Genomic DNA, 71,708 nt, shown 5'->3' on the forward strand with positions numbered 1-71,708 from the left:
GGGGTGTGGATGGGCCTTAAGTATCGTTTTTTGTTACTCCAGACTTGGTGTCAGCTTTTTCCCAAATCATGTTTTACAGCTAATTCTCTTCCTGGTGTCATGTCCCAGATTCTTTGTTTGTTCCCCTTTTGGAATTTACTTCCTCCCAACCTACATGTTTTGTGTATTGTTTGTAATTTGTAATGATTTTTGGTATTTTAAAGGTTTCTTTTCTTGTCTGCCTTGCTTCTTTAATTACTCTGACTTGGTTCTTTTCTTTGAGATCTGTTTCAATGTCTTCCTATTCTAATGTGTTTGAGTTTTTAATTTCTTTAGAAATTTCTTGTTTTCCTATTCTTCAATTTCTTTGGGGTATTTTGCTTTTGGATTCAGTTTCTAGTTTTCCTAGAGGCTTCTGGTCTGGTTCTGTTTGGTGATATCACTTTAGAGGTTTCTGATCTTGCTTGCCTTGTGACTACACTGTCTTGGTGTGGTTCCCTCCCCACAGGTACTTGCCAAGGGGGAAGAATTTCCTTGCTGATACTATTTCTTGAGTATGTCAGTATAACAGCACCCAGGAAGAAATAGTTGACTTCATTATCCCCTCCTGTCAACTGGCATTGGGAGTAATGATGATTACTTGTTTGTGAGTCAAAGATACAGTTCAGAACTATCACTGCAAAAACCATTTCTGTAAAATGTTTTCTTTTTATGGGAGTAAAGACATTCTTCAAAACAAAGAGAAGGGATAATTGGGTCAAATAGCTTAAGAACTATTGATGTAGGGTGTCTGCTGGATATAGTCAAAAATATACAGGTGTTAGCCAGTTAATATGATTATACTCTCTGGACTTAAACTGAGAAGACGGGCTTTGTTTGTAGTGCAGCGTACAATATGACACATCAAATGTTCTTCAAATGTAGAAGTGGATTTTTCTCTTTGTGAAGCTATGCAGCATTTCAGAACAAATGCTTTAGTGTTGTGATTGGTAAATTTTATGTGCTGTACAGTTCTCAAAATACAGAGATTTTGCAGTTCAAGCATTAAAGTTTGGTACAAAGTACAGTTTCCTTTGGAGAACTATTTTCTATGAGAAAAACTTGTTTCTTTCCATAATTTAGCTTATTAAACTCCATTGTAATTTCAAGAATAGATTTTCCCTTTGTTTCTGGAAGATATAAGTAGATGATTACACTTGAAACAGCCAAGATCCCCATAAAAATCAGAAAGCAGAAGGGACCAAGATATTCCTGAAAACAGAGAAAGGAAAATTAAAACCTAATAAAGGCACACAGTGTTGCATTCTTCAGGGTTATTTAAGGACAGGCCAATACAGGTCTGGATCTAGTTCATTAAACAAGCCCTATCCATTTCTATTTCATATTGTTGTGCAGTTAAGCCAGTGTGTATATAACATCTGGTTCTTTTGGTGACTCAGGTGCATTGGCCAAATCAAGTTACTCTTACCACAATGAATGGGAAGATCATCCCAAGCAGAAAGAGCCCCATCCAGTTGATAAATCCCACAATTACAAAGGCAGATGGACGGTATGTTTGATTGAAGATTTCCACCATAACTGATATTGTGGCACCAGCTAGCAAAGAGGGAGAGGAAGAATGCATAATATGACAGAGTCAGTGCTCATGTAAGGCCTCCAAATGTGGGAAGAGTGATGAGAAAGGTTTTCTTGTAGCCATGAATGGACTGGGCAAGGATAGATGCATTTCTGAGGGAAGTAAGAATAAGTCATCTTGGGCTCCTGCTGTTCATTCCTAAAATCAGGCAGGCAGCCTTATTGCATTCACTTACCATATTTTTCGGACTATAAGATGCACCGGTGTATAAGATGCACCAAGATTTCAAAGAGGTAAGTAAGAATTTTTTTTCTTCCCCGGCCCCCAGGAGCACTCTGCAGGCTTCAGCAGGGGTAAGGCAAAAATGCTCCCATTTTTCACCAAAACAGGGGCATTTTTCCCTTCCCCCAGCCATGCTGAAGCCTGCAGAGTACTTCTGGGGAGTGTGGGAAGGCAAAAATGCCCCCGTTTTGGTGAAAAGCGGCCCATTTTTTGCCCATTTTTTCACAAAAATGGGATGTGGGGTGGGGCTTCCAGAGGCCAAAAATGGCTGTATTCAGTGTGTAAGAAGCACCAACATTTCCACGGTCTTTTAGGAGGGGGAAAGGTGCGTTGTATACTCTAAAAAATATGGTAATAAGAACTCATCATTCCAGAAACCATTATTGTGTGTCTGGGGAGGATTAAGGGACACACCTCATGTAAGGTATTGAGTGCCTAACAACAGAAAAGCAGATTGCTTAGAGCAGAGTTATAAGGTCCTTGATCACAAACTCCATTTATTTATTAGTCAAATTTGTATGTCAGCTGACTCCCAGTGATGAAGCTAATCACAACATTCAAAAGAAGGAAATTACAATAAAATTGAGTATCGTCCGCATATTGGTGGTATCTTATCCCGTGCCGTCGGATGATCTCTCCCATCGGCTTCATGTAAATGTTGAACAGGAGGGAGGACAGGACTGACCCCTGCGGCACCCCATAAATAAGGGGCCTAGGGGTCGACCTCTGTCCTCCAACCAACACCGACTGTGACCTGCCTGAGAGGTAGGAGGAGAACCACCGAAGAACGGTGCCTCCCACCCCCACCTCTCGCAACCGCCGCAGCAGGATACCATGGTCGATGGTATGGAAGGCCACTGAGAGGTCCAGGAGAACCAGAACGGAGGCACGGCTCCCATCTCTGGCTCTCCAGAGATCATCGGTCAGTGCGACCAAAGCAGTTTCTGTGCTGTAGCAAGGCCTGAAACCAGATTGGAAGGCGTCTAGATAATTGGTTTCCTCCAAGGACCGACGGAGCTGAGAGGCCACCACTTTCTCAACAACTTTCCCAACAAAGGGGAAGTTGGAGACTGGATGATAGTTATTTAAAACGGCTGGATCCAAGGACAGTCTCTTCAGTAGGGGTCTCACCACCGCCTCCTTTAAAGGGGGGGAAAGGACCCTTCCCAGAGAGACGCGGTCACTATCGCCTGGATCCAGCCCCGTGTCATCTCCCTGCTGTTCGCGACCAGCCAGGAGGGACACGGGTCCAGTACACAAGTGGTGGCACTCACTGCTCCGATGGCCTTGTCCACTTCCTCAGGGGTAACAGACTGAAAATCAATCCAACGATGTCACTCAAGACCCTCCCCCGGTACCTCGGCTGGCTCTGCGCAATTGGAGTCCAGGTTTGCCCGAAGCCGAGCCACTTTATCCATGAGAAATTGACCGAACTCCTCAGCCTTACCTTGTAAGGGAGTGCTCGTATCCCTCCCTTTAAGGAGGGAACGGGCTATCCTAAACAAGGCGGCTGGGCATGACTCAGCGGAAGCTATCAGAGCGGCAATATGAGTTCTTTTTGACGTCCGGATTGCCCGGAGGTAGGCTCTGATGCAGGATTTTAATAAGGCTTGGTCTGACATGGACTTACTGGATCTCCAGCGGCACTCTAGGCGTCTCTTTTGGCACTTCATCTCCCAGAGTTCCTCAGTAAACCAAGGAGCCCTCCTGGATCCACTGCTGCGGATCGGCCATACAGGTGCAATCCGGTTAAGGGCCCCTGCCGCCGCTGAGTTCCAAGCAGCGACCAGAGTCCCAACCGAATCGCGGGCGAGAGTATCAGGTATAACACCAAGTGCCGTCTGAAAGCCCATAGGGTCCATAAGGCGCCTGGGGTGGAACTACCTAATCGGTTCCTCCTCCCTACAGTGGGGGATTGGCCTCCGAAAGTCGAGCCTCAGTAGGCAGTGGTCCGACCACGACAGAGGCAAGATCTCAATACCACTCAGACCAAGATCACAACTCCACTACTCCGAGAGAAATACGAGGTCAAGTGTATGAACCGCCGAGTGAGTCGGATCCCGAATTACTTGGGTCAAGCCCATGGCTGTCATGGAAGCCATGAACTCCTGTGCCCCATCAGAGTGCTCGCCGAGCGAAGGCAAGTTGAAATCACCCAGCACCATAAGCCTGGGGAACTCAACTGCCAGCTCGGCTACTGACTCGAGGAGCGAGGGGAGAGCTGCTGCAACGCTGTTGGGAGGCAGGTACGTTAGCAGCATGCCCACTTGACCCCCAGGGTCCAATCTCACCAGCAAGGACTCACACCCGACAAGCTCCGGAGCAGGGGTCCTACGAGGAACTAAAGACTCTCAGATAACAACGGCCACTCCCCCACCCCTTATCTGGGGTCGCAGCTGGTGAAGCACCTGAAAACCCTCTGGGCACATCTCGGTGAGGGGAACTCCTCCCTCCGGGCCCAGCCAGGTTTCAGTAATACATGCCAGGTCTGCCCCCTCGTCTAAAATTAAGTCCCGGACAAGGGGAGCCTTGTGAACCACAGACCTGGCATTTAGCAACAGCAGCCTGAGACCAGGGTCCTGACTACTCATGCCATCTGGCCTTGGAGTGGGACGGATAGGGCTGGAAGGAAGGATCTCTGTAACATAGTGAACCCTCCTTCCCCGGTAATGGCTCGCCCTAAAGTCCCCGCCATATCTGCCCCTCCCAGTTAGGACCGTAATGCTCCGGCCCACTCGCATGTCCATAGGGCCCCCACCCTCCCCTACAGCGATCGACATCCCTGGCAAGCCCTTCGAACCATACATTCTAAGGCTGAGGGTTAAACCAGGCCCCCCTAACACTTCTGCAAAGCACTCAGTGTAGGAGGTACCCGGTACCCGGTTATAGTCCCAGCCTTCTCAGATGTACACACTCATACAAACAGACACTCCCCCACAACAATGGATCTTAAGGAGAGCCTTGTTCCAGAGGGCCAGGATTGCTACAGAGACAGTCCTGATAAATGATGTTTAATGGAAGGAACCTGGCCTGTGCCAACAGATTAAAATAGCTGTACTGTGGGTGACAGACGGTCCCTCAGGTAACCAAGCCCTAAGCACGGTATGGTTTTAGAAGTAGTGAATTGCACTAGGAAGCAAGCTGGCAATCAGAATTAGGTTAGGGTTAGCAGAGTAGTTACATGGACCTATTGAAGCATGCTTGTCAATGTCTGTGTATTCTGGACCAGATGGAACTTCCAGGGGTCTTCAAGGGGAGCCTAGTGCAGACTGCATAATAGTCAAGCCGAAAGGTGACCAAGGCACAAGTGACTGAAGCACCTCTGGATCTAGGAAAGGGCACAACTAGCACATCAGATGAAACTGTGTAAAGGCCTTTCTGGCTATAGCTACCACTTCTTTTTGAGCTGCACTGTAAGTCCAGGAAGATCCCCAAATTGTGCATCACATCTGAAGAGAGTGCAATTCCATTCAAGATCAAAGATGGAGTACCCCCAGATCTGAGTGGCCCAAACCCCACAGCCATTTGATCTTGGGTTGGCAATGTTCTTCCCCATCCAAGCCGTACAGTAATCTGTCCTGGATGAAGATACTCACAAGGTCCAATTCCATAGAAGATGACAAAGAGGAAGATGAAAATGACACTCAAGTAGTGCATCCAAAAATAGCGATGCTAGAATGAAAAAAGGCTCCTTTAAATGTAAGAGCAACCACACTCCGATTCCTGGCTATTGCTATGGCAATTGGAAATTTGAGGTATCAAATTGGATTAAGGGGACATTTAGCCTTCCTGGTCTATAATGGGGCTCCTGAAATACGCCCACAAAGCATATCTGAATGGTCTTCATTTTGCCATCCACCCCATTTTCATTTTGCTATATCTCACCATTGGGAGAAACAGACACTTCCGCTTTTGCCAGAAAAAAAACACTAAAATACTTCCCTTACTTGGAATGAAAGGGTTACTGTGAGTGCAGCCAGCACCAGCACCATGGCAGCATATCCTCCCCATAGTAGAGGTTTCCGCCCAAAACGCTCAATCAGAGAACTCTGAAATGCAAGAGGAGGAAATAAAGAGAAAATACATTTTGATGAGCTAATTGTGGGAATACTAACAACTATTCTACAAAATCTATTAATTAAAAGTATAAGAGTTGAAAGGGACTTTGGATGTCTTCTAGACCAGGGGTGTCAAACTCAAGACCCAAAGGCTGGATCTGGCTTGCGGGGTGCTTAGATCTGGCCCATGGGGCACCCTGGAAACAGCAGAGGATTGGCCCATGGTGCCTCTGCTCATGAAAACATAGCTTGGGGGGGGGGGGCTGTGAACGGCCTTCCTGAGCTCTGTTTTAGCTGGCAGAGGGTTGCATGAGGCCGTCGCAGCCAAAAACAGAGCTCAGGAGTCCATTTTCACAGGCAGAGCACTCAGGCCACCACAGGCACCCCTGACCTAAGTGACATTGAGCTGGCCAAACCCTCCCCCCATGCCTCCCACCCCCCAAGTCAAACACAATCCTGATGTGCCCTTCAATGAAATCAAGTTTGACACCCCTGTTCTACACCAACCCTCTGCTCAAGCAGGAGGCCCTAGACCATTTCAGACAAATTGGACAGCCATCCAATATCTTTAAAATACATAATTGCAGCCACACAGCTGATGTTAATAACTTATATCTGTCTCATAGAAAACCAACTATCAGCAAAGAATAATGGGGCCAGCACTAACCACCATCTTCAACCTGATTTGAGAAAAAGGAAGGCATGGTTCTGCCCCTCTTTAACAAGGTCATCCCTTCTTGTATGTCCTGTTGAACTTACGCACAAAATGGATGAGAAGCACTCACAGATGCCAACACCCAGTGCAATGTATGGAATGAGGGTTTCTTCAAACTGGGCTGTGCGAAAAACTTCAAACGAGTAGAAGTAGATCTAGAAAAGAACAAAAAATGAGAAGATACGCAGTGTTTTTAAGGGAAGGAAGAGAGAAGGGGAAGTTTTTTTTTAAAAAAGAAAAGGGGCCTTGGGTCCAATTAATAATTTTAAGTAGGGGAGATCAATGTCCAAATCAGCCTGCACCAAATAAAAATTTTTCCCCCTCAAATGGTTCTATGATCTTGCCAAGCTGGGTTTTGTGATGGGCTGAGCCACAGGTTGTGTTACTCTCTGCCAACAGTGACAGAGGACAGCAGCAGTTGTGGGATTCCTTTGAGCAAAGACTTAACTGCATTGATGCCACACAGCTGCAGGGTGCTCATGACGGTGATTGTCACATACAGCTGCCAGCGCAGTGATTGGGCCTTCAGCACCTCTAGGACTCGGAGACTTTTTGTGCAAGACATGGCAGCCTTTTCTTTCTTGATGTCATCAATCTCAGCTTGATGGTCCCCCTCACCCCAGAGTTGTTTGATGGCTGTGGAAAGAAGGACATGCATGATGGCTCCCTTGTATCCCTTTGCCCACTTAGGTGGCCCTAGGTCAATATACACTTGAGATTGAGATCTGGACAATCCATCCATGAATCTGTTATGGAGATGGGGCAAAGTTATGTGAATATTTATATCTAAGATTGATAATTTTATTGCCAGCTTGGAACTGTTCTTCAGGCTTACTCTTGTGCCTGTTTCTCAAGAAAAGTAAGTCTATCTTGTTTTCTAAATTTCCAGCAAGATAAATGGGTGGAACATTTGCTAATTGCAGAATATGCATATAACTGCACATCAGACAACAATTCATATGTCTCTTTTTCCTACTAAGTATGGTATCTTTGGTTTTCATTCCCACACCCCTTCTTCTAATTCAGCAGTGGATAACTTTTAAGTATTAGTGGTGATTTATCTTTTTTTTTTTTTTAAAAAAAATAAATTTTATTTGCACCACATTTACACCATACAATATGAACAGGAGCTTCCTGTTGTTTCTAATAGCAATTACCAATCAATATCGCTCACCTTATATTGTTTCGCCTTCTATTATATTTCATTTGCATTTCACCATTCTTAACCCTCCTATCTTACTCATCTGTCTGCTATATTGGCTGATTACCTGTAGTAAATTTAAACCACTTGGATACATATATATGTGTTTATTCTCCTTAACTACTATTTTTGGGCTTTGCTGTCTTCCTTCATTGATCCTTGTTTCTTTCCTCCATCCACCCATATCTGGTAGTATTCTGTTTCTTCTTTTCCCTGGATTTCTTTTGTTAATTTGTCCATTTCAGCACAGTCCATAACCTTTCTTATTATTTCATCTTCGCTTGGAATTAATTTGTTTTTCCATTTCTGGGCTTAGAGAATCCTCACCACTGTAATTATATGTAATATTAAATACTGGATTTCTTTTTTGCATTTCGCAGTCATTATTCCTAGTAAAAAAACTTCAGGTTTCCATTCTTTTTTAACACCTGTTATTACCTCTAGCCACTTTTTGATCCTTTTCCAATTTTTTTTTAATCTCCTCACAGGTCCACCCAAAGTGGTAGTATGTTCCATGTATTGATTCACCTTTCCAGCATTTGGGGGAGGTATTTGTTGAGATTTTAGCTAACCTTGTTGGTGCCAGATGCCATCTGTAAAACATTTTGTACTGATTTTCCTTGTATGCAACTGTTAGTGTCATTTTAAAGTTTGTTCCCCAAAATTTTTCCCATTTATCCAATTCAATATTATAGCCAAAGTTCTGTGCCCATTTTATCATTTGTTCTTTCACAATTTCCTCTTCCATTTTATGCATCAGGAATAATTTATATATTCTCCCTATCATCTTTCTATCTGAGCTGTGAATTATTTTATCCAATTTGTGTGGTTCTGTTTTGATGACATATATTTTAGTATCATTGTGTTTAGTTTTGATTTGCAAGTACGTTAGCCAGTCAACTTTCATGTTTTGTTCTGCCAATTCTTCAATTGTTTTTAAATTTCCCTGTCTGTCAATTATGTCTTTGTATCTTAGCATTTTATTTATATCTATAAAATTTGGATGGATCGTCCTTTCTGTCAGTGATAGCCAATTCGGGATTTCACATAATGGATTTTTTTTATTTTGAGCCAGTTTTGCAATAACGCTCTTCTAATTAAATGTTTTTGAAAGTATTTGTGCGTTTTATTTTTATCATCCCATAGGAATGTATGCCAACCTGCTTGCAAATCATGGCCTTCTAAGATCAAAATTCTTTTATTCTTTAGCTCTATCCAATCCATGTTATTGTTACTCCTAATGTGTATAATTTATCTTGATAATGATTTATCAAGTCTTGCAAAATCAACTTAAGATAGCTAAAGAGATTTACAAAACATTTATAGACAAGCATCATCATCTGATCCCAGTTTACAAACTGGCAATTACGTTTTGATTTCTACTTGACATGCCGCCACCTTGCAAAAAATTGGATTACAAATTTATTAGTCCCTTTCCTATTGAATCTGTAATTAATCTTGTGTACCAAGTCAAGCTACCTGCCTCTATCAAGGTGTGTTTCAAATTTCATTTTTCCTTTCTACTTTCATTCTTTCTTGGGCAACTTCCTTTCATCCTTCATTCCACTTCTGCCTCCCAAGTTGCTTCCATTCTGGACTCTCAGCTGAATTGCACTCGAGAAGAAACTGATAACCAGTGCAGCCTTCGTAACTGTGGGATTGTCCAGTAAGCGCAAGAGCTAGACTTGTCGTCAGTTGCTTGTTCTTACCTACTTCCTTGGTTTCATTGCTTTTCAATATTTCTTCCTTTATTAGAAAGGGTCAACCTATGCTCCTAATGTGTATGCTCCAAAGCACCTGAGAGGCAGGACATGAAGTAATGGATGGAAATTTATCAAGGAGAGATCTAGCACAGAGAACTTTCCTGATAGCCAGAACAATTAACAACCAGTTTCCCTCCACAAGTTGTGGGTGCTCTATCACTGGAGGTTTTAAAGAAGAGATTGTCCAGAACAGGATACTGTCCTAGAGGGCAGTGATGGCTGGATCAAATGCCCAAAGTGCGCGAACCCCCAAAATGCAATGTGCATGTGGCCCCTGCGCACGCATCCTGACCCTGTACATATGTGCCCCTGCATGCACCCCGTGTGTACATGTGCATGTGTCCCCTGCATGCTTCCCCACACACAAGCACCTCAGCCCCCACACATGTGCAGCAGAGATCTGAACACCAGCTGGCCAGTGGCATGCTCACGCACATGCGCGGCGGATCTCAGCTGGGCAACTGCTCGCATGGCCACAGAGAGGGCACTGCATGCCACCTCTGGCATGCATGCCATAAGTTTGCCATCATGGGTATAGGGTCCCCTGCGTATGCAGGGGGTTGGGCTAGAAGATTTCCAAAGTCTCTCCCAACTCTGTTATTATATATTCTATTCTGTATCGATCAAGGTTACTCTAGTGCATGGTTGATGGCTGATTTACCAAGCTTTTGATCTAGTGCTTCTAGTTCACTTTGTGTCCAGGGTATAATTACTGCAAAGGATTGAAGAAGTGGGCTAATTCAAGTGTTTATGGTTTTAACAGTATTTCTACCATTAAGCATGGATTTCAGGACTTTCCTTATGCTTTCTGTATATTCCTTAGTTATACTGTATTGGCCTCAAAGTGTCTAATGCTATTTGATTGCTGGAGCAACCCAGATGCTTATAAGTATCCTCTGTGATGAAACTTAATTTGTTTTCAACTGGCATTTTAATTCCATCCCTTTTTAATTAATTTTCAGTTCAGGAGCATAGGCATGGCGATGGAAAAACACAATTCTCTCAGGTTTCCTTGGTGGCTGCTCTGCCAGGTATCAGGCAAGAGAGTTTGATGTTCCCTTCCCACTTCCTCTCTTTGTAAGAGCAGATCCCACATACCCTCTCTCTCCTCAACTGCATTAATGGTCCTGCTTGCCTCCAAGGCAGAGGACTGCTGGATCTGACAAGCTTCCAAGTGTAATAGCATATTCCAGCCCTGTTCCCCATTTGGCTTCAGAAGAAGGATCCTCCTACCTTTCAGGAAGGCCTCTTCATTGCCTTTCTGTATCAGAAGGTACCGTGGGGAGTCAGGAAAGCATGGGAGTGTCACCAATTGGATTGTGGCTGTGAGCGCACTAAAAGCCAACAGCAGGGGCCACAAGGACTCTGTGCCCAAAATCTCCCTGCAGAAAAAGAGCAAACGTAATTTGTACTGCACCAGCAGAGAGAAGGCTTTGGCTTTTCTCCACCAGACTTTATTTGCTCACTACAGTATTCACCCCACTTTGTGAGTCTCTATAGAGTCAAGGACACTCAGTAGGGATAATTGGGTCCCCCTGCAGATTTTACTTTGCTAGTCATTGACAAGGGACAATTCTCATCTCCATTTCAAGGCCATTGAGCCAGCACTGTCCGAAGACATTTCCATGGCCAGCACGATGTCATGGACCACTGTCATCTTCCCACCAAAGTGGTACCTATTTATCTGTTCATCCTATCATGTGGAGCTTGGGTCTCAGACCTGGGCTGCTGACTTTCCAGCTGACAAGCCCAGTGTCTTAACCACTGAGCCACCGTGCCACGCAGCATGGATAAGATATGGGGAAATTATGCAATCTTCTTACCACCTTCACCAAGGAAAGATGGAAGAAAATCCCTCTTCCAATGACTGAATGGCATTTAAAATTGAAATTTGAACTGAAGTAGATAATCCAGATATGTTTAAATAGCAAATAATCTGTCTTATTATGAGCCAACATGAAGGTAATATTTTTATTGTGCTATTATAAAAGATGGGAATAAGATTTGAGGTTTTCTTTCCACTGGAAAGCCATTGTTATTGTAAGCAATAAAAGACTTATAGTTTGGCCTATCTGAAATTCTGTGGAATGAAATTGCATCCAAGAAGGTGGAAACGTAAGATTCTACAATTTAGAATGGTAAACCATATGTTGCCATAACATATTCAAAATATTTTTGCATCATCTTTACCATTGAGGTGGAGATAGCATCCAGGAATGAGTTGACCTCGTCTGCTCGCTGATTGGACTGAGTCTGACAGAGCTGTTTAAACACTCCCCAGATTCTAGGGCTTCCCAGCTTTTGACTCAGTCCCTCAGTGTGGACGGACGTGTCAAACCTTCTCTGAATTGTATTTCTAGAAAAAAACAAAGACATAGTATTAGCAAGGAATTGAACTATTTTGTAATCCATGAGTACTGCCAGCTGACTCCCTCTCACAGATAGAGTCACTGGTTTCCCCTCAGTGGCAGAGCTTTGGCTCAAGCCCTGAGGGGCATATTTCAGTGTAAACTATTGATTACAAAGGCCTCTGATATCTGGCTGAGCTTCATGCTCAGTTTAAAGGCTCATTTGAAATTGTTAGAGCCTACAGGGCAACAGGAGCTTCACTCCACCCCAGCCTCTAGCCAGCCACTTTGAAAAGACATTGAGCCCCTCTCCCCTAGCCTGTCTACAAGCCAAGGCCAGGTTTTTCGAGGCTGTTGTGATGCAGGTTATCTCTCCCAAGGCTCCATCTATAGTGGCAACCATTTTAAGAGCTTCATGCTTTTTCTTCGTACTGCCAGCAATCAGACAAGATAGTGACAGCAAGCAGCAGAGATAAGGGAGGCAGATTACACGCCACTATACAGAGACAGCAGGGAGCATTGTGGCCTCAGTTGCAGCTTTACCAAAAGCCCACTTGCTGAACAGAGCTTTGCGCTCTCTGGTCATTGCACTAGTCGTGAAGTAGTGCAAGACTCCTTAGAGCTCCGGGTGCATTCAAATCACCTCCTTGGGCAAGAGTTCTCGTACCCTGTACAGAGCTGACTGCAACAGTCACGTTCACAGCGAGGGTATGAGGTGTGAGGCCCTGATCACCATGAGTGGTCTCAGTAGGCACGAACCACCTGACTTTAAAATGGGGGCATCCTTGCAGTAGCTGTCAGACACTTTACCGCAATTAGCAAAAAAGGGCATGAAACTGCATTTTGACAGGAGTGAGTTAGGCTGCCTGTCAGTGAGCCAAGATGGAGGAAACAGAATTTGGTCTCAGCAAGGGAAAGTCTGACAGAGACAGAGCTGCTACTCCGGAGCCACTGACAGCCCCCAGGGCCCCCTTTACAACCCTCTATGTCAAAGGAGACAAGTACAGCTTCATAGCTTTCAAAAAAGGCGAAATCCCGCAGGATCTCCAAGACTACTTCAAAGTTTGAAAAGAGAAGAGATAAGGCTCTAGTACACCTTTGCTCAAAAGCTAGAGAAGGAGAGATAAGGGAAGCAAACTTGTCAGAGGATGAGGGCATGATTCCTGAACAGCCGGCCTTTACCAGATTGTTCCAACTGGCTCTGTTTAAGTTGCTGCTCTTCAAAGCTAAGACCTCAGCAAACCTCTGGGTCAAGACTACTGTGCCTGCAACAGAGACCTTAGTCTCCCCAGCAGATTCACTCTTCTCAGATCACACCACAGAGGCGGAGATAATTCCATCCCCTAGACCAGTGATGGCGAACCTTTTTCTTATGGTGTGCCACAATTGTTTGCACGTGTGCTATCGCGCACACATGCATGCCCACACCAATTCACTCCTCCCCACCCACCTGCACATGCACATGCAACTCCTCCTGCACATGTGTACATGATGCCTCCCCAGGGTCCGGAGGCTTTTTTGAAGCCTGGGGAGCGCGAAAATGGAACATTTCTGAACTTCTGGTTGGCCCGTTCAGCCGTTTTTTGGCTTCCTCAGACTTCAGAAAAGCCTCCGGATGCTTGGGAGGGCGAAAAACGGCCCCAACAGGCCATCCGGAAGTTCTGAAGTCATCTATTTCCAGCTTCTGGAGGGCATCCAGGGGGCTAGGGGAGGCCATTTTTGCCCTCTCCAAGCTTAAGGAAAGTCTCCAGAGACAGGGAGGGTGAAAAACAGGCCCAACGGGCCAACCAGAGGTTTATTCCCAAACTTCCGGTTGGCCCAATTGGGCCTGTTTTTCACCTCCCTAGACTTTTGAGGCATTCCTGAAGCATGGGGAGGGCAAAAGCAGCCTCCCCCAGCCCTCCGGAAAGCTGAAAATCAGCTGGCTGGTGTGTGCAGGAATGCCAGAGCTGATTACTGGTGTGCCATAGTTTTGCCATCATGGCCCTAGACTCTTTATGGATATGATCCAAAGTCAGTGGGCCTCTGCTACCTAGGGTCCTATGCCTACCTCGACTGATAGGCATTTTTACAATGTGGCACCCAAACTCACCCATACTTCAAACAGTAGACACATCAGTGGCAGCTCTTTACACATCTTCCACCATGCATTGTATTGTATTGTATTTAATGAATTTATAGGCCGCCCAATCCCGGAGTACCTGAAGAATATCGGAAGCCAGAGGATAGATGGGTGGACTTAACCTTACAGAGGAGCCATCAAGCAGCAATGTGGGTGGTCCGGGCATCTACGACAGCCTCATTCTTCAACTGGACCTCATTGCTCTGGCTTAGACAGCTGCAGGAGAGGATCTCAAAGACTGATACCAGGGCACACCAGGATGTCAACAAGCTGGTGGCAGCAATCATGTTTCTGGCGGATGCCATTCTCAACGCTGCTAGATTTGCATCCAAGTCCATGGCTTCATCTGTAGTGATGCATTGTTTATTCTGGCTCTGTCAGTGGCAGATGGATGTTCACCACAATGGCACCTGGCACCAGCCCCCTTTAAAGGGGCATCTTTGTTTAGAGAATCCCTAGGCTCCATCTTGGTGGAGACCAGGGACAAGAGAAAAAAATTGTCATCTGCTACCAGAAGGGGCTTCTTTCACCTCCTGCCATACATGAGACGTCCTTCTTTTCAGGGTCCAGAATCCAGACAGACAAATTTCAGACCACCAAAGGGTTACGTCTTAATAAGGCAGCAGCAACAGTCAGACTGAGCACCTAGAGGTAGACAGTTCAAGTGGCCCTTTTGTGACAGAGGGGGTCATTACTTCAGTCGCCCCTGATACTGATGTGTCCATCCTTCCCATCGGAGGCCACCTAGCCCTTTTTGCCAACTGACGGGAGAAAATCATCTCAGGTGCGTGGGTCAGAGATATGGTGAGGTCGGGGCTCTCCTTTGAATTCATCTCCACACCCCCAAGGTTTTTCATTTGATGCCCAGTCTCAAACAATCTGGCAAAGAGGTCCCTCTTGCAGGCTGCAATTCAGCATCTGATGGAAATTTGAGCAATCCAGCAGGTACCAGAGGGCCAATGAGGGCAGGAGTTCTATTCAATTCTATCTGTGATCCTCAAAGCCTTGGGGTGGGGTGGGGGTGGAGAGCTATTCTAGACCTCAAACGCCTGAACAGCCATCTGCTTTATAGGTGTTTTAAGATGCACTTGTTGCAAACCATCATGGGGGGCATATGGGACAGTGAGTTCCTTACGTCCATTGAGCTAACAGGCTTATCTGCATATTCCCATCTTGCCTCTTCATTGGCAATACCTCTGATATCACTATGTGGGCTGTCACTATCAGTATAGGGCCCTACCATTCAGATATTCATCAGTGCCCAGGGCATTCACAAAAGTCCTAGCAGCAGTGGCAGCCATTCTGTAGGCTATATCGGTGTGGGTCCAGTGCTATTTAGATGATATACTGATCTAGTCCTTCTCCGCCAGCCAAGCTAAAGAGGATCTGAGAGTCACAGCCCAGACACTGCAGTACCATGGCTTCTCTATTAGCACAGAGAAGAACCATCTTAACCCGACAAACAGGAGGCTCCACTTGGGAGCAATTATTGATATGGTGGTGTGCAGGGTTTATCTGTCCCACACCAGCCTCAAGGACGTAGCAGGGCAAGTCAGGAGGGAATGGATGGTCTCTTTGGCTATCGGTTCTCCAGAACCTATCAGAATCTGCTGAATTTCACCCCTGCTTGGATGTCAGGAGGACTCTCAAGATATACATAGAGAAATTCCCCCTTTAGGAAATTGGGAGTCCCCTTTCCTGTCCTTCCAGCCTTCATCCCTGGGCAGGAAAGTAACTTCCTTGACTATAGGTAGATGGCTAAGGACATGCATTGCCAAGGCATACAATCTGCAGGCCACACTGTTACTTGGATGAATCACCACTCACTCTATCAGAAGCGCAGTCACTACCACAGCATGGGCAATGCAAGCTTCCTTAGAAGAGGTCTGTCGAGTGGCTACATGGTCCCCTCCCTCTCTCTTTATCAGACACTATAAACTGGACTTTGCCAAGGCAGCATATGATTGATGAGTGCTGCAGAGTTTTCACATGGGATGGGGAATTTCAGACCAGGCTGCGGCTCACCTATAAGGACAAGCCAGCTTTGGTATGTCCCATTCCTGGATGCTATCTCCACCTCAATGGAGAAAGGGCTTTGGTCTTACCTGATATGCCTCTTCTCATAAGGTGGAGATAGCAACCAGCCCCACCCTGAAGGAGGCTGGTCCTCATTCCAAACAAACAAGACTTCACCACAAGACACATTGGGTCTGTCACTTCAACTTTGCTGAAAGCTGGGAAGCCCTAGCAACAGAGGAGTGTCTAAACAGCTCTGACAAACTCAGTCCAATTAATGAGCAGACAAGGTCAACCCATTCCTAGATGCTATCTCCACCTTATGAGAAGAGGCATATCAGGTTAGACCAACACCCTATTTATTTTTAGAGGAAAAAAGAGATGGTTGATCAAATTTCTATTGCACAGCAATGATCAAGATAATATTTATATCATAATATATCCACATCTTCAGGTTGAAAGCCAAATGCTCCAGTTTCAACTGAAATGAAAAATTGTGAAATTAAAGCTTAAATTAAATGTTCACTTCAGACATCTGATGATTTAAATGGCTTTCATTGAGTGTGTTTTGGAAAGGGACTTACCCAAGACCAATGATTTGTCCTGCAACTTTGCCTAATGTCAGAAAAACAGCGACCGTGGCATTTGTAAATCCTCGCAACTTCTTTGGCGAAATCTCTCCCACATATTGAGGATGTATATTGAAAGAAAACCCTTCAGAAAGGAAAAGGGTTGTAAAGAAAAGTATTGAAAAATTGACCAGCATATCATCTAAGAGGTCATGTTATTAAAACCATCTTACATTGCAGAGAGGCATTGCTGATTTATGGGTAGATGAGTGAGAAGGATTACAATGACATCAGGTGAATCAGAAGGGGAGAAAGAGAGAGGGAGAGTCCTGTGCCAAGGAGGGCTCTGAGTTAACTATTCTTGAATCAGCCTCTCCTCTAGAACTTTTGATCACAGCAGAACTTTGCCCGTGCTGAGTGAATGGATTTATCCATAAGACAGCCAACAGCTACCACTGCCAATCCCATATAGCTACCAGTGTCAATCCCATATAGCTACCAATGCCAATCCCATAGAGGAGGCGTCCAAGGAGGATCATCTCAAAAGATTTGGCCATCTTGCTGAAACCCATGAACAGGGCAGCAGTCAGCATGATCAGGTTGGTGAACATCTGGCACTTCTTTCTGCAACAGAAGGGGGGGCAGTGAGGGACAGGCATTTCCAGAGGTTTCTCAGCATAGCACAATGGAGGGCAGCATTGTGGCCATCATCTTGATTTTTTGTTTGACCGTATCATGTGAATACCCTGAACAGGGTGTCAAGGGGCTACAATCAATGTAGAGTTTCAAACATTTTGAACATTTGGTACTTGGAGATAACAAGTAGTGGAGAAGTTACTTTCTATATTTTGTGGTGAGGTATCCACAACAGACACTCCCTATGAGACCTCCAATCCCGTAACTGGATACTATGAAGGACCATAATAAGATAACACTTTCTTGAGGCAGTGGTGAGCCATGTCGTTCCAGCCAGGTCTCATTAATGAATTTTTTAATATGCTGTGGATAAAGAAAATGCATTCATTTTACAGTTAACGAGTTTCTCCACTTTTTCCCATGAGTTTACCTATCAGCTGCCCCAGCACAATGCCCCAGCCACCCCACCACTCTGGGCACCACAGGTCATGGAACTCCAGGATGGCGAACCATCTCTGCCCCTGGCTAAAGCGCCAACGTTTGGACTGAAGGAAAATCCCAAAGAAAGGAAAGGGCACTATCACTTACCAGGGACGGATAGTTTATTACAGAAATGTGAAACCCATAAGGGAAGCTGCCCCCGATTCCCAGCACAAGGATCATTTGGAATAGTCCCCGGTATTGAATCTGGAAAGAAGAAAGATGTTAAGGCTTCTAGCATTGGACACCAGTTTCCTACCAAAGCTGTATCCTCAAAATCAACCCCCTCCCTCTCTCACAGCCATGTACACAACTTGAGAGAGGGGAAGGGCATCTATAAGGCTGGATTGCAACCTAGAATAATGTGCAGCTTCACAGCCCTTCCGCCAATGAACTCTCTCCTCTGGGATCTTCCTCTGAGAGCTCAGAAATACAAAACAGAAACTCCATGTGGCAATCCTCAAATATAATTGGCAGCTGCAGACATGGTAGAAGGGGAGTCATGTTACTCTATGGTACATAGACATTCAAAGGAAATAGGAAACATCTTTTCAGATTATTTGATGAAAAGGCATAGCCTTTTGTGAGCTACAATTTACTTCAACAGATCTCATAAAGCTTATGCCTTTTTAAGGCAAAATGGTTGAGATCTTATTAACAATATAGTTGCTCTTCTGATGTAGAATGTAGAACAGCACTAGGAATTTGGTAAGGAAAACCAAAGAAGTTACTCCTCATGGCTTCACACAGAACTTCTTAGGACGAAAGCGGAGAACAAACTTTTCCTAAAGCACAAGAAAATAACTCCTTCAGTGATGTGCGGTGAGCTTCATGGCCGGTGAGGCAAGCGCGAAAGCCCCGCTGAAGCTCCGGCACAGCTTTAAGATTTGTGGACTTCAACTCCCAGAATTCTTCCTCCAGTCATGTTGCGATGACATCATCTGCATGGATCTGCTCCACTTCACTTTATTCACAGGGGGCAGGGGGAGAGGGCTGCCGCTGAAGATGCCGATGAGCCCCCGCCGCCACCAGAATAACTGTTGCTGCCTCCTCCTCCTCCTCCTCCAACAGCATCACCACATTTGCTGCCCGGCACTGTGGCCTTTTTTCCTGCTCCCGCTCCCTCCCATGGCTCCTCAAAAGCACAGCAGAGGAGGAGGGGGCAGGGGTAGCGCGGATCCCAGCTCAGGTGCTCTGAGTGAAGGGGGAGATGCCGCTGCCATGGGCGGGGGCGCTGGTGGGACCTTTGCCAGTTTCACCTCAGCCGCAGCGTCGGGTGGCAAATCCGGCAATGCTATTGGAGGAGGAGGAGATGGCAGTAGATATTCTGGTCGCAGCGGGGGCTTTGGGGCTTCACTTCAGCCGCAGTGCCGGGCGCAAGCGGCTAAGACTGGCTGCCCACAAAGGACCTCCCTGGGCTTGCTTTGCTGAATACGGGGAGACTGAAGCTAGTTTGAGGCTAGTTTGAGCGGGCGCAGCTGGCGCAAACTACCGTCAGTTGCCCCGCACTCATCAAAACAAGTCTGGGGAGGTCCTTTGCGGGTGGCCAGTCTTAGCAACGATATATTACTAATTCTTTTTAATGTGAACTCGAGTCTCCCCCAAACTGATTGCCTCTGGCATAGAAGCAGCCATCCTTCCGAGTACGCCTCGCTATTCCAAGCCAAGCAAAAAAACAAAACAAAAAACCCAGCATGTGTTTTTGAGCAAGCCCAATGGGAAAGCAACCGCTGGCCTAATGGTTCATCCATTTGCAGTCGATCACCATTTACAATGCACCCTGTCAGCTGACACCAACAAAACACTGTTTAATGGTTTGCCCAGGAAGGGAGGGAAATACGATGTGCCCCACCGGATTACAGCAATACATTTCAAAAACAGCAAAACCCCATCTTGGAGCTTAAAGTGGACTAACCTCTCGCTTTGCCATGACTATTCCTTTAAAATATGTGAAATATCGCGTTTTGGAATGGGCGGCTGTAACAAAATATTAAAAGCATCCTGGCAGTTATCAGACAATGGAAATATCAATACACTGAACAAAGGATGTAGCGAAATATAAAGAATGCAAGAGAGAAACACGCATCCTTTTAAAGTCCCCAAACGCCACGCACATTAACCCAAGAAGAAGTGGTCCCAAAGGTGCTTTTTTTCCCAAAAGGTGAGTTGACTTTCTTGGAGTATTTTTCCCCCCCTTTGAAAACGTTTCGCTTCTCATCCATGAAGCTTTCGGTTCTTCTATCCTCTTGCATGAGGAGAAACGTCTGAAAAGGAGGGGGACCCCAGAAAGTCCACTCGCCTTTGGAAAAAGTGCAGATCTGAATGATTGAGAAGCTCTCCGTAGACATAATGGTAAAAGTTTGGAAAAACCAAAGAAACTTTACTTGCACGCTGGAGAGTTGAACTTGCTCGGGGCATGAACTTTTCCAACACAGGCGCATTTTACAAGCAAGGCTCCTGCTGCTAGATTGCGCAGTCACTCAACTGCAAGGCATGATTCGCTGCTCCCAGATCAGGAGGCGGGAGAATCACGTTCCTCCTTTGCATACGAAATGTTTCGCTTTTTAACCCTTGCTTAACTCTTAAAAGGTGAAAAATTCCTTATGCAAAGGAGGCCCATAGTTCTCTAGCCTCCCCCTACAGCTAACACTAAACAGACTCAAAGTCACTGTGACTTGGAGTCTGGCAGCAACTACCCTGGACTTTTTAATTATTTTAAAAATTCTTTCCTTTTCCTCGCTTGACTGGTGAGGCCCCACCTCCCCTGCCTCCAGTGACTGCACGTCCCTGAACTCCTTGTCATTTGTGTCTAAGGCCATCTAGTCTAAGGATTCAACCTTATTCTGGAAGTGGTAAACATCACTTGGGATGAAAACAAGAGCTTTCTAAAGAAGAATGGAAAATCTTTACACTATCCCACTTCTGCTAATTCTCCAATGAATCTTAGTGACGTAATACCCTGGTGCTCTGTCAAGTCCCTATCCTGGCTTTGCCCTCAGATAACACCCCCCACCCCGCCCAGGAGAAGAGAATCATCTCTAGGGATATTATTGTCTCTTGGATCTGTGTCTAAAGACAAAGCCAATATCAGAGAGTCAGTTTTTTAAAAGAGATATACTGTTTGGTGAAATACTGTTTCTATTTTGGTTAAACTTTAATTCCTGTGGCCAACTTCTCCAGTGTTGCAGAAAATCATGGGACTCAGACTTTTCAGGATCAAGGAAAAGTTTTATTTGGTGCCAAAGGTTCAGAAAAAGCTAGTCAAGGGAAGCATTTAACATCTGAACGAGGTTCTTAGGGAGAAGCATGTTCTTATAACTTTCTCAAAACAGTTAACATGGAAATATGTTAAAACATTTCTATTGGATAAGCTCCTTATTGCTGGGCAAAGAAGCTGATTATGGCATCATGCAGGAAGCACTAGATTCATTCTGACATGTGGTTTTAGCTCTGCACTTTGACTCTGAGGTGAGAAAGCTAGTGTGTGGTTTGACATTTTAAACTTCCTGCATTCAAGCTTCCTGTGTTCTTCTACAAGACTAGAAAATGTCTTATAATAGCAAGGTAGAAGGGACCCCAGTAGAAGGAATCCCAGGAGGTTCTCTAGTCTGACCCCATATCATTTCACTCTTATGTCCAAATCTCGCTTTATCTCCTGCATTACCAGGGCTGCATCACAGGCATAGTGTTTCTCAGTATTTAAAAATTATAAACCAATTAGCCTGTTTAATGTCAGGGGCAATATTTGTGCAAAATATCTAGCCAATAAATTAGAGGTCTGGCTCATTGATAACAACATATTTGCAGAGTTACTGGCAGAGTTTTTCCACAGTTGACCATGGCTTTATATTGGATCATTTCATATATAACATGTCAATAGAAAACTATTTCCTTTGTACTAATTCATTTAGATTAACTTAGATGCTTGAATTGGAAAAAAAAACCCAATTGATTTTAATCATGGCATTATGTACAAATAATCAAATTTAAATTAGATTTACTCTAGGCATGAGTATCAAACTCGCCGTGTCACGTTGCTGTCACATGATGTATCACAATGTTTTTTCCCTTCGCAGAGCTGGAGTGGGCCTACACATGATGTATCTGGCCCGCGGGCCACCAGTTTGACACCCATGCATGGGATACCTGACAGATAATTTCAAGATCTCTAAAGGGGTGAAATGAGGTGTGCTTGCCCTTCTCCTATTAATGATATTGTGTTGATTGCCTTTTAATCAAACACTTTAGTCTGAGAGGATGCTATCAGACTCTTTCTGATTAATAAGTAGCTAGGTAACTATGTGCATAAGGGAAGTTTTAATGGAAACTCTGCATTAAAGTTTAAATATGAAATAAACTTTAACTTTTAAATAAAGTTTAAATATGAAAAGGGAGTTTATTGAGAAAAGGGAATACATGAAAGCAAGGGTACAAGCACATAGAATTTCTTAGCAATGTATTTATTGTCTCCTTGGATGAGCTTTTGAGCAGAGTTTCAGAGTTGTAGAGATTTTGTCTGGACCCACTCTTTGGGTTTTGCCTGTATCTTGGGCTTCAAATGGAGCTCTGAAGGAGGAGGTTGATTTAGGCATCCTTCTGGAACCCACTCAGCACAGTTCCTCCCACACCCACACCCTTTTCCCTCCCTGCAGACAGCTTCCCCCCACCCCCATTGCTCCATTTCTTGATGTCTTTGGTATAACCATCAAATCAGGAATTATCTAATGCCCAAGTCTTCCTTCCTAATGACTGTTGAATGATAAAAAAGAAAGAACATACTAGTTGTTACTGTTTCTGACTTTATAAAAGGGATATTTCCATGATGGGTATTTTTGTTGGGGGAACAAAAGCTTTATTCTATTTCAAAGGAACTCTCTGGTGCCATATCAAAGACCAAGATCGCTCTCAGAGACTGATCAATGTCTTCACCGCTACCCACATTTGTCACTGAACTGATCATATAACAAGCCAAACCCAGGAAAGCTTCAATTTTTGGATGTAGAACATGGACAGGTACAGTATATGTGGTACCTTGCTCAATAATAGTAACTGTGAGAGGGATCTTGGAGTCCTAGTGGACATCCATTGAAATATAAGCCAGCACTGTACAGCAACTGCCAAAAAAGGCTAATACAGTTCTAGGCTGCATAAACAGAGGGATAGAATCAAGATCACATGAAGTGTTAATACCACTTTATAATGCCTTGGTAAGTCCATACTTGAAATACTGCATTCAGTTTTGGTCACCACAATGTAAAAAAAAAAGATGTTGAGACTCTAGAAAGAGTGCAGAGAAGAGCAACAAAGATGATTAGGGGACTAGAGACTAAAGAATATGAAGAACGGTAGAAGGAATTGGCTATGTCTAGTTTAATAAAAAGAAGGACTAGGGGAGACAGGATAGCAGTGTTCCAATATATCAGGGGTTACCACAAAGAAGAGAGAGTCAAGCTATTCTCCAAAACGCCTGAGGGTAGAAAAAGAAGCAATGCGTAAAAACTAATCAAGGAGAGAAGCAACTTAGAACTAAGGAGAAATTTCCTGACAGTTAGAACAATTAACCAGTGGAACAACTTGTCTCCAGAAGTTGTGAATGCTCCAACACTGGAAGTTTTTAAGAAGATGTTGGATAACTATTTGTGTGAAGTGGTGTAGGGTTTCCTGCCTAAGCAGTGGGCTGGACTAGAAGACCTCCAAGGTCCCTTCCAACTCTGTTATTTTATTTTATTCTATTCTAATTTAAACTACTCCCATCCCAAAGCCTTCTCCCCAACTCCAGCTGGTGCTCAGCATCCCCTCATGTGCTTTTATGGCACCGTCCCCTTCCCTGGAAATTGGGGCAGATCTTCCAAAAAGTGGTAGGTATTTGGGGAGAGAATGTCTCCTTCAGGTAGCTGAATGTCTCTGGTAATTCCTTTCACAACCCCTAAAGGAAAGGCAGGCTATCAACTGAACAAAGCAGCAAGGAGACTCCCACTGAGGTTTGGCACCCAGAGATTTTCCTCTCTGGATATGTCTGTGTATCAGTTGGTGGTGGTAAATTATAGATAGCCCAGTACTCACCAGATCGGAGAGGAAGCTAGCCATCTCTTAGCTAAGAAGTGAGCAGGAACTAATTTCCTGTAACTGGAAGGCAGATGGGCTGCTTTTCAAAGAAGTCTCTTACTGCAGAAATTAGCAATTGGCCCCATTTAATTAAAGTTAAAGTTTGGCATGCAGGTTTCCAATTAATCTATTAATTTTGCTTTCTCTGCAAAGTTGGAGTTTTTGGGTTAAATAAATAACCCAGCAGTAGATACAATGTCCAATTAAAAATCAGAAACTGCCTCACTTCCGCTAACACCCACAGATTTGGGAAATACTTGGCCTCTGCTGTCATTAGATTATATAAATTTCTCCTTTTAACAGATTAACAGAATTGGGTCATCTAGTCCAACTCTCTTGCCTCCCTGAGTCCTGAAAACCATGTGAGATGGTTATAGAAATGAAACTTTCTGCTAGCAGTTAGAGTTGACAAGATGAACTCACTTTCTTGGACTAAAATGATGCAATGTTTGTGACAGTTTGCTTGAATAGACATTTCTTTACTGAGGTGCTCTTTTTGCTTTAAAAGGTTGGACCATATGATGTCACCCTGCACCCATCCCTTCCCTACTCTTCTTTGAACAGAGGTCTGGCACACCGTTGGCTATTACTTCTGTGATCTGGATGGCATCTGCACTTCTCTTGATCATTGTGTGGAGCTGACAGACAGATTGACAGAGTTGAAAGGGAGCGTGCAGGTCATCTAGTCCAACCCCCCTGATAAAGCAGCATTTCTGACAAATGGCAGTCCAATCTCTTCCTGAAAGCCTCCAGTGATGAAGCTCCCACAACTTCTGAAGGCAAGCTATTCCATTGATTGTTCTCACCGTCAGAAAATTTCTTATTTCTAGGTTGAATCTCTCCATCAGTTCCATCCATTATTCTTTCTGGCCTCGGTGCCTTGGAAAATAGCTTCCCCCTCCCCTCTCCCCTTCCTCTCTGTGACAGCCCCTCAAAGATTGGAACACTGCTATCATGTTTCCCCTGGTCCTTCTCTTTACTACACTAGTCATACCAAGTACTTGCAATCTTTCATCATATGTTTTAGCCTCCAGTCTCCTAATCATCTTGGTTGCTCTTCTCTGCACTTTTTCTAGAGTTTCAACATCTTTTTTAAAGTGTGCTGACCAAAACTTGATGCAGTATTCTAGGTGTGATAGTTGGCTCATATTTAACTGGTTGTCCACTAAGACTCCAAAATCCCTCTCACAGTTACTGTTATTAAGCCTGATTTCACCCAGTCTATACATGTACTTTTGGTTTTTCTTGCCTAAGTGTAAGACTTTACTTTTCTCACATTGAATTAATTTATTTGATACGGCCCAGTGTTCAAGTCTGTTGATCTTTTTGGATCCTAAGCTTGTCTTTTGGGGTATTGGCTATTCCTTCCAGCTTAGTATCATCCAGAAATTTGGTAAATTCCCCTTCTGTTCCCCCAGTCATTTATGAAGATATTGAAGAATACTTGGCCTATGACGGAACCTTGTAGTATCCCATTGCTCATTGAGTAAGGTTTGTCAGCCAGTTATGGACCAATCTGGTGGTGATGCTATTTAACCCATTTTTTTCTAGCTTAGCTTAGGTTGTCTACTTTATTGAATGCTTTGCTGAAATCTAAGTCTATTATGTCCACAGTATTTTTCTGGTCTATTAATTTAGTTACTATGTTGAGGAATGAAATAAGATTGGTTTGGCATGATCTGTTTTTAACAAACCCATGCTGACTGCTAGTTATTACTTTACTCGTTTCTAGATATTTATTTATTTATTTATTTATTTATTTATTTAGTTTGTATGCTGCCCACTCTTGGAAGACTCAGGGCGGCTTACAAATAAAAAGGGAAGAGGGGATATAAAAAATAAAAAAACAACAATGAAAAATTCAACAACATTCATGACTTAGGATGGGGCTGGATAAATCAACAGCCCCAGGCCTGCCAGAACAGCCAGGTCTTGGTCACTTTGCGGAAGGCCAGAAGGGTAGTAAGGGTCCGGATCTCAATGGGGAGATCGTTCCATAGGGCCGGAGCAGCTAGCAGCTAGATAGCAATAGCATTTAGACATATACCACTTTACAGTACTTTACAGCTCTCTCTAAGCAGTTTACAGAGCCAGCATATTTCCCCAACAATTTGGCTCCTTATTTTACACACCTCAGAAGGATTCAAGGCTGAGTCAACCTTGAGCCTGGTGAGATTTGAACTGCTAAATTGCAGGCAACTGTAAGGTGACCAGACGTCCCGCTTTTGGCGGGACAGGCATGCTTTTTCACAATTTGTCCCGCGTAGTTTTCAAAAAGTCCCAATTTTTAATTTTTTTTTTGGCGCCTTCGCTACCTCGCTCGCTCCCCCGCCCATCCGCTGCCGCTCGCTCGCTCCCCCGCCCATCCACACTAAGTCTAAGGCAGCCCAGTCTGCCGCTCACTGATTGAGCCTGGACTCCAGCCAATCAGTGAGCAGGCTGGGGATGGAAAAGTTTAAGCACGCTGCTGACTCAAGTCTCTATTTCACCTTTGCCTTTGCTGCTTCAGGTAAGCAACTCTGGCAGTGGGAATCGGGAGGCTTTGGGTGGGTGGCGGCGGCCTAGCTTTGCAAGGGAAGGCCTTCCCTTGCGAAAGCCTTCCCTAGGGAGGCCGCGCGCTGGCAGTAGCTGCTGCGGTCTAGCTTCCATCCCCCCGCCCCGCCTCCTCGCCACACCACTAAGGGACCCTAGCCTTTTTTTGTCTCTCCACAGTCCAGTCCAGTCAGTGTCTTACCTGTTCCTGCTGCCTGCCTGCTCCGTGCTTCCATCCATCGCTGCAATCCATTGCATTGAAGTTCTGACTCTGCCTGCCTGCTGGTAAGTGAGCCGTTTTTTTTTCTTTTATTTTTTTAATTTAATGTATTTTAAAATATTATTTTATTTATTGTGCAAAGGGGGGGGGGTGCGGCAGAGCCAGTGGCGAGAGAGCGATCTCCGCCGCTGTGCAGAAGGAATCCCCGCCACTGTTCCCTCTAAGGTGCACGGCCGCGCATGTGGCAAGAAAACCCCGCACAGCAGTTTCTAACTGCCGTGCAGGGCTCAGAAAATCTAGGGTTAGCACGGGTGCGGGGATGGCGGCAGGAACTTACGCGGCACAGCTCGTCTCCTAGGACCTCCTAGGTGCCGGCTGCACCGCTCATTACCATCAGTCACTCCGTGTTCAGCAAAGCAAACGTGGGGAAATCCTTTGCAGGTGGCTAGAACTGGCCGCCCGCAAAGGACCTCCCCAGACTTGTTTTGATGAGCTGAGCACAGAGCGACTGACGGTAGTTTGTGCCGGCTGCGGCTGCTCAAACTAGCGTCAGTTGTCCCCGTGTTCAGCAAAGCAAGCCCGGGGAGGTCCTTTGTGGGCGGCCAATCCTAGCCGCTTGCGCCCAGCGCTGTGGCTGAAGTAAACCCCCAAAGCCCCTGCCGCCACCGGAATATCTGCTGCCACCTCCTCCAAAAGCACTGCCGGATTTGCCGCCTGATGCTGTGGCTGAGGTGAAGCCGCCAAAGCTCCCGCCACCACCCCTGCCCAGCTGAGGTGTTCCAAGCGGAGGGGGAGGCACCGCCACCACTGCTATGGGCCGGGGCACCAGTGGGAGCTTTGGTGGCTTCACCTCAGCTGCAGTGCCAGGCAGAAAATGTTGTGGTGCTGTTGGAGGAGGAGGAGGAGGCGGTAGCAGTTATTCTGGTGGGGGGGGGCTCGTTGGCATCTTCAGCTGCAGCCCTGCCCCCAGTGAAAAAACCGAAGATGGAGCAGATCCACACAGATGACATTGCCGCAACATGACTAGAGGAGGAATTCTGGGAGTTGAAGTCCACAAGTCTTAAAGCTGTCAGGTTTGAAGACCCCTGGGTTTTTTTTTCTAAAGGGTTAGGGGTGCAAGGATCTTGTAACAACAGCTTTAAGATTTGCATGCTTCAAATGCCAGACTTTCTGAGCCAACATTTTGGTTGCTAAGCAGGAGCATTGTTAAGTGATACTGATATTATATAACACTTTTAATTAAGTGGGTACCTTGAATAAACATAACTTTGAGTTTCAAATAATACTGATTTCGTTGTTGTCTTAGGTGACATCTGTGAAAAAAATTCAGGTGCTCAGGCATGAAAATGTGCCGCTCAAACACTATACTTTTCTGCTTACACTGTATCTGTACATAATTTTTGCCAATATATTTAATAAATATAAATTTAAATAAACTAAGGTGACCAGATGTCCCAATTTCGGCGGGACAGTCACGATTTATAACAATTTGTCCCGTGTCCTGGGGTGTTTTAAAAAAGTCCCGATTTTCTGGCTTCATGTTGAAAGCCCAGTGGATTTGCTTAAGAAATCCTAACGGGGGCAAGACAAAAGACACTCTGTCTAAACCCTCTGTCTGTCTCAGTACTTTCATTGAAGATAAAACATTAAAGTAAGAAAACTCCCCCCTGCGCCCCTTTTACCTCATTTTATAAGAAAAGATGACCCAATACCATAGAGCTGCAGGGAATACTTGGCTTGAGAAGTCGCGAGTGTTCCTTCCTGGATTTTCTGGAGGGGAGGGGCACAGAGGTTGGAGGTTAGCGCGTGTGGAAAAAATGGTGGCAAAGTTTCTTTGAAAAATATTTCCCTGACTAATTTCACCATTTTAATTTGCTCAGTTCTTTGTATTAACATCCACATCATTCTGGATTGACTTGGAGTTCCTGCCTGCTGGTAAGTGAGCTGGGTTTTTTTCTTTTATTTTTTTAATGTATTTCAAAATAATATTTTATTTATTGTGCATAGGATTTTTTAAAATAGTTTTATTCTGTGTGGATTCTTTTTTTAAATTGTCTTAGACTATTTAAAAAAAGATTCTATCCAAAATAAATTGAAATAAACCATTTTTAAAAATTCTATACACAATACTTTGAAATGTATTGTGAATAGAATTTTTTAAAATAGTTTTACTTCAATTTATTCTGTGTGGAATAGTTTGAAATGTTTTACTTCAATTTATTCTGTGTGGATTCTTTTTTTAAATTGTCTTAGACTATTTAAAAAAAGATTCTATCCAAAAATTCAAAATACCAGCTGCAGTTATTCACTTAGGAACTGTGGCAAGAAGTGTGGTATAATGGGTTTAGTGACCAAAGTTAAATGGCATTGAAAAAAGTGATTGATGACCATTTTTCACACTTAGTGATCATTTTCACACTTAGTTACCGTTGCAGCATCCTCATGGTCACGCGATCAAAATTTTGATGTTTGGCAACAGTTACAATTTATATTTGTAAATTGTAGTTATGTTGAAATAAAAAAAATTACAATAGTATTTTTGCGTTGTATGAAAATTTTTGTTGCTCCGTATAAAATTTTTAATCAAGCCCCCCCCCCCCCCCCGGTCAAAGGTGTCCCTCTTTACCAATCTGAAAATCTGGTCACCTTAAAATAAACGTATTATATTTGTAAATTGTAGTTATGTTGAAATAAAAAAAATATTACAATATTATTTTTGCGTTGTATGAAAATTTTTGTTGCTCCGTATAACATTTTTAATCAAGCCCCCCCCCCCCCCAGTCAAAGGTGTCCCTCTTTACCAATCTGAAAATCTGGTCACCTTAGGCAACTGGCAGTCAGCAGAAGTATCCTGCGGTACTGCACTCTAACCACTTCACCACATTGTGGCTCAGTATTCGCAGATCGTTTTTTTAATTCTCTTTTCCAGAATCTTCCCAGGAATTGATGTGAGTGTCAACCCTGAAGCTGACCTGACCGGAGCCATCTTGGAACTTCTGTGTTGCCCAATGGAGCTGAGGGATAGGGAGGGGGGGATTAGAGATACCTGGGGTTTGTAGCCAAAATAAAATACTTTCTCTTGGGAACCAAGGATATTCTTACATCTGGACCGTGGCAGGAGGACTGAGGTTACCAGGCAACCAGACAGCGACTTGATTGGATCATGTGACTGATTATTTGTGGTTGTGGGAAAACTTTTTCTTTTAATTAGGTGAGAACTGCGGGAACCTTCAGAGTCGTTTTTCACCAGATCTGTGCCAATATGATATTCCAATAATAAAGCCATTCTTTGAGGAATCCAGCTGCCTTGGAGTTTTACTTGTTATGGGACTATTATTTGGAACCCTGACAGGCTGATTGGTCTGCAGTTTCCTGGGTCTGTTCCCCCCCCCTTTTTTTGAAGATGGGAACCACATCAGCTCTTTTCCAGTCCTCTGGTAGTTCCCCGGTGCTCCAGGATTTTTGAAAGATGTGGTAGAGTGTTCTGAGATGACACTTGCTAGCTCCTTTAGAACTCTGGGATGTAGTCTGTCAGGTCCTGGTGATCAGACAGGTATTCTGTTACCTTTTTTGGCTTATTTTAACTTTTATAGTTATGTTTTTGATAGGTTGGGCTATAGTTTCTTTTTGCATGAAAACTGATGCAAAGAATGAGTTAAGCAGCTTTCTCTCTGCTGCCTATTGGCATCCCTCTAACTCCCTCTGGCCAGTGGTCATTTCTAGGAGTTCTGCATCTAAGAAGAGGTCCATGTCCACATAAAGCTGAACCTCGCTGTGCTTGGTGAGCATTACAGGGATTTGTTCTATATCTCCGATACATGATGCACTCAAGTGCAGATTCACCCGTTTCTATGCTGATGGATGGGTGTCCCAACAGTTTAGATAAGTAATACCTGGTTCAAGAGAACTGGTGAATGGCAGAGGTTTGGTGAATTGATAAAATGCGGCACCAACAAACATATTTATTTATTAAATTTATTTGCCTCCTATCTTGCCATGTGGCTACTCTAGATGGCTTATAATAATAAAAAGGAAGAGAATGGAAGTGTAAACATAACAGAAGTAAAATAACAGAATAAAATAAACCACGAAAAAGGAACAATGAGACTAAATCAATATGATAAGCAAAAAGGATGGGTGGAGTATATACATTGTATGTATGTGTCAGTGGTGGGTTCCATGAACGTGCATGTGCGCTTGAACTGAAATTATAGAAAAAAGAAAAACAGCAGAGGAGAGGCATGTCAATCTGCCGCCATGGATCAGCTGGGCTTTGGAAGCTGGTATAAAGGTAAGTATAACCCAGGGGTGGGTGGGCGGGCCCGCTTCTTAAAAAAACAGAGAACGGTTTGCTCTCTGTTTGAAGGCAGCACTACCGGTTCTGGAGAATTGTATGGGGACAACTTTCCCAAGTAACCCATACTTCAAAAGGAAACAGACGCAGGAGTCATTGGTTATTTCTAGGAATATTCAACGTAGCTACTGAGTCTCACATTGGGATCTTCAATCCCAGAGGCCAATAAACTCCACACAGGACTTTCTGCTCCATAGTAATACTGCATCCCAATTAAATAATTGCCAATAGATGTCCTGCCAGACTCTGCATGGCCACACCCAGCAAAGGATCAATCAGAATAGAGCTGGAAGGGATCTTAAAGATCTTCTAGTCTAACCTCCTACTCAAGCAGGAGACCAATACCATTTCAGACAGGTGGCTGTCCAGTCTTTTCTTAAAAATCTCCAGTGATGAAGCAATCACAACTTCTGAAGGCAAGTTGTTCCATGGTTAATTGTCCTCACTATTAGGAAGTTTCTCCTTAATTCCAAGTTGCTTCTCTCCTTGAGTAGTTCCCATCCATTGTTCCTTGTCTTGCTTTTTGGAGATTTGGAAAATAAGTTGACTCTCTTCTCTCTGTAGCAGCCCCTCAAATACTGGAATACTGCAATCATGTCATCCCTAGTCCTTCTTTTCTCTAGACTGGGCATACCTATTTCCTGCAACAATTCTTCATATGTTTTTGTCTCCAGGCACATAATCATCTGTTCTGACCCCCCTTCTCTGTCCAGGAATGAAAGCCAAAAGCCACGTAACTAAAAAGGTTTCTTTTAATTAGTCCAAGCTCTCGTTGGCTGCAAGCCCAAAATAAACAAAGAGATAAAAGTCCTATAAACAAACACAGCACTGCAAAGAGGCTTCTTCCAGCAAACCTACTTTTCCAAGTTGGTTTCTCTTGACTTGTGAACCTGAACGAGAACGTTGACTTCTGCAACCAGGCGTGGCACCAGCAGTCTCTTTTATCAGCAGGAGAGAATCTTAATCAGTATCAGCTAATCACAATCATCTCCTACAATTACGCAAGTGTTCCTTCCTTTGAATAGCCTTTCACCTGCATGCATCCTGAAAAAACTCCCAAATGTTTTCTGAAACATTCCCTTTGATCCAATGCTCTGCCACCACTTGGTGGCCAACCAGTCTCTCCTTGCCCTGCTCGGAGTCGACACCCTGTCCAGGATCCTCCACCTCCTCCAAGGCTGACTCATAAGACCCCTCACTGCCGGAGTCTGGTGGCTGCTCCAAAGGCTCATGCCGGGCCACAACACTATCCCCTACTGCAGGGCCCTTCCCCAGGTTCTGACGCTCGGGATGCGGCCGGGAGGGATTGATGACGGCCTCCACGGGACACGGTCCAAGACACTGGTGGCCAAACCTCTTAGCCGACCGGTGTAATGAAAGATGCCGTGGGGACCGCCACACACGATCTCCTACAGCCACCTCCGGCACCGCATGCCGAGACCCATCTGCCGCCCTTCAGTGATCCTTCCTTGCTCAGCCCAGATAGCAGCAACACACCTGGTGGACTGCCGGGATCCCAGAGACGATGTCCTGTGCTGCGGGGACCGGAGTTGGCAAGGGCTGCAATAATCTTGGAGAAGCCCTCCTCGCAGACCTGGCCCTTTGACACTGGACACATAACACCACGCACTTCCGCTTTTGTAAGCGGGGCCACCAAAACGTACGGGAGACCGGGCGTAATGTCCGGAAAAAACCACAATGTCCCACTGCTGGAGTGTCATGACACTGAGAGAGAACCAGTTTACGGATGGGCCCTGCGGGAACATACAGCTGGTCCTCATACTTCAAAAGACCCCCCTCAAAGGTCCACGGGGAAGCCGGCCCTACTTCCACCTTTCGTTGCTCCACCCACTCATCACCCCGCTGCTCATCCCATATCAGAGGCCATACGCTCACGGGATGATGAACTGCAGCGCAGGATGCGACGGGTAGAACAGTCCGGGGTGGAAGCAAGACTGCAGGGTCAGAGTTCTCCGGTTTCCTAGACAGGGCATCCACCCTTTGAATCAACCCCCCATGAATGCACGTCACCTTGGGCAAGTGGAGTACCTGGGCTGTACAGACCTGCCAGTTTCCCAACACGTTGGTTTGTCGCTAAGGCGAGGCCGCAGGCCGCGCAGCCCTCCTACTCTTCTTGGGGCAACTCACAACTAGGTGTCCAGGATCCCCACAGTAAAAACACAGCCCCCAGCACACCGTCTGTCCATCTCTGTGCGTGACACTTCGGGTCTGATGGCACCCAACTCCATGGGCTCCTCCCATTCAACTGCAGTCTCTTGAGGAACCAGCACGGTAGTGGTCTCCTGGGATGCATGGCGAGGCCTCTGCCTCTGCAGCCGGGTGTCTATCTGGAGGCACAAGTGAACCAAGGCATCGAACGTCAGTGGCCTGTCCACCCTCGCCAGTTCATCCTGTAAGGTATCAGACAGTCCCTCTTGAAAAGTGTCCATGAGAGCTGGTTCATTCCACACTGAATATTGGCTACACAGCTGGAATTCACTCACATAATCTTGTAATGAACCACTCCCCTGCTGCAGTGACTTAAGACGTCTGGTTGCTGTTTCCCCCTTAATGGGATCCTCAAACATCAGCTTGAAATGCTGACAAAAGCCCTGGAAATCATCCAGCAAAGGGCTAGGCTGAGTTAACAAGTGTGTAGCCCAACGGGCAGTTGTGCCTAAGAGCAAACTAATAATAAATCCCACCTTCGTCCGGTCAGTGGGAAAGTCCTCCGCTCTCAAACTCAGGAACAGCTGGCAACTTGACCAGCCAATACTGCAATCTGCTGAGCCAGCTGGCCATTCTCAGCACGGAGCTGCTCCATTGTAAACAGAATGGAGTTTTGTCAGGGCAGAAGCCAGTCTGTTCTGACTCCCCTTCTCCATCCAGGAATGAAAGCCAAAAGCCACATAACTAAAAAAGTTTATTTTAATCAGTCCAAGCTCTTATTGGCTGCAAGCCCAAAATAAACAAAGAGATAAAAGTCCTATAAACAAACACAGCACTGCAAAGAGGCTTCTTCCAGCAAACCTACTTCTCCAAGTTGGTTTCTCTTGACTTGTGAACCTGAACGAGAACGTTGACTTCTGCAACCAGGACGTAACACCAGCAGTCTCTTTTATCAGCAGGAGAGGATCTTAATCAGCATCAGCTAATCACAATCATCTCCTACAATTACGCAAGTGTTCCTTCCTTTGAGTAGCCCTTCGCCTGCATACATCCTGAAACAATTCCCAAATGTTTTCCAAAACATTCCCTTTGATCCAATGCTCTGCCGCCACCTGGTGGCCAACCAGTCTCTCCTTGCCCTGCTCGGAGTCAACACCCTGTCCAGGGTCCTCCACCTCCTCCAAGGCTGACTCATAAGACCCCTCGCTGTCAGAGTCTGGCGGCAGCTCCAAAGACTCATGCCTGGCCATAACAATCATCTTAGTTGCTCTTGTTCCAAAAGTGGTTTTTCAAGAGGCAACTGGACTTTCTTGTTTTTGTTTAAAGATGTTTTGCTTCTAATCAGTGGTGGGTTTCAAAAAAATTTACTACCAATTTTGTGGGCATGGCCTATTTTGTGGGCGTGGCTTGGTGGTCATGTGACTGGGTGGTCATGGCCAACTTGATGTTACTCACCAGGAGATGTCATGGATTGGATAAAATATGGTGAAGCTCACTTAACAACACTCTTGCTTAGCAACCAAAATTTTGGGCTCAACTGTAGTCATAAGTCAAGGACTATCTCTGCCTTCCTCTGCATGGCAGTCTTGTCCTAGTAAATTCCTTCTCCTTTCTGGCAATTTTCCTCTCTGTTAGAGGCACCAAAATAATCCAGACAATGTAAGGTTTCCTGCTGCAGCAGGGTATTGGACTAGATGACCTCTGAGTAACCTTCTAGCCCTAAATTGCTATGCTGTCTGTCTTTCTTTCTTTCTTTCTTTCTTTCTTTCTTTCTTTCTTTCTCTCTCTCTCTCTCTCTTCCCTCTGTGGGAAGCAACCAACCCCCCCCCCCCAAATAAAATATTACTCCCAGAAATGCTTATTCCACATGCCTGCAAGATAGATAATGAAATAATCAACCTATAGAAAGTTTGGCTCCATTCACAAGCAGGGAATCCAAACCCTTTCAGAAACATAAAGCCCATATTGCACAAACCCCAAAATTTCAAAAACTTAGAACCATATAAGAATCCTTATATCCAGTTAGTTGTTCAGTTGACCCAGTAACAAACTGCTGAATGTCACTTTGCAAACTTCCTTTTTCAATTTAAAGCAGGTTTCAATTTAAAATTTACAGCATTAAGACTTGTAGACTTCAACTCCCAGAATTCTATAGCCAGGCAATTCCGATTTAAAGCAACACCATTTTTCCCTACTTTGGTGAATCCAGGTTAAAAAGTGAGATTCCGTCTTTCTTTTTTTCTTTATTTTCTCCCTTCCTTTCCTACCTCCCTCTCTCCCCCTCTCTCTTTTAGTTTTTAAAACCTCTTTTCCTTTGCCTGAACCGACAGGAAAAAGGGTTTCTTTAAAAAAAAAAAGCTTCTGATGGAGGTTTGGGAGCGTGGCCAAGCCACCATTACTACCAGTCCAGTCCAGTATGCCAGATTTTTACTACCTCTTCTGGTGTACTGGACAGGACCGGGAAGAACCCACCTCTGCTTCTAATCCAAGAAGCTTCTTCAGTTGTCTGAGCTCATCCAAAAGCTTTTTGGATGAGAAGCAACACATCTTCAAAGAAAAACCGGAAAGAACAGTTGCTTCCTGAAAAAGCACCTTTGGGACAACCATTACCATGAACTGAGAATCTCTATAGACACAGTTGCTCTTCTTTGCACTTTTACCCAAAGTCTCAACATCTTTTTTGTAATGTGGTGACCAAAACTGGATGCAGTATTCCAGGTGTGGTCTTACTAAGGATTGGTGTTAGGCTGATTGGTAGTTTCCTGGGTCTGTTTCCCCCCCCCCCCTTTTTGAAAATGGGAACCACTAGCTCTTTTCCAGTCCTCTGGTAGTTCCCCGATGCTCCAGGATTTTTGGAAGATGTGGTACATTGGTTCTGAGATGACATCTGCCAGCTCCTTCAGAATTCTGGGATATAATCCATCAGTGAATTATATTCATCAAGGTCAGACAGGCGTTCTCTTACTATTTTCTTGCTTATTTTAATTTTTATTTCTAGTCTGTCTTTTACAATTATATTTTTGGTAGGTTGGGCTATTGTTTCTTTTTGTGTGAAGACTGATGCAAAGAATGAGTTAAGTAGCTCTACTTTCTCTCTACTGTCTTTTACTTCTTTGCTATCTTTTCTAACACTGTTTGTTCCCTAAACTTTTAGCATTCAGTCCCTTGTTGGTCTTGGGTATGTTTCTTATATCTCCTATTTTGTAACTGGGATTTTCATCCTTCCCTCTATTCTTTATTATGTTTTCCTTTTTTCATCTTCTTTCTCTTTACTCCCTACTTTCTTATGTGATCTGTTATCTGGAGGTTTTTTTTGGGGAATTAGGTTTTAAAGATCATGAAGATTCCCCCCCCCCCCGCAATTCTAGTTTAAAGCCTTTCTGATAAGATGAGCCAGTTGTTGTCCGAATGTATTCTGTCCAGTTCTTGTGGGGTTCACTCCATCCCTTGCCAGTGGCTCTTCTTGTAGATAATGAAGACCATTGTTTAGGAAGCAGAAGTTCTTTTGACAACAACAGTTTTTAAGCCAGTGGTTAGCTTCTAAAATCCTTTGCTTCCTCATTGGACGTTGGACTTTGGTTGGAAGTATAGATGAAAACACCACGTGCTCCTAATTCTTTAATTTTCTTCCCTAGCTGTTTGTAATCTCTTGTTACTGTTTTCAGATTCATTGTTGTGTCATTGGCCCCCACATGCAGGAGAAGAAAGCAGTAGTAATCTGTGGCATTGATTCTTTTAGTAAGGTACTGTTACTTCTTTGATTTTTGTCCCAGGGAGACAATATACCCCCCCTAGATTGACTGCCTGGTCTGCAGACTATGGTTTCTCTTCCACTAATTTCCTATCACCAATATTCACTTTTTTCTTTAGGAAGTCTGGGATACTTTTCTTCCTGTTACAGGAATTCCCAATTATGCCTCTTTTTAAAGAATATTTTCCTCCAGGGGAGGTTATAAAAGCAATTATTCAGTTCCAGAGGGACTTTATTGGAGTGGGCTAGGGCTTTGCTCTTTATTGTTCTTTTTTTCTCTCTAAAAGTGACATGTTTCTCTTGGTCTTGCTCTTTAGGCACATATGTAGGGTTGTTTTTTACGAAAGCTGCAAACATTCACAAGAAGGAGACTCCTTGTACAATTGGGCCTTTCCTGGAGCCTGAAATTACTTCTTTGTCAAAGAAAAAAATGTATTTGGAATGGTTTAGATGAAACCTAAATTTAGATTAGATGAAACCTGGCTCAACAGCAGTCACTGTGAGAGGCAATCTTGGAATGCTAGTGGACAATCACTTAAATATGAGCCAGCATTGTGTGGCAGCAGCTAAAAAAGCCAACACAATCCAAAATCGAATTAACAGAGGGATAGAATCAAGATCATGTGAAGTATTAATACTGCTTTATAAAGCCTTAGTAGGACCACACTTAGAATACTGCATCCAGGCTGTGTGTGGCCTGAATCTCAGCAACAAGATATGTTCTCAAGGGGGCTCTCCGAAGAATCGTCAGATTTCCTGCTATGTTGAGGGATGATTAATCATAGCCGCCTTGTGGGGGCAGCGAAGAGGGGGGGCACAAGTAGGTGTGGTTGGGGAATGCGCAACTCCCCTAAAACACCTGCAAATTGCTATGCAATTGCTCCTGGACCTAAAGCAGGAAAGCAACCATTGTGAGCTTCCATGCTGAGCAGCTTGGAAAATCAGCAAGGTACATCTCTGGGTGAGATAACAAGACTGCTTGAAAGTACAACATTCTTGTAATTAACCTCAACCTCCGGTTGAAAAAACTTGTTTAAAGAAAGAGTGGCAGGAAATGTGGGGACGGGGCTTAGAAAGCTCTCCCACCCTCAGACCAGCAGCAAACAGACAGATGGAGCCATTAACAGAATAAAAGAAACAATAGATCTTGAGAACTGTTTAACTTGAAGGGCTAGAAAGCAAATTGGAACTTTTACTTTTACTTTACTCTTTACCTTTTACAGAATTTATAGACTTTTACCTTGCACATTTGTTTTTCTAGTAATGCTAATAATTTCTGAAAATCTCTCTGTTTTCAAGCAAATGATAGAAATGATGAATTATTTGTTTGCACTGCCATCTAGTGCCAAAATTAATATAAACAGCAAAGGAGAAGGGGCATCCCTATCTGACTCCCTTTTTAATTACGATCTTCTCTGTTAGTTCATCAGAACTTTAGCTGTCTGACTGTTATTACTTTTTCTATCATTTTTGTAAATTTTCCTCTGAATTTCATCCTAATAGTGTTATTATAAATTTCCAAATTACGTTGTCGAATGCTTTTTGTGCATCAAGGAAAACCATTTTTTTTCTGGATGCGCCTCATAATATTCTATTTTGTCTAGGATGACTCTCGTATTATTTTTAATGTGTCTATGAGGTAAAAATCCGTTTTGGTCTGGGTGTATTCGTTCATTTAAAACCTGTTTAATTCTTCCTGCCATAATTGCTGCAAATATTTTATAATCGTAATTTAGTAATGAAATTAGTCTGTAGTTTTGGATTTTTTGTAGATTGGTTTCTTCTTTCGGGATTAGCGATATTATTGCTTCCATCCATGATTCAGGCATCTTGGCTTTTCCTAAAACTTCATTAAACATTTTCACTCCTAGTTCTTCCAATATTATTTTATTATATTTATATAGCTCCACTGGTATTCCGTCTGGTCCTGGGGTTTTATTATTTTTCTGGTTTTTCAGGACTAATTCCACTTTGGCTAATGTTATTGGCCTATTTATTGCCTCCCTTTGTTCTTTTGAAATTGGTGTTATCTTTTCTGTGTTTAAATAATGTTTTATCTTGATTTCCTCCATACTATCTTGCGTGTATAGCTTTGCGAAATATTTATGAATAATGTGTTTCTTTTCTTCCACTTTGTATTGAATTCTTCCCTCATCATCTTTTAATTGGTATATCATCCTTTTTTCTCTTTCATTCTTCAATCTGTATGCCAGCCATCGTCCAGGTTTGTTGGCTTGCTCAAAGTAATTTTGTCTGGCCGCTTTAATTTTCTGTGCTAATTCCTTTTGAGTTATTAAATTGATCATATGTTTTATCATTTCTCTTTTTTCTTTTTTAATTTTATTCTTTGGATCTTTTTGTAGTTCAGCTTCAGCTTCCATTTTGAAGACTGGGAAATGAAGGATGCGAGAGCCAGGGTAACAACTAGAACAACCTTTATTTAAACGGAAGAACGAAGTGACAGCGATTCAAACAGGCGCTGCACGTGCCAAGGTATTTATATAACGTGAACAGCCAATAGGAGACCGGGGACTGGGCAGCAACAGCTGTCAAGTCCCTGGTCCAATCAAGTGTATCTCTCAGCCGGCAACAGCTCCTGCTGCGTCCTGGCCAATCCGGAGGCAGCAGGCTGTTGCTGGCCTTTTGTAAAAGTACTGAACTGAATGAGCTATATTTGCATAGCTCATGAATATACAACACCCCTTCCCCTCAGATCCGTGCATGCTCCCCTGGTGGAGCATGCGTAGTCCTGTAAATAGGTGGGGCGGCGCCGGACCCGCCCAGATCTTCGCAGTTCTACAGGAGTCGTCGGTGGAGGTGGACCTGCTTGTTGTAGCTCCTCCCTGAAGGGGGTGCAGCTCCAAGGGATGCCATCTTGGGAAGGCCCAGAAGGCGGGCTCAACAACAAAGGTAGGCTGGGCCGTGGTGGCGCGTCCCTAGCTATAGTGTATGGAATGGGAGGAGAGTCACTGGGGGTAGGAGCGATAGGTGGGGCCTCTGCTGCGGCGGTTTGAGCAGTCTGTTGGGCTCCCCGGAAGGGGGCGCTCGGGTAGGCCGGGCCTGGTGTTGCGAAGGCCCGACGGCGTGTTTCCTCGGTTTGAGCACCTTCATCATCTGGCAATGGAAAGGCGAGGCCTGATTCAGCGAAGGCCTCATTCGGCAACCCCGGGTGTGCGGTGTTGTCTTGAGAGTGGTCCGGATTGCCGGCCTGTGGCGGGAGGCACCTCCTTAGTTGATTCAGGTGGCGCCTCCATTGGGATCCGTCAGCCAGTCCGACCCTAAAAGAACAGGGGCCTGTCAGGGCGGTTACAGTGGCTGGAACCCATTGGGGATCCCCGGAGAAGGAGCGGGCCCAGACCAGGTCCCCAAGCTTAAAGGAACGGGCAGGGATGACCCCCAGGTTGCTCGGCTGATCCCCTGAATAGAGCGGATGGAGCCTATCCAGGGGAGTCCGCAGGCGCCGGCCCATCAAGAGCTCCGCGGGGCTTTTGTTGGTCGTTGGGCAGGGGGTGGAATGTTGGCTTAGCAGGTAAGCCGCCACTCTCGCCTGCCAATCGCCCCGGTCCATGCGGCCCCGGGCCCCCTTTGCTGAGCGGACTGCCCGCTCCGCCCGGCCATTGCTGGCTGGGTGGTACGGTGCTGTGGGCGTGTGCTGGATCCCTTGCTCAGCCAGGAACCCTTGAAAGGTGGTGGACGTAAATTGGGGCCCGTTGTCAGAAACAACAGTCCGGCAACCCATGGGTTGCAAATAACCTCCTTAAGGCCCGGACCGTACTCTCGGCCGTGGTGGAGCCCATCAGGACCAGCTCCACCCACCGGGAGTAGGCGTCCACCACAATCAAGAAGTTCTGGCCGTGGAAGGGACCAGCGAAATCAATGTGGAGGCGTGACCACGGGCCTCTCGGAGCCTCCCACTCGCGAGCAGGCCCGGCGGGGGGGTTGGGCCTAGACTGTTGGCATGTAGTGCAGCGGCCTACATAGGCCGCTATCTCTGAATCCAACAAGGGCCACCAGACATAGCTACGGGCCAAAGCCTTCATCCGCGCTATGCCTGGGTGATCCTTGTGGAGCAGAGGCAGAACTTGTGGCCGAAGTGCAGCAGGGATCACTACCCGATCCCCCCAAACGAGACACCCCCTGTAGAGGGAGAGCTCCGCTTGCCTAGCTTTGAAGGGCCGAAAGCCCTCTGCCACTTTGTCTGTAGGCCATCCCCTCAAGACCCAGGAAGCGACCTGGGAGAGGATTGGATCGGCCTTTGTGTAGGCCGCGACGTCCGCGGCAGAGATGGGGAGGCCGGAAGACGCGATCGAAAGGACAGAGAGGCCTGGCACAGGGGCGGTGTCAGTCTCCGGCAAGGGGCAGCGGCTCAGGGCATCAGCATGCCCTAGCTGCTTGCCAGGACAGTACTGCAGCGTATAAGAATACGCTGCAAGGAATTCCGTCCAACGTGTCATGCGGGGGGAGAGGATGGGGGGGTCGGCTTGTCACCTGCCAGAAGCCCAAGGAGTGGCTTATGGTCGGTGACAAGAGTGAAAGGCCGACCGTAGAGGTAATCTTGAAACCTCTTAATCCCGGACACTGTAGCCAGAGCCTCCTTGTCGATCTGGCTGTAATTGCGCTCCGCCGAGGAGAGTGTCCGGGAGTAAAAGGCCACAGGGGCCTCCGAGCCATTCGGGAGGACATGGCTCAGGACCGCCCCGACCCCGTAGGGGGAGGCGTCACACGCTAGCGTTAGAGGCATCCTGTCATTGTATTGAATCAGGACTGCCGATGACGTCAGCGTCTCTTTGACAGCCGCGAACGCATGCGCTTCGCGGCTCCCCCAGCGCCAGGCCGCAGATCGGTCGAGCAACCGATGCAGCGGCTCGGCTAGTGACGCCTTGTGAGGAATGAAGGGGGCGTAGAAGTTCAGAAGCCCTAGGAACGCCTGCAGCTCCGCCTTGGAGGTGGGTGCCGGGGCGTTCCTAATGGCTGCCACCTTGGAAGGTGTGGGGTGGATGCCTTGGGCGTCAATCAAGAAGCCCAAGAATTCCACCTTAGGAACAGCAAATGAGCATTTGCTGCGCTTGAGTTTTAGGCCCGCGCCCCTGAAACGACTGAGGACCTTCCTTAGTATTTCGATGAGCTCTGAGCGGCTGGAAGCAGCGATCAGAACATCATCGAAATACGGTACAACGCCCGGTAGCCCATGGAGCAACCGCTCCATGAGGCTCTGGAAGATCCCCGGGGCCACGGAAACGCCGAATTGAAGGCGGCGACAACGAAAAGCCCCACGATGGGTGACGATGGTCTGGGCAGCCGCCGCATCGTCATCCACTGGGAGCTGTTGGTAGGCCTACGCCATATCCAGTTTGGTGAATGTGCAACCCTGCCCCAAGGAATGGAGCAGGTGTTGCACTACAGGGACTGGATAGGGGTTTGCCTGAAGGGCCAAGTTGATCGTCGACTTGTAGTCGGCGCAGATCCTCACCGACCCATCAGGCTTGACTGGGAGGACGATGGGTGTCTCCCAGCGGGCATGGTCAATGGGTTCGATGACTCCCTGCGCCAGGAGCTTATCAAGCTCGGCATCAACCTTGGCCCTCAAGGCAAAAGACACCCTGCGGGCTTTCAGCCTAATGGGAGCAACCTGGGGATCGAGGCTCAGAGAGATGGGGGTGCCCTTATAGCAGCCGAGTTGGCCGTCGAAAACGTCAGCAAATTCATTTAAAACGTCTTCCAAGGAAGTGGGAACTACCCGGTGCACCCCCCCCAATGGACAACCCCAGGGCAGGAAACCAATCAAGGCCCAGGAGGGCCGGCAGGGCTTTTTTAACTACCAAGATTGGCAGCTTCCCTTGGAAAGCGCCGTATTTAACAGTAATAGGGAAGAACCCCAGGGTGGGAATTAGGTTTCTCTGGTAGTCCCTTAGGACTGTTTGGGCCGGTGACAACTGAGTTTGGGCAACTTTTGGGCAGAGGTGGGAGAACGCAACCCAGGACAGCAGAGAGCGGGAGGAGCCGGAGTCCACCTCCATCTGGCACGGCTGACCTTCCAGCTGGATGGTGGCTGCGATCTTCCGGGCTCCGGCGGAGGCCTGGCTGACCGAGCCCTCAGCAGCTTGCGGCAAGGACACGTTGTGGCAGTCATCTCCCCGGCGGGTTGGCCGCGGTGGCTGGCGGCGCGGCTGCGGTCTAGATTGCGCGTTGGCCTGGAAGAAGGCGGGGCAGGCAAGGATGCCCGGCAGACTTGGGCAATGTGCCCCGGCTTCTGGCAACGGAGGCAGATAGCGTTTCGGAATTGGCAGACTGAGCGGTCGTGGCGGCCGCCACAACTGAGACAGGCGGTCCTGGTTGCAGGAGGTGCCGCTGCTGGTGCAGGCTGTCTTCGCCTCGGTTGCGCCCGCAACTGCCCCACAGTTTCGGAGGGCGGATCATCGGGAGGTGGCAGTTCGTCAATCTCATAGATCTGGGATGCTGGTGGAGCGTGTGGAATGGTCCCTGGTGCCTGAGAGGCCAGCTGCAACCGTTCCAGGTCAGCGGTGGACTGCTCCGAGAGTTCAGCCGCTCTGGCAGTCTCCACCGCTTGCAGCAGCGTGATGTCGTGGTTGCGGAACATTCGGCCTCTCAGGTGGACGTCCCGCACTCCACACACGAATTGCTCCACCAGGTTTTCCTCCAAGTTTGAAAAGTCACACTGTGCGGCAGTGGTGCGCAGGGATTCCAAAAATTGACTTATGGATTCGCCCGGCTTTTGTACCCGGCGGCGGAATGCGAACTGGCGGGCGATTTTTGAAGGAGTCGGGGCATAATGTCCCTTCAGCCTGGCCATTAAGTTGTCCCAGCCAAGTGTGTACGCTGGCCTAGGAGCGGCCAAAGCCCTGGCAGAGGCGAACATGGAAGGTTCGCAGCAGGAGAGGAAAAAGCTACATTTTTCTTCATCTGTTTGTGCCTGGTTTTTTGATGCGATGAGGTACGTCTCAAACCGCTCCATGAATCCCTCCCAGGATTCTCCGGCCGAGCCGTACGGAGCGAATGGAGGCAAGACTGAATTCATTTTGGCGGAGAGTTAGGAGGAAGGCACGCAGTGGAGAGTGAGGCAAAAGGGAAGAAATTTTCCTCCGTCAGCGTTCGTTGCCGGCGCGGATCGCGGCTTGTGGCAGCTGGCTGATTCTTCACTCTCTCTTCCCTAGGCTACTCGGGAATCGCTGGATCCCACCCTCGTCGCCAGTTTTGAAGACTGGGAAATGAAGGATGCGAGAGCCAGGGTAACAACTAGAACAACCTTTATTTAAACGGAAGAACGAAGTGACAGCGATTCAAACAGGCGCTGCACGCGCCAAGGTATTTATATAACGTGAACAGCCAATAGGAGACCGGGGACTGGGCAGCAACAGCTGTCAAGTCCCTGGTCCAATCAAGTGTATCTCTCAGCCGGCAACAGCTCCTGCTGCGTCCTGGCCAATCCGGAGGCAGCAGGCTGTTGCTGGCCTTTTGTAAAAGTACTGAACTGAATGAGCTATATTTGCATAGCTCATGAATATACAACATCCATAAGTCCTTTCTGCATACATTCTTTTTGCTCTTTTTGTTTTCTAGTTTTTCTCGCCATGTAGGCAATCGTGAGGCCTCTTGTGTATGCTTTCATAGTGTCCCAGAGATTTTGAATTGAGGTGTCTTCTTTTTTATTTATTCTAAAAAGTTTTAATTCTTTCTCCAGCAATTGAGTGTATTCATTTACAATATTTGAGTTCATCATCTTTTTTTTTTTTTTTTTTTTTTTTTTGAGTTTATTTATAGGCCGCCCTTTTCCCTGAGGGGACTCAGGGCGGCTAACAACTTGTATGGGAGGGGAGGACATACAATAACATAAAAACACAATATATAATTAAAACCAAGCAACATTCAAAAAAAGTCATCTTTCGTTACATATTGTAGAAGTGTGTCAATTGGTTACAAATAACTTTCGTGCATCTCTTCCACAATCACTACTTATAGTTCATATCACATTGTATATTTAAAATCAAAAACATCTCACAATTCTCATTTGACTATAATTGTTTTAACGTCCTTTTGCATAAAACAATCCAAAATTAAAACAACAACCACATTTCATTATTTCTAATATCATCCACTAACATTACACCTTTATAACATGTTCTAAGTAAGAATTAATTATGCTTGATAACAAAATTTATAATCCTCTATTCCAAGTCGCTGTGGGATTTGTATCTCAATTCCTTTTATTGAGCCAGTACATATATATATTGTTAACTATATCCCTTGTCATTTCATTGTTATCGTTATAGTTATTATTTATTAATAGAAATTCATTTGCTAATTATATCAAATTTCCTCTCATCAAATGTATGTACACATGTATGTACCTTATTATCCTTATCAATTATTTATTTAACATAGCACTCTAGAGATTACTAAATTACTACTAAATTTTTTATTATCAATGTTCATATATCAACCTGTATCCTTCCAGTAATAATAAAGTCTTATTTCTTTTGTCATTTTTGGAATTGATCTATTTATTTCCTTAATAATTTTTTTTATTTTTTATTTTTTTCTTAAAGACTTCCAGTGTTGGGGCATTCACAACTTCTAGAAGCAAGCTGTTCCACTAATTAATTGTTCTAACTGTCAGGAAATTTATCCTCAGTTCTAAGTTGCTTCTCTCCTTGATTAGTTTCCACCCATTGCTTCTTGTTCTACACTCAGGTGCCTTGGAGAATAGTTTGACTCCCTCTTCTTTGTGGCAACCCCTGAGATATTGGAACACTGCTATCATGTCTCCCCTAGACCTTCTTTTTATTAAATTAGACATACCCAGTTCCTACAACCGTTCTTCATATGTTTTACTCTCCGGTCCCCTAATCTTCTTTGTTGCTCTTCTCTGCACTCTTTCCAGAGTCTCCACATCTTTCTACATCGTGGCGACCAAAACTGAATGCCGTATTCCAAGTGTGGCCTTACCAAGGCATTATAAAGTGGTATTAACACTTCACATGATCTTGATTCTATCCCTTTGTTTATGTAGCCTAAAACTGTGTTGGCTTTTTTGGCAGCTGCTGCACACTGCTGGCTCATATTTAAATGGTTGTCCACTAGGACTCCAAGATCCCCCTCACAGTTACTACTATTGAGCAAGGAACCACCATACTGTACCTGCACGTTTCATTTTTCTTGCCTAAATGTAGAACCTTACTCTTTTCACCATTGAATTTCATTTTATTAGATAGTGCCCAATGTTCAAGTTTGTCAAGATCCTTCTGTATCTTAAGCCTATCTTCTGGAGTGTTGGCTATTCCTGCCAGCTTGGTGTCATCTGCAAATTTCATGAGTTCCCCATTTATTCCCTCATCCAAATCATAGATGAAGATGTTGAAGAGTACTGGACCTAAAACAGAGCCTTGGGGTACTCCATTGCATACTTCCTTAATAATCAGCAAATTATTGGAAGTATCAACAAGCAATAGGCTCCTACTATCATATGTGGTGGACATGTGCCAAAGCAAGGGAATATTGGACTAAGATAAGAGTATGGTTAAAGAAAATGTTACAACAAGGAATAAAATTTAGACCAGAGATATTCTAATTGGGTATTATCCCAGAGAAATTCAAGAAAGAGGATACCTATTTGATTATATACGTAACTACAGCAGCAAGAATTGTATTTGCCCAAAATTGGAAATCAAATAAGCTACCAACAGATGAAGAGATAATAAAAAATATATTAGATTGTGCAGAGATGAATAGTTGACAATGAAAATAAAGGATAAAAAGAAATTGGAGTACTTCAAGACATGGGGAAGATTCTATGATTGGCTAGAGAAAGGAAACTAGAAAATAAAATAGAGAGAAGATATAGAACCCAGACGAGGCACTGTTAAATGGAAAAGTAGGGAGAAGGGGAAAACAGAAAAGAAAATATTAAATATATAAGTATACAGCCAAGAGCGAGATATAAAGGGGAGGAAAATATAGCTAGGATAGATTAGTGAAGATAAGGGAATAAGAAATGATATCAAATTATATTTGGGTCTGTGAAAATATCATCCCAAGGAAATATAAATTGAGGCTGGAAAGAGACACCTACAATAATAGAAAAGAAGGAGAGAAAGGAGGAGAACATGAAAGGAAGATGGGGAAAAAAAGAAAGAGGCAAGGAGAGGAGGATGGAAGGGAGAGGAAGAGAAGGAGAGGAAGAGGAGGAGCAGAAGAAAGACAAGGGAAAAAGGAAGTGGAAGGAGAAGAAGAAGGAAGAAAGTAGAGAAGGGGGAAGGGAGAAAAGAAAGGGAAAATGAGGTGGTGTTACAACAGGAATAAAGGATGGTAAATAAAGCAACCCAAATTGTATATTATAACCTATTAAATGAAATAATAAATGTATAAGAATAATAAATGTATAGAAGAACAACAACTGTGTGAATGTATATTTAAAATGCTATGTAAGAGAATAAAAAATTTCTGGAAAATAAAGAATACTGCATCCAGTTTTGATCACCATATTATAAAAAAGATGTAGAGACTGGAAAGAGTCAGCCACTTATCTGGAACTGCATAGGGCCTCCTACTTGAGCAGGGGGTTGGACTAGAAGACCTGCAAGGTTCCTTCCAATTCTGTTATTCAGACTTACTGGAATGTAGGATGGAATATCATTAGACTCCTGAATTTTCTGTCACTTTTCAGCAAATTACTAACCAGGAATTTCCCAATAATCATTTCACATAATTAACCTGCAGTGATTCAGGAAAGAACAATTAATGTTTTACCATGGAGTTCCCCAGCCTTTCTGGCTTTGTTTGACGGGGGTGCGGGTGGGGAGATGGTGTGTTGTGTCCTCTGATTGGTCAATGTGTCCGTGCCGGCTCGAGGAAACAGTCGAGTATTTCCATTGGTTGCCCGTCTGACAGCTCGGCTATAAAAGAGTTGTCAGACAGGAGAGTTTGTTAATTCCGTTACTTGTAGCAAGAGCTCCAATAAACCGTTACAGTAACCTCGTCTCCTCAGTTAATGTATTCTTCAAGTAGAAACATAAAACTGGTGATGAAGGTGTTTTTAACTGACCCACATACATTACCAACGCGTGCAATAGCAACAATGGCTACCGCAAACGTTTTTGCAGAATACAGACCTGACAAGGAATCGTGGGAGGCAGTCCTTGAATGATTTGAATGTTTCATTCAGGCCAACGGTTTAACTGGCCTTTCCCTTGAAAGGAAGAGAGGGGTATTTCTAAGTTGCTGTGGCCCAGACATGCTTGCAACGGCCTGGGCCATGGCAGTTCCAACTCCTGCACATGTCATTGCCTGGGATTCGTTGCTGTCCAAGCTGAAAGCACACTATGGTCCTACACCATCGCGTTTCGCTCGTAGGCACCTTTTTCGCAAATGTATGCAAGTGGAAGTTGAGTCTATCAGCCACTACATTGCCTCACTGAGAGCTGCAGCCATTCACTGTGAATTTGGCGATTTGGACGAGGCATTGCTGGAACAATTTATATATGGACTTAATGACATGCGTTTGCAACACTGACTCCTTGCAAGGGCTGAATTGACCCTGAAAATTGCTGTGGATGAAGCAAGGGTGACTGAAATGGCTGAAAAATCAGAGTTTCAGCGATACCAGTTGGCTGCCAGCATTGCTTCTGCAGCTACTTCAGTTCACAACCAGAGTGACAGTTTAGACAACGAATCCAAGGCGGACATCGATGTCAGTCGCCTTAAAATAGGCAACAATCGGGGAGACACTCCTAGAAGAAATTGGAGAGGGTGTTTAAGCTGCGGTGGCAAACACCTGAGATCCCAGTGTAAATTCAAATCAGCCATGTGTTGGCATTGTGGGAAAAAGGGCCACCTGGCTAGTGTCTGTCAGGCTTGGATACCTGAAAATAGGGCTGCTATTCCACAATCTGTCAATTGCCCAAACTCTGCAAAACCCAGTATTCACCAAACTAACTGCTGCACCAGCTTGGTGAACGAGGATAACGTAGCAGAATGGACTATTGATTCTGCATCCATTGAAGGAAACAAAATAGGAAAAATCCACATTACTATTGAACTGGAGGGCCCCATGGAGCTGGATACCGGATCAGCGAAGTCGATAATGTCATGGGATATGCTGCGCTCCCCGCTACTATCAATGCGCCGAGACCAGTTGATGCCTCCTCGCTGCCATTTGAGAGATTACCAAGGAAACATCATTCCTATCATCGGCTGTGGAAAATTCAATGTGCACTATGGGTGTTTCAAAGGTCAACTTCCCCTAATAGTAGTATCCAAGCCACTAGCATCTCTGTTAGGCCTGGATTGGTTTAGGGCACTGGGTCTTTTAATTTCTGGAGTTAATTACACTAACCAAGGGGACAAAATTGAGGGGTTGACATGTGAATTCGCCAATGTCTTTTCTCCATCGTTAGGTAAATATAAGGGCACACCAATATCATTAAATCTTGATCTACAGGTGGCACCCATTCGGCTTAAAGCTCGCTGCTTTCCATTAGTTTTAAAGCACAAAATGGACGCAGAACTAGACAAATTACTGGAGCAAGGGATGATTGAACCGGTGGATCATGCAAAATGGGAAACCCCTATCGTAATTCCTTTAAAGGCAGATGGCTCGATAATATGTGCTGACTATAAGTCGACATTAAATAAGGCATTACAGGCACACCCTTACCCTGTCCCAGTAGTGCAACATGTGTTGCACTCGCTGGGTCAGGGTAAGATATTCGCAAAACTGGATTTGGCACAAACCTACCAGCAATTACCAGTAGATGCAGAAACTGCAGCAGCACAAACAATTGTAACACACCACGGCACATTCAAGTGTAACCATCTCCAGTTTGGGGTATGCGTCACTCCAAAGCCTTATGGAGTGCCTACTCCATGGAATACCCGGGGTTATTCCATATTTTGATGACGTTGTGATCACTGCTGACAGTCGTTCACAGCTCGTTGAAAAACTGAGACAAGTATTTAAGCACTTCATGGAGGCGGGGCTCAGATTGAAGCAATCAAAATGCAAGATAGGAGTTCATGCTGTAGAATTTTTAGGGTATCTAATTGATAGCCAAGGCATTCACCCCACATCAGCGAAGGTGGAGGCTGTTAATGCAGCATCAGCACCAGCTAATAGGACAGAATTACAAGCATTTTTAGGACTCTTGAATTTTTACTCGTTTCATTCCACATAAGGCTTTGGTGGCACAACCCCTGCACCGTTTGTTAGACACATCTGCCAATTGGAGTTGGACCAGCCGCGAAGATAATGCTTTTGCGGAGGCTAAGAAGTTGCTAACAACAGCAACAGTATTAGTGCAATACAATGAGCACTTGCCATTATTACTGGCATGCGATGCTTCTCCCTTCAGAGTCGGTGCTGTATTAAGTCATGTATTTCCGAATGGTCTGGAGGCTCCTATAGCGTTTTACTCTCGCACTTTGTCAAAGGCTGAATGTAATTATAGTCAGCTGGATAAAGAGGCGTTAGCAGCCATTGCAGGAGTTAAACGGTTCCATCATTATCTGTATGGACATCCATTTCAGTTAGTAACTGATCATAAACCTTTGTTAGGAATTTTAGCAGGGGATCGTCCTATGCCGCAAATTCAACGTGACTGCGAATGTCACGTTGGCAGAGTTTTTGGCAGCTTACAATTACACATTACAACATAGGCCAGGTAAGCAAATGGGTCATGCAGATGCTCTGAGCCATTGCCCATTGCCCACTTTAATGTCTGACCCGGCTCCCATACACAGTGTGTGTGTACTGGAAGAATTTAAATTACCCTGTCAGCAACTGATTTTGATCACTATTCACAGAAGGATTCCATTATTATGCAAGTAATGGATTGGGTATGCTGTGGGTGGCCACCAGACCCAGTGGGGGTAGAATTTCTTCCATTTTATTGTCGCAGGGAGGAATTATCGGTGCTGCAAGGATGTCTGTTGTGGGGGTCTCGGGTGATAATTCCAAAAACACTGAGACAGATCATGCTGGCCTGGCTCCATGAGGGGCATCCAGGAATAGTTAGAATGAAGGGGCTGAGTAGAAGCTACGTTTGGTGGCCATCCATTGACAATAATATCACGGATTGGGTACAGCACTGCCAACCATGTCAGCAGGTCCTCCCAGCACCAGCTGCCACACTGGTAAGGGAGTGGGACAAGCCCTCCGCACCATGGAGCAGAATCCACGTCGATTTCTTGAGTCCATGGTTAGGAAAAACTATTTTTATAGAGGTGGACGCACAATTCTATAGAGGTAGAATTATTCTCCATGCACAGCATGACTGCAGAAGCAACAATAGTAGTCCTAGATAAGTTGTTCTCCACACATGGGTTGCCGGATACATTAGTGTCTGACAATGGACCGCAACTAGCTTCCAAGCTTACCTAGCGAGGTTGGGGATAAGACACGTTCAAATAGCCCCATATCACCCTGTGGGAAATGGATTTGCAGAACATGTTGTTCGTTCAGCAAAAGAGGTATTAAGCCGAATGGGAAGCACTCCCTGGCCGAGAAAATAGTCTCATATTTATTAGTACAATACACCACACCAAACCCCATAACTGGTAAAAGCCCTGCTGAGATTTTAATGGGACGAAGGTTGCACACCACTTTGGATAGACTTCATTCAACATACTCATCTCGAAGTCTATTAGAGGAAGACCCTCCTAGAGTATTTAATAGGGGGAGGGGGTATTTGCCCAAAATTTTATGGGAGAGCCTAAGTGGTTACCGGGCTGGATTTCTGAGATAACAGGGCCCTGTTCTTACAGGGTCCAGCTGTGCGATGGTCAGCAATGGCGGAGACATATTAATCAATTGCGCCACCGAGAAATGAGGACAGTGGCTGACATAAGCGCACAGGAAGCAAGGAATAAACGGCAAGACAGAGTTACTGGAGAAGTTCAAGTACTGTTATCTGTTGATGGTTTACCAGTTAAAGAAGGAACAGATTTGAATGGACAAGTGTCCGTGTTAATAGTACCCCCGACACAGGTACCAGAGAGGGGCAACATTCCTCTTCCTGTGCTTCAGGAGGCTGAATTGCGCCAGTCTCAGCGAAGGCAGAGAAGGCCAGCATACTTGCAAGATTATGCGTGTGCAGTCCAGGGGGAAGGAGTGTTGTGTCCTCTGATTGGTCAATGCGTCCGTGCCGGCTCGAGGAAACAGTTGAGTTTTTCTATTGGTTGCCCGTCTGACAGCTTGGCTATAAAAGAGCTGTCAGATGGGAGAGTTTGTTAATTCCGTTACTTGTAGCAAGAGCTCCAATAAACCGTTACAATAACCTTGTCCCCTCAATTAGTGTATTCTTCAAGTAGAAACATAAAAGTTTTGTGCAAGTGGCTGGCAAGAGCAGCAAAAATGATAAGAGATCTAGGGACTAAACTATATGATGAATGGCTGAAGGAACTCAGTATCAGGCTTGGAAGCCATCAGGGAATATGGCCTTAAGCCTGCCACATATTCAGACATAGTAACTATGAGAAACTGGGAGGGGGGATGGTATGGAGCTTGGGAGATGTGTAGCCATAATAACATTCCTTCTCAGAAAGTCAAGATCATCTTGTCCCTGCACCTGGACGGATGTGGATGGGAGGAATCTTCATTAGTGGCAATAACTGATTGGACCTTGTGATAGACATGTGGGTGCTGGGGCAGGGTCTTGAACTTTTTTTATTTTTTTTATTTTAAAGACATAAAAACATGAACAAAAACATAGATTAAAACAACAAAGGAACACAAAGTTCCATCACACAGCAGTTCTGTATCGGTATGTCTTTACAGTTGACATTTCCCCTCCTATACATTCATATCTTACATTCGTGGTCCCCTTGTTCTTTACATATTTATCTATACTATTCCATACTTATTTATACTTAGCTGTTTATATCAGAATATCCTTTTACCTGTATTGTACTTTATGTTGGGTCTTGAACTTTCAACTGGGTGGGGAAAACCTGGAAGCTTTTGGATTCGGGTTTTTCCAGATGTGTCAACATGGCTCTTCTAATAAATTGGTATTTTGAGGAATCTCTTGCTTTGAACTATTATTTTACAGAGGATGCTATTTGGAACCCTAACATTTGGTATGTTTACTCTAATGAAGAGAAGGACAAGGGGTGATATGATGTTACTAGGGGTAAGTCTTCTAGTACTTGAGGAGCGTCACAGAGCAGAGGGAGTCAACCTATTCTCCAAAGCCTCTGAAGGCAGGACAAGAAATAACGGATGGAAGATCATTAAAGAGAGATTCACCCTAGATATATGGAGAAATTTCCTGACAGAATAATTAATTGGTGGAATGACTTGTCTCCTCTGGATATTTTCAAGAAGAGACTGGACAGCCATTTGCCCAGAATGGCATAGGCTTTCCTGCCATGCTTAAGGGATTGGATTAGAAGATCTCCAAGGTGACTTCCAATCCTATTATTCCATGTTCTATATATCAGTAAAGGAGAAACCTAAATTGAAATTTATTCTGCTCATTAAAGTGGCGAGAAAAGAAGCTACTGCAGTGGATGATCATTTATCAGTAAATTCCTCACTTCTAGGTTGCATCTCTTTTTCCTGCCCTCTTGTGCTTTAGGGCAGGGGTCCCCAATCACCGGGCCACATCCTACTAATGGGTAAGGTGACCAGATTTTCAGATTGGTAAAGAGGGACACCTTTGACCGGGGGGGGGGGGCTTGATTAAAAATTTTATACGTATAGAGTCAGAATTAAAGAGGGGGACAAATGGAAAACTGCTTTCAACTGTCCCCTTGGCTGTTTCCAATTTTGTGTGATGCTGTTTGGCCTACAGGGGGCGCCAGCGGTCTTCATGAAACTAATTAATGAGGTTTTACATGACCATCTTTACAAGGGCGTTATCGTATATTTAGATGATATCCTTATTTACACGGAAACACGTGAAGAACACATGAAGCTGGTTCGTACAGTGCTGAAGAAACTTCGGGCAGCTGAACTCTATGCCAAATTATCCAAGTGTGAATTCCATCAGGAGAAGGTTGACTACCTAGGCTATCGCATCTCCCACGAGGGTGTTGAAATTGACCCCGCTAAGGTCAAAGCGGTCACCGAGTGGGAGGCCCCTCGTACACGCAAGCAATTGCAAAAAAATTTGGGTTTTGCTAATTTCTATCGCCAATTTATTCCCTCTTTTGCTAAGATAGCTCTTCCGATAACTAACTTCCTGAGATCTAAAGGTGGGGCGAAACCCAAGCCTAGCAAGCCACTGGATTGGACCATGGAATGCCAAGCTGCCTTCAAGAAGTTAAAGCGGCTTTTCGTGGAGGAACCAGTCCTCAAACACCCAGACATGGACGCACCTTTTGTGGTCCAACCTGACGACAGTGACGTGGCTGTGGGGGCTGTGTTACTTCAAGCTAATAGTCAAGGTAAATTACAACCCTGCGCATACACCTCTCACAAACTAACCGACACGGAGAGACGTTGGGCCATTTGGGAGAAAGAAGCATTTGCTGTTCGCTGGGCTTTGGCCACATGGCGCCATTTTCTAGAGGGCACCAAACACCCTTTCGAGGTATAGACTGACCATAAAAATTTGGAAGCTTTGAGGATGCCCAGAAAACTTTCTCCTAAACAGATGCGCTGTGCTCAGCATTTCAATAGATTTAATTTTACCTTGAAATACATTCCAGGTGGGAAAATTTTTATGGCTGATGCTTTATCCAGACTTCCTCAATACAAGTGTTCTAAGCTCAGTGTGGTCCAGCCTGTCATTCCCGCAATGAGCCTCGCTGCTCCTGTTGTTACTAGAAGTCAAGCAGTTTCTAAGGTAGAGGTGTCTCAAGACTTTCTTTCTAACCTGAAAAAAGCCCTCACTGATGATGATTGGTTCCGACAGCACATGAATGAATGCACTATGAGAGATGAATTGCCTTGGATTGGGACGAAATTATACATTCCTGCATCTCTTAGACTCATTGTTCTTCAACGGGCTCATGATTCCCGGATGGCAGGGCACTTTGGCTTCATCAAGACGCTCCACCTCGTCAAGCGACAATTTTGGTGGCTCTCTTTGAAAAAGGACATTGAGAAATATGTTGTCAGTTGTCCCGTTTGTGCTGCTGCTAAACGCCCTCTGGATAAACCCCAGGGGTTACTCCAGGCAGTGGCTCGCCCAGTGGCCCCATGGAAGGAGATCTCCATGGATTTCATTGTCGAACTTCCTGAGAGTCAGGGACACACTGTTATTTGGTTGTTACTGACTTGTTCTCCAAACAGGTCCATTTCATCCCTTGCTCCAAGATTCCCTCTGCTAAGTCTCTCGCTAAGATGTTCATCTCCCATATTTACCGCTTACATGGGGTGCCTGACCGCATAATTTTGGGCAGGGGTGTTCAGTTCACCTCCCTTTTCTGGAAGGAGTTTCTGAAGCGGATTGGCTCCACCCAAGGGTTAAGCTCCGCCCACCACCCTCAGACTAATGGGGCTTGTGAGAGGACTAATTCTGTACTAGAACAATATTTACGTTGTTTCATCAACTACCAATAGGATGATTGGGTGGATTTATTGCCTCATGCGGAGGTAGCTTACAATAATTCCGTGCATAGCAGCACTGGGTTCACCCCTTTCCATGTGGTGTTTTGCCTGGATTTTGTGCCCATTCCTGAAGTTCCTCGTGAACAGCCCCAAGTGTCGTCGCTGTCCGAGTGGAGTGACTGCCTTCGGTGCATTTGGCCTTTGGCTCTACAGATTCTGGATGCTGTGCACCGTGCTCATAAGAAACAGGCTGATAAAAAACGGACTAAGCCCTATGAATACAAAGTTGGTGATCAAGTGTATTTGTCCACTAGATTTCTTCAAACACCCCAAAAGTCTAAAAAATTGGGCCCCAAATATGTTGGCCCTTTTCCCATTGTCAAGATCATCAACCCTGTTTCTGTCCAGCTCCAGCTGCCTAAGCACCCAACCGGGTTTACCCTGTTTTTCATGTTAACCTCCTGAAGCCTCTCTGCACTTCGTCGTTGAGGCCGCCTCTCCCTCCTCCGCCTGCTCCGCTTTTGATTGAGGGTGAGCAACATTTCGAAGTCCGTGAGATTTTGGACTCTTGTAAACGTCGGAACCATGTCCAGTACCTGGTGGCTTGGAAGCTTTTCCCCCCTTCTCACATTGAATGGGTTGACTGGTCCCATGTTCAAGCGCCTTGTCTGCTCCACAAGTTCTACTCTGCTTATCCTGACAAACCCTGACTTTGGACATTCTCCAAATTTTCCTTTTTCTTTTTTTTATTCCCTCCCCCTTTCCCTCTTTCATGTCTTGTTGTTTGTGTTCTTTTCGTTTCTACAGGTCTGACCACCCTTTTCTGGAGGAGGGCTGGATGTCAGCCTCTGCTTTGCTGTTGCTTCGGCTGTCATTGAAACGGGGAGGGGGGCATGGTATCTGGGAGGGGAATCATGATGTGCTGGAGGAACTTTCTAGATGCTGATCTGACCACCTTACTGCACATGTGGAAGAAGGGAGTTTCCTGCCAAGGCCAACTGTCCAGCATTCCATCCTGATGATGACTTTTGAAGTTATCTCCCACCTGACAGTTGGGTGCATTATAATTGGACTATGAACGGGGGTGCCAAGGGGAGGGAATTGAATTATACATGATGTTATTCGCTTCCGTGCCTAATTAACCAGACTCAGCTTTGCTTTGCAACTGTTCGTTTATAATTAGTAAAAGTACACTTGATTTCAATTCAAATGGAGTCGAGTGGTTTCTTTCCTGATTACTAAATGAAGTTGATGCTGACACTTTAGTATTGTCCCTTTGCTTGTACTTTAACTTATGTAAAGTTAGCTTTTGTAAAGCTAACTTTAGATAAGTTGTAACATTCCTTGTTCATTCATTCATAAGCTAACTGAAATTTCTTAGTCCCATATTTATGTTGAATATAATCAGTCCATTTTCTCCATTCCAACTTGTATTTCTCATTTGAATGGTCCTTGAGATATGCTGATATTTTAGCCATCTCTGCTAAGTTTGTTACTTTCAACATCCATTCTTGAATAGTAGGCAATTCTTCCTTTTTCCAGTACTGTGCCACCAACAATCTTGCTGCCGTTGTTAAGTTCAGAATCAAATTAGTCTCTATAACTGTACAATCTGTAATTATACCTAGCAAGAATAACTAAGGAGTAAACTTTATCCTCTTTTTAAGAATATTTTGAATAATCCACCATATTTTTATCCAAAATGCTTTGACTTTTTTACAAGTCCACCATATATGATAATACGTAGCACCAGCACAATCACATCTCTAGCATTTAGGTTGTAAATTTGGATACACACAAGCTAATTTTTTAGGATCCAAATGCCATCTGTAAAAAATCTTGTAAAAATTCTCTCTCAGATTTTGGGCTTGCGTGAATTTTACATTTCTTACCCATATCTTTTCCCATGTATCCATCATTATTGGTTCTTCAAAATTTTGTGCCCATTTTATCATACAGTCTTTAACTAGCTCTGTTTCAGAATCTACTTCTATCAATATATTATATAAACTTTTTATATGCATTTGATTCTGGTCCCTAATTTGTTTTACTAAGTTATCCTCATTTTGCATAATACCAATTTTCTGGTCTTTTTTCCATCTGGCCTGTAATTGTGCATACTGAAACCAGGTTTGAATTACCCTTTCCTCTTTTAATACATTCAAAGATTTTAACTGTAGTACATCTCTTTCTATGGTGAGAAGCTCTCTGTATGTGGTTACATCCTGTTTTTGTTCTATATTCTCTATCGTGTGTCTGGGTACTGCCAACATGGGTATCTTGTCATTTAATTTATATTGGTATTTTGTTCAGACACGCAATAGAGCATTCCTTAAAATATGACTTTTAAAAGTCTTATCCAACTTCTTATCGTATATTAAATAAGCATGCCAACCATATACCAAATCATACCCCTCAATGTTCAGTATTCTATCCTCTGTTGAGTTAATCCAATCACTAATTGTTGATAATACTACTGCTTCATAGTATAATTTTAAGTTGGGCATTTTCAAACCTCCTCTCTCACGTACATCTTGCATTATTTTAAGCTTTATTCTCAGTTTCTTCCCTGCCCAAACAAATTTAATAATACTCTTCTGCCATTCTTCCAAATTTGCATCTTTTTAAAGTATTGGTATCATTTGAAAAAGAAATGGAAACTTAGGCAAAACATTCATTTTTACTACTGCTATCCTTCCCAGGAAAGACAGTTGTAATTTTTCCTATTTGTTCATCTCTATCTGTATTCTATGCCATAATGGTTCATAATTATATTTATATAATTTTCCATTTGAGGTTGTGATATAAACTCCTAAATATTTTACCTTTTTTACTATCTTGCATCCTCTTATTCTTTCTAGTTCTTCTCTTTGATTTGTATTCATATTTTTAACTATCATCTTTGTTTTCCCTAGATTTATTTTAAACCCAGATACTTGACCATATTGATTAATTATGTTCATTAAACCTATAGCTGATTTCCCCAGTTGGGTGAAAGTTATAACCAATTCATCTGCAAATACTTGTACTCTGTATTTGTAATGCCTAATCTTAATTCCCTGTAAATCATCTGACCCACGTATTTTATTCAACAATAACTCCAGGGTTAAGATAAACATTAATGGAGATAGGGGACACCCCTGTCTTGTTCTTTTTTCGATTTTAAAGGATTCTGTTAGACCACCATTAACTATAATTTGTGCTGTTTGTTTCTGGTATATTGCCTTGATAGATTGTGTAAAGTACTCTCCAAACTGCATCTTTTGTATTATTTTCATTAAAAATTGCCAATTCACTCGATCAAATGCTTTCTCCACATCCAAGAATATAAGCACTGCAGGGACTTGCTTATTCTTTCCCAAATACTCCAATATATTAACAATTTGTCTTACATTACTTTTCATTTGTCTCCCTTGTATGAAACCAGATTGATCGTTGTGAATCATTTGTTGCATAACTAACATCAACCTATTTGCTAATATTTTAGCAAAAAAATTATAATATGTATTAAGTAATGATATGGACCTATAATTTTTTGGCTGGCTGAGATCTTGATCTTCTTTTGGAATCAGGGATATAAAGGCTGTAAGGCTCTGATGACATCCCTCTGGGATGCTCCAGCCCCGAGATTGCATTACACTGCCAGGACAGCCTAAATCAGCTGTCTGGCAGTTTGAAAACTCTTTCCATGGGAGAATAGGAAGAGGAGAGCTGCCGAATGAGGATAGAGCTCCCTTAAACCCCCAGGAGTAATTTCTGGGGCTTGGAAGGTGTAAGCTCCCCTGTAGCTCGACACACTCCGCTCTCGGGATGCGTCTGCTATAGCAGATCAAAGAGCCACGACCATCCCTGCAATCAATGTTTTGATCTACATTTGAATAAGAAGCAGGCAGAGCACATACTGGGGCATTTTACAACTGCAAGTACTTTAAAATTTAATTCCATTTCACGAAAGCTCCTTCTGTTAAAATTAACGAGATAGAAGCGAAAATGGTGCCCAAATATTAAAGGGTGTGGTCAAACCGAAACTTAACAAGCAATTACATCTTGTTTTCTAACACTGTTAAAAAAACTAAGAGTTTATGATCATTCAAAACAGCATTGACTTACTCTTAATAATTGGATTAGGTGGATTTTTTTGGACTTAACAATTCAGCTGAAGATAAGTTTGATTGAATAGCTGAAATGGCTTCAAAGCAACTCAAAATAACTGCTCCAAAGAGCACTGGCAGTTCTCCAGCCCAGACAAGCAAATTGCAGTCATTATTACCTCCTCCCGCTGCGGAGGTTTTAACTCTTGAAGCTCTTCACGGTGCCTTAAAGGAACAGGCTTCTGTGTTAGAAGCAAAAATAGAGGAGAAGATCACATCTGACTTTAAAGAAGTCTCTGATGAAATGTCTGAAATCAAGGATTTAATTCAAACTTGTAATCAACAAATAAGAGAAGACATAGTGGATGCCTTTAAGGGTCTGGCTAGCTATATAACCTCATTGGAAGATAGTGTGGAAGAAATTAACCAGTCCAATGTGCACTTAGAGAGTAAAGTTGAAGATGTTCAAAGTAAGATTGAAAAGTCGGAAGCAGAAATTACAATGATGCAATATAGAGCGATGAAATTTGCTTTGAGAATAAGAGGCCTGAAAGAAAATAACCAAGAAAATTTGAAAGAGATTCTTGCAGAAGCTTTTGACCAATTAATTGGTCAACTCAGGGCTGAGTATGATTGGCAAATAGATAAAATTTACCGCGTTAATTCATGGATTGCCAGACAGAAACAATTACCAAGAGATATTGTAATCTACTTTGCTACCAGGAATACAAGGAACCTGATACTACAAGCGTCCTATAAAACCAAGTTGCAAATTGCAGGTCAGGAGGTGTTAGTTTTGAAGGAAATTCCACCTAAAATGTTGAGATCTAGGAAAGATTATGCGTTTTTAGTGGATGAACTAAAAAACTGCCAGATGCAATACAGATGGGAAGTTCCAGCCGGATTAGTGGTGAATTACTTGGGAGAAAGATATTGTCTCAACTCAATTTTGAAGGCCAGAGATTTTTACAGCAACGTATTAAAGGCTGATTACCCTCCATTTCCAAGATTTAGAGAAAGGGAAGAAGCAGGAGAGGCCAGACAGCAAGATATTCAAGGACCAATGGGTGCTGCTCAAGCCTTGAATCTTCTTGTGGAGACAGAAGGAATTATGGAGCAAAGACAAACTCAAGTGGCTACTAAACACAAGGAACAAGAATTAAAGATGCAACAAGTCCAGATAACAATTCAAGAAACTACAAACATTAATACAGAAGCTGTGGGGGAGCCAGGCCGAAGATGAAATTACAGGATTTCCAGGTGGCTCTTAAAAAGCTTCAGGGAGCTGAAGATGACAATTAAATTTTTAACCTGGAATGTAATGGCTTAAACTCACCACAAAAAAGGGAAAAAATATTCCATTATTTGAAACAATTTAAAAATGATGTAATTTGCCTGCAAGAAACATATATTAGAACAAATGACCAGAAATATTTGATGAATGCAAGATTGGGACAACACTTTGTAGCATCTGCTTCGGAGAAGAAAAACAGTATAGTTATATACTTAAGAAAGGACTTAAAGGCTGAATTAATTGAAGCAGACCCTCAAGGAAGATATATCTCAATTGAATTATTATTAGAAGGAAAAAAGACACTCTTAATGGGAGTATACGCCCCCCAATCAACAACAAGAAAATTTTTATAAATTGCTCCATACCAAGTTAATACAATGGGATTATAGATTGTGTATATATATATTTTTTTTTTATAGATTTTATTGGTAAAAAGAAAATACAACATCCATAACTTGTAACAAAACAATACAACTACATTTCGAGATATTCCCATACTATCAAATCATTATAAACATCAAAGGTTAGGTATCTTTCCCTCCCTCTTTTCTTCCCTCCCCCCTTACTTCCTTCTCCCCTGCCTTCCCTCCTTTCTTTTCTCCTTTTCTCCTTTCCTTCCCCCTCCTTTCCCTCCCTCGCTCCCCCCCTCCTTCACACATACCTTCCCTCCTTCCCTGCCTCTTTCCCTCCTCCTTCCTTTTCTCTTAATCTCCCTCCTTTCCTCCCTCCTTCCCTCCTTCCTTTCAACTCACCTTCTCTCTTTCTTTCCCTCCCTCTTTCCCTCTTTACTACCCTCTCTTCTTCCCTCCCTCCTTCCTCCCCCAGTTTCTTCTCTTTCTTCTCTCCTTCTTTCTTCCCACCTTCTTTCCCTTCTCTTCTTTCTCTTCCTCCTCTTTCTTCCCCCCTTCTTCTGCCTTTCCTATTCCTCTCCTTTCTCCTCTCCATCCAGACTTCCCTACTATCCTCCTTCCCTCCCTTCTAACCTTTGTTACATTTGCGTATTTTCCTCTGCTGAGGACAATCTGGTTCTCTTTCCCTTTCCTTGCTTGAAGAGGCAAGGATTATACGTCTTCTCGCCTCATCTAAAATGAAGTTTGATCACTAATTTCATGCAGGTAATTATAGCGAATTTCCTATCAGCTTTTTAAAGTTTTCCCAGCATTGTAGCGTGACAAAATTGCTCGACGGTGGGTTCTCGCCCCTGATACATTTCTCCTTTCGTTTATCTCTCAGTTGTTGTATATTGTTCATTTGAGTTATTGGTTTAATCGTGATAGGTTAGTTAGCTATCTCTTTTTATGTCTAGGTCTTCACTGACTCATCAAGCCATTTGTATAGCTTCTCCCAGACTGTATAAAAGTCTGTGTCTTCTTTGTCATTAATTCGCATCGTCAGTCTGTTCATTTCTGCTAGTTCTAAAATTTTATTCATCACCATAGTGTTGGTAGGGGCATTTTCACTCTTCCAGCACTGTGCGTAAACAATCCTTGACGCTGTCAGAATATGGACTAGGAGGTATTGGTCAGATTTGCAAATTTTTTGATCTATTATTCCTAATAAGAAAGTTTCCGGCTTAAAGCATAGTTTAATTGACAGGATTCCATTCAGCCATCCTAGTATTTGCTTCCAATATGCTTTGGCTACCGGACACGTCCACCACATATGGTAGTACGTGCCCAGCACCGTTTTACATTTCCAGCATATGGCTGAAACTTTTGAAGACATTTTCGCCAGTCTTGTCGGTGGAAGATGCCAGCGATAGAACATTTTATATATATTTTCTTTATAGGCCGTCGACTTTGTCAATTTTAGATTCCATTCCCAGACTCTTTCCCAGTCGTCTAGATCTATTGAGTGGCCGATGTTTTGGGCCCAGGTTACCATGACTTCTTTTACTCTTTCTGCTTCCGTTTTTCGAATCAGTAAGCAGTTGTATATTTTTGAAATTAATTTCTCATCTGGTCCAATTAAAATTTTATCTAATTCCTGGTTCTTGTTCTGGAAGCCAGGTTGTGCTAGATCGAATTTATGTTTGTTTTGAATTTGAAGATATGGCCACCAATCAATGTTTATTCCCTTATCAGCCAAATTTTCCCTGGGGTTTAGTTTGTTTTGGTCGTCTAGCAACTGTTGGTAGGTAACAATTTTATCCAAGTTTATCAAATTCGGGTATATCAGGGCTTCCGTCGGAGATATCCATTTAGGTAGTTGCGTATAGTATCTCCTTCTAATTTCGAGCCAGTCCTTAATCAATACCCCCCTTAAATGGTGACTACTAAAATAATTGTGGATTTTATTTCCCTCGCACCATAAGTAGTTGTGCCACCCGTATTGCAGGTCGTGGCCCTCTATTGTTAAGATTCTTTTATTAGCTAACATTACCCATTCTTTTATCCACATAGTTGTTGCTGCTTGATGATATGTTTTCCATTCCGGTAATCCCATTCCCCCTTGAGTTCTTTTATCCTGCAGGTGCATATATTTTATTCTGGGCTTTTTACCATTCCATATAAAGTTACGAATCATTTTGTCCAAATCATTATAAAATTTTTCCCCTAGCTTAACCGGTGCCGTTTGAAATAGGTAGAGGATTTTTGGGAGAACATTCATTTTAATTACTGCGACTCTTCCCATCAGTGATAGTTGTAGTTTTGACCAGGTTTTTAAGTCCTTTTGGGTATTCTGTAACAACTTATCATAGTTGTCTTCTTTTATGGAAGAGCACTTCGCAGACAGCCAGATCCCTAAATACTTAATTTTTTTAGTTACCTTTAATTCCATTGTTTCCTCTAGTTCTCCAATCTGGTTTTTGGGGAAATTTTTTATAATCATTTTTGTTTTTTCCTTGTTTATTTTTAAACCGGCCACACACCCAAAGTTCTCAATGTCCTTCATCAAATTCGGTCCTGAAAGTAAGGGGTCTTCCACGATAAAGACCATGTCATCCGCGAAGGCCTGTACTTTATATTGTTCTTTTTTTATGGTCAGGCCCCTAATTTCCTGATTTGATCTTATCCGATTTAAAAGGACCTCTAGAGACGTAATAAATAGTAGTGGGGAGAGCGGGCACCCTTGTCTAACACCCTTTCCAATTTGTATCCTCTCCGTTAGTTCCCCATTGACTATAATATTTGCAGATTGCCGTGAATATATAGATTCTATAATCCTAATAAATTTATCGCCAAATTTCATCATTTTAGTTGAGTGGTTAGAAAGTTCCAATCTAGGTTATCAAAGGCTTTCTGAGCGTCGACAAAGATTAATGCGAGTTGTTTCTCGGATCTTGTTTGATAGAATTCCAGGGTATCAATTATTATTCTTGTATTGTTTCTAATATGTCTTTTTGGGAGAAAGCCGTTTTGATCCGAATGGATACTCTGATTTAATATTATTTTTAGTCTTTCCGCCAATATTGATACAAAGATTTTGTAATCTGCATTTAACAGGGATATGGGTCTATAATTTTGGACCTTGCTACTGTCCGCCTCTTCCTTTGGTATTAGGGTAATGTAGGCTTCCCCCCATGATTTTGGGACCCTACCATTTTGCAATGTATCATTACATAGTTCTAATAATTTGTCTTCTATGGTATTTTGAAGTTTTTTATATATTTCCGACGGGAGCCCATCCGGCCCAGGTGTTTTATTGTTTTTTTGTTTTTGAATGGCCTTTTTCAGTTCTTCTTGTGTGATTTCTTTATCGAGCATCTCTCTCATCTCCTCCGACAAGACTGGAAGCTTCTGCTTTATAAGGTATTTTCTAATGTCCTGTTCATTAATTTCGTCTTGTTTATATAGTTTCCTATAATAGTTCTGTACTATCTTTTTCTTTTCTCCTATTTCTTGTTTCAGATTCCCCTCCTCGTCATACAGTTGTTTAATAATTCTTTTGACCTTCTCCTTTCTTATTTTGTGGGCCAACCATCTCCCAGTTTTATTTGCATGTTCAAAATAATTCTGCTTCATTTTCTTAATGTTTTGTGCTATTTCCTCTTGGGAGATCAAATTTATTTGGTGTTTAATTAACTCTCCTTTTTCCCTGTGTCTACTATTTTCTGGCTCTTTCTGGGTCAGCAGTTCCGTCTCTCTTAGTTCTTTGTTCAGTGTATTAAGTTTTTCCCTGTGCATTTTGTTTCTTCTTATTATATAGGCTATGGAAATTCCCCTCACAACTGCCTTCATCGTGTCCCAAACATTTTGTATTGAGGTCTGCTCTTTACCGTTTTCTTTAAAGAAGTAGCCCAGTTCCTTTTCTATTTGTTGTACAAATTGTTTCTCTTGTAGTATGTTCTGGTTTAATGTCCACCTAGCTTTTATCCTTGCCTTCCCTTTCCATTGCCATAAGACTGGGTGATGATCGGCCCACTTGTTGGTTATTATTTCAATATTTACAGTATCCATGAGTAGCTCCGAGTTTGACCAAACCATGTCGATACGGGACCATGAATTATGTGGATGGGAGTAAAACGTGTACTGTTGCATCTTGTCATTCATTGCTCGCCAGACATCATAAAGATCTAAATCCTTCACCATATTTACATAGGCAGACGGTAGTTTCCTTCTTGTGCTTTTCTTGTGGGTACCCTTATAGTCCATCTTACCATCTGCTATAGCGTTGAAATCCCCTAGAATACATATATTTTGCCACTCTATTTCATTTATCCTCTTATATAGATTAATATAAAATCTCTCTTGTTTTTGATTTGGGGCATAGATTCCAACTAGTAAAATTTTTTTCCCACCATTAATTATCTCCACCATTAATACCCTACCACCTTTGTCTGCATATATTAATTTGGGTTTCAACCATTCTTTTATATACATCACAATTCCTCTTTTTCTGGTTTGTGCTGACGAGCAGAATGTTTTACCTAGTTTTGGACAGACCAACAGGTTATTGTATTTTTCTTTAATGTGGGTTTCCTGAAGACAGATTACATCTAACTTTTGTTTCACTAGATCCAACAGTACTCGTTTTCTTTTGGAAGTTATGTTAAGACCATTTACATTAGCTGATAGTACATTCGTTTCCCATTCTTCAATTCCCTTACACGTTATTCGCTTTGAGGGCACCTTTGGATCGAGTCTCGATGGGTGACCTTGCTCTCGAATCTTCTCTGCCATATCTCTCTCGTTCTCTGGCCTCTCCTGGCCCCCGCCCCTCTGGTTGAGTTTCAATTATAGTGTCCCCCTGTCTTAAAAGTCCTTCTTTATTAAATCTCTCATCGTCTGCTAGTAAAAGTTCCTGGAATTCTTGAGCTTTCGCCAAGGTATCTATTCGGTATTTCTTTTCCCTCCATGTTATCAACATTCCTTCTGGAAGGAGCCATCTGAACTGAATTCTGTCTCTGTTTAAACGTGTGGAGAGGAAGTTGTATTTCCTTCTCTTCTCTCTGACTCTCCGTGGAGTCTGTTTTAAGATGAGAATTTCTTTACCTTTGTATGTTAGAGAGTCCCCTCTTATTGTACTTAGAATGTCCTCTCTCAGCTGTCTTCTCAACACCCTCACATGGATCTCCCTCGGAAGCCGGTGGCGTCTCGCGAAGCCTGTATTGACTCTATAGGCTTCGTCCAGATCATTAATAACCTCTTTTTTCGGCCTGCCGAGGACTAATCCCAGGATTTCTCCAATCAGCTCCCGGAGGTTTTCATCTTTTGCTTCCTCCACGTTTTGTAGTCTTAAATAATATGCTGATCGCTCTAATTCTAGCTGGAGGATGGCCTCCTCCAGGCTTGAGTTTATAGATTCCAGATTGTCCTCCACTTTGTCTATCCTTTTTTCCACTATTTCCGTTCTCCCCTTAACATTTTGAATTTCCTGCTCATTTTTCAGCAGCGCTGTTTGTATTACTCCTATACGTTCCTCAATTTTTCCCATATTGTTTCTTACTTCACGCATTTCATTCTTTACTCCCTCCAGGCCTTTGGCGACACTTTCCCCCATCTTCAATATTGTCTCTTGTAGGGAGTCCATTGTTACTTCCTGGTCTTGCAGGGTTGGGGCTGCCTTATCTCCCGTTTGCCTGCCCTCAGGGGACTTTTCCCTCACCGGGGTAGATAGGGGAGTTTGCTTTTTACTCCCTTTAATTAAGGTTACTGTTTTCGTTGCCATTTGCTTTAATTCAGCTCTTCCCCTATAAGGTGTAAGTCTAGTACCTTCTGAGTGCTGCTTAAGTAGTTATACAGAGCCCGGGGTACATACAGGGTAATTAAGCTGGAGCAGGGCTGTGAAATATAGGCTCAGTTAATTCTATAGTATCTGGGAGAGTCAGGAAGAGAAACGTTTCAGCGTGATACGACAGGGTGCAGGAGAGGCCAGAAAGTATTTAGAACTCACCCATCAATCTCTTCCTGTTGTCAGTGTAGTGTTTTCCTTCTGCTGTCTCTGGCTGTAATATGACACCGGGTACTTCAAACCCTTGTGATTAAACTTCTTTCCTTTTTCCCAGGCAGGCAAATCCAGCTTCTCTTCTTCGTCTCGTCCTCTGTTAATCCTCAAATTTAACTAGTCCAAAGCCTGTCTTCTTCTATTCACAACGTCAATCAGCTTTCACAAAAGTTCACTGTTTGTATTTAATAGCCGCTGCAGATAAATGCGCCCACACACGTATCTGTATTTATTGCAGTAAAGTTGTTTATCTTTTAGGTTTAGGCTTTTAAGTCAGATCTTGTGATTACCGTCATTTGGTCCGCTATATATTCCCTGCAGCTGTCTCTCCCTTCCTTATTAGTGGCTGGCAGTCACGCCTTCTGGTCGGCCATTAATCAGCCGACCTCTTTTGCACGAACTCTGAGGGAGCCTCTTGCTTCGTGGGAGGAGATCGCCTTTCACCCTCCACTGCACAGAGGTTTCCCCTCTCCAAAGGTCCTTGCACCTCGAAGGGACCTTGCCTATTACGGCCACGCTCGTGGAAAGACCGGAAAGATTGTGTATATTATTGGGTGATTGGAATGGAGTATTGGATACCAGGAAAGACAAGAAGGGATCACTGCAAAACATTCAAACACGTGCAAGATTACCTAAGTCTTTCTTTGATATGATGGATGATATCGAACTAAGAGACATCTGGCAGGAAAGAAATGCTAAAGAACAGGACTTTACATTTTTTTCTGATAGGCATCAATCCTTTTCTAGGATTGATTTTATATTAATCACAAATGATTTCTTTCTAGGGTGAAGAAGACAAAGATATGCCTGAGAGCTTTAACAGATCATAACCCAGTCTGAATGGAACTGGAATATGGGAAGGGACCTAGAAGGTCTTGGAGGTTAAATAAAAATTTATTTAGATATGAGAAAAATGTCAATGAATGTAAAAAACTGTTGAAAAAACATTTTGCTTTTAATATGAATAAGGGAACATCTATGGAAATGGTTTGGGATGTAAGTAAAGCATATATGAGAGGAGTTTTAATAAACTTAAATAACCTATATAGACATAGACAGGGGGGAAAACGAAGGGAATTAGAAGAGGAGATAAAGAAGAAAGAGCAGGGGCTAATATCTAACCAGGTGATAAGAAGACAAAAGAGGCAATTACTTTACTATGAGTGCAATTTAACATGATGTAAGATCAAGTGGCTACTAATTTATTATATGCTAAACATAATACTTTTTGCAATGCAAATAAATCAGGTAGATGGTTAGCATATATTACGAGGAAAAAACAAAAATCTCGTACTATAGAAAAAGTAGAATAAAAAGGTAAAGAAGCTTATCAACAGGATATGATTAAAAAGGCCTTTTTAGAATTTTATACAAGATTGTACACTGGTGATAAAATACAAGGTTTAGATATAGATAGATACTTGGAGAAAGAGAAAATTTCCATAGTTACAGATTAGGAAAGGGAGAGATTGAACCAACTAATCACTTCGGAGGAAATCCTCCTGGCAATTAAACAGTTAAAAGTTGGGAAGGCCCCTGGCACAGATGGACTGATAGCGGTTTATTATAAAAATTTACAATTAGAAATGGTAGAACCTCTTAGGGAACTATTTAATAGAATTCAATTGGAAGGAAGGCTACCACCATCCTGTTGCTTTATTTTTTGACTTCTGGATTGAAACCTTCCTTCTTATTTTAACAATTCTTCCTGTTACTTGTTATTAAATTTCACTAAAAGAAATCTAAAGAACTTTGTTTCCTATAAGCCAGAGATAAATATTAGAAAGTGAAAAGTTGGAGGTCAGAGGCTGGGGTTTCTGAAAAAACGTATCTCTTCTCTTTCCTTCTTTGATTTCACTGACTTTGTAGCTGAAGGGTTTGCAACTTGTTTACAGAAACTGATAAAGAGCCAAGGGCATGAATTGTTTTCACAGGGGGCTTTGAGAACTATTTTGGCAGGGGAAAGAAAGGGAAAAAAACAGACCCCTTCTCCTTTGAAGAGCATAAAAAATCTTGTGTTCAAGTCAATCTAAAATAAAAAAAATAAGAGGCCTGGAAGGCTAGAGTGGCAGTGGCTATTAGTTTTTTCTTTTTTCTTCTGTTTTGGAAACATGGATCAATATTCAGATGAGGAAACATTAAAATTCCAAAATATCTTGGCTGGAATTCAAAATCTATTGGAAGGATATGGGACAATTGAGAAGAAGTTGAAAAGACTAGTCTTCCTCACAGCAAGAGATGATGGGGTTGGAGCACCAAAAATTAAAGGGGAGAATGAAGATATAGAAGATAAATATAAGACAATAGATGAATTTATTAATGGAGCAAATGTGGGTGAAAGTGGAAAGAACAGAATATGGAAAAGGGAATTCGATGAATTGGAGCTCTACCCCAAATTCCAGGATACAGAAGAAACAACAATGGTAATGATGATGGACCTAAGAAGAGAAATTTTTTCAGAAGCAAGATTGACAACCAAAGACAAGCTAATTTTAGTAGCAGCTGGTGGGCAACGAGATTACCTGAGAGATCCTTCAAGCAACAAAGTGAGAAGAGAGAAGCGAGAGAAGTCTATAAAAACCTTATAAAGGAGATAAAAAGAAGACTGACACCACAACTGGCAAGAGAGATAAGACTGTTTTGTTACTGGAAAGATACAGGTTGACAATGAAAGTCGATAATAAAAAATTAGTTGATTTTGGTGATTAATAAGTAGGAATTTAGTAACTCTTAGATTATTTGATTGTTATTAAATGTTTATTTGTTAACAAATAATTAACTATAATAACAATAATGAAATGATAATGGATACATCTTAATGATATATACATGTACTGGCAAACTAGTAAAATAAATTTGGATATAAATTGTAAATTGTTACTTGGGAAAAAGACCTATAAATTTTATTAACAAATTTTTATTTAGATCTTGTTATAAAGGTGTAAGGTTTTGTTTTTATTGAGGGGGGGTGTCTGACGAGAGGAGATGCGACATAATTAGTAAATGATTTTAGCCAATTATAATAACAAGGAAATGTCAATGGATATTGTTTAACAATATATACATGTTATGGTATTGGCAAAAGTAACTTGGATATAAATCCTAAACAGTGAGTTGGGGGGGAAAGGGGGGGGGGAAGGTTTAGAAACTTTATTAATTGACTTTTACTTAAAAGATGTCATAAAGATGTAATGTTATTGGAGGTTTTTTTAAAATAGCTAATGAATGCCATTATGTGGTTGTGTCTTTAAGTATGAATGATTTGAGGTAAAAGCATGTTCAAATAACTGTAGTCAAATGAGAATTGTGGTACATTGATAGTAAGATATACAAAGATTTTTGATTTAAAGTGTATAATCTAATATGAACTATAATGACTGTGGAAGAAATGCACGAAAGTTATCTGTAACCAATTGACACGCTTTCTACAAGATGTAATGAAGGATGATTCTTTTTTTGTTTTTGTTTAATTAAAATAAAAAAAACTTTTTTAAAAAAGGACAAGACTTAGCAATCCACTTTCTTGCAAATGTAAGACATGGAACATTGGAACCAGATTGAATGGATCTAATCAGCTTCATCTATGAATTCTCAGACTTGTGAAGCATTAACAAATTAAATAGAGAACCAGTTTCTGCAATGGAGTGAGGTCATCAAATTTGTTGACAATATCAACTAATCCATACAGGGTAAAAATAAAAAGGAAGTACAAAGAGCTGTAAACTGTAGTTAGACATTCAAATGGCTGTAAACTGTAGTTAGACATTCAAATGGTCAAATGGTCAATTTTGAGGAAGTGGGTAAAATTGCCTTCAGTGAATCTGAAGGCAAGTTAGAAGGACTTTTCCACAGAGCACAGAATTCATTTCCTCAAGAAATGAATTGGAAATGAAATGAAACTCCTCTTATTGGTATCATTATTATGATTATTATTACTTTGTTGCTTTGCATGTACATTTGGCCAAATAAAGCTGTTCTGTTCTGCTCCATTCCACGCCACGCCACGCTACGCCACACAAATCCATCTCTATTCAGTTCCAATTCTATAATTTCCTTAAAAGTCGGACTAAAGGTCCTCTCTGGTGCTGTACCCAGGACGTTCCCAGATTGAGATGATGTGTGTAGAAGTGAAGGCAACTTGGTATCCAGTGCCAGGGACTCTGAATGTGTTCCATTACTCCTCTTTAAAAGACATGCTACAGTCTAGCCAGGCCCTTGTGTGATCTATCAAAATGTGCAATGTTGTCAAGAATACAACAATCTTTATTTCTTACTGGATCATGTCATCACAAAACAACTAGGATTTGTGGACTAGAAGTGCTTTAACATCTTAGGTATGGAGAAGCAATTCTGGAGGATCATCTAAAGAGACCTCCAAAAAGCTGCAGGTTGGACCATGCAGGGCTTCTCTGAGATTTGAGAGTCTTTGTCATAGTTTGGTACACAATTCATGGTCTTTGGTCAGCTTGGCGTCTAAGACAGGAATTTGTTTCTTCTTAAAATTAAGTTTATCAAATTCTTCTTGGATTTCTAGGATAGATTTTTTCTTTGT

At 43.3% G+C, this 71,708-nt stretch overlaps 2 protein-coding genes across 8 annotated transcripts in view; both read right to left on the reverse strand.

The window, feature by feature from the left end:
- Positions 1–291: 291 nt before the first annotated feature.
- LOC116516428 (solute carrier family 2, facilitated glucose transporter member 11-like) lies at positions 292–47,706 on the reverse strand. 5 transcript variants are annotated; one of them, XM_032228895.1, is made up of 13 exons: positions 28,285–28,372; positions 26,585–26,664; positions 17,854–17,952; positions 17,468–17,628; positions 17,129–17,253; positions 16,645–16,774; positions 10,808–10,956; positions 7,059–7,246; positions 6,655–6,765; positions 5,785–5,886; positions 5,434–5,509; positions 1,448–1,575; positions 292–1,230 (listed from the first exon to the last, which is right to left on the reverse strand). In XM_032228895.1, exons 2-13 carry the CDS (start codon positions 26,633–26,635, stop codon positions 1,024–1,026), a joined length of 1,527 nt encoding a protein of 508 aa, XP_032084786.1. In that variant the 5' UTR covers positions 26,636–26,664; positions 28,285–28,372; the 3' UTR covers positions 292–1,023. The 5 variants fall into 5 exon arrangements, with proteins under 5 accessions (XP_032084786.1, XP_032084788.1, XP_032084789.1 ...); XM_032228897.1 differs by lacking the exons at positions 26,585–26,664; positions 28,285–28,372 and adding an exon at positions 47,641–47,706; XM_032228898.1 differs by lacking the exon at positions 26,585–26,664.
- A 22,898-nt stretch (positions 47,707–70,604) lies between these two features.
- The window catches only part of LOC116516429 (solute carrier family 2, facilitated glucose transporter member 11-like), a 14,398-nt gene continuing 13,294 nt past the window's right edge, over positions 70,605–71,708 (reverse strand). For all 3 annotated transcript variants that reach the window (XM_032228900.1, XM_032228902.1, XM_032228903.1), the window contains one exon: positions 70,605–71,708. This exon is cut by the window's right edge and continues 84 nt beyond it. In XM_032228900.1, the coding sequence (XP_032084791.1) occupies positions 71,586–71,708 (123 nt within the window). In that variant the 3' untranslated portion in view covers positions 70,605–71,585.

Source organism: Thamnophis elegans, chromosome 13 (assembly GCF_009769535.1).
Source record: "Thamnophis elegans isolate rThaEle1 chromosome 13, rThaEle1.pri, whole genome shotgun sequence".
NCBI lineage: Eukaryota > Metazoa > Chordata > Lepidosauria > Squamata > Colubridae > Thamnophis > Thamnophis elegans.

Bases quoted from the DNA above. Each gene is read 5' to 3' on its own strand.
- LOC116516428 (XM_032228895.1), bottom strand. From the start codon at position 26,635: ATGGATTGCAGCGATGGATGGAAGCACGGAGCAGGCAGGCAGCAGGAA. The intron at 17,953-26,584 runs GTAAGACACTGA...TCTTCTTTCCAG, and splicing joins CAGGCAGGCAGCAGGAACAG to ATTCAATACCGGGGACTATT. The intron at 16,775-17,128 runs GTAGCTATATGG...TCCTTTCTGAAG, and splicing joins CCTCTATGGGATTGGCATTG to GGTTTTCTTTCAATATACAT.